A 72,089-nucleotide genomic window follows, 5' to 3' on the forward strand; every position below is an offset into this window, starting at 1 on the left:
TTCACACCTTATCCTTGGTGTGGAGACTTAGAGACACCAAATCTTTGGTGTTTTTGGAGATCCTTTCCTCACATCCTCAAGGAGCAAAGGAGCATCAAAAGGAAGAAAATCACAAGGAAGATCCAAGGAGCTAGGAGGTGACTTGAAGGCCCTCCACTTGGGTGAATCCCTTGTGTAAACAAGGATGAGCTTCAAGTGTAATGAATCTCTAAAACCGTCTTTCTCTTTAATGTTGTTAAAGAGTCTTGTGGTTCACCATTCACTAGGCTTTGAAAGTCATGGGTTTTAGAATTGTTTTTGAATGCATGCCTACTTTAATGTGTTAATAGTTTGCATATGTGTTCAAATATTCTCACATGTTCTTAGCTAGGACAAAATTTTTCCTTCAGTTCCTTAAATGCATATTCATTATTCTTTTATATTTCTAAGTCTTATCTATTCCCTATTCTCAGCATTTGCATTCAATAACTGGCTTTCGTCACCCTCGGGTGTCAGCCAACACATGCCTATCCTGGTATTCGAGGAATATCGGGATCGAGGCGTGTCATTAAGGTTGCTAGATATCCTCTAGAATTCTCCCGATTTAATACAAATTCAATATCCTAAAAGGACTCTTTCTATAATATAATACTCCCCCTAAGATTCATCAATGGTAACACATATTTTGCTCTCTTGCCAATCGCTTGAGTTCTAAGATCTTTATACTAACTTGATCATCGGAGACCCTTTAACCAGTATCACTCTAGTACCTCAGGTAATTCACGGTTGTTTGCTCTTTCCTGTAGGTGGCCGCTCTCGCACTCTCTTTCATCCACGTTGGTGTGGAAATTTGATTCCAACAAACTTGACAGGCATGTGACTTTTTACGTGGATGGAAACGATGGTAAAATTTAATAAATCATTTTCTCAGTTGAAACGATAGTAGATAATACTAAAGCTCGTGAGAGGAGATATACATTTGAATATATGACAATTTTCTATGTGATCAACTCATTGGTACTACCACTAGGACAATATATATATATATATATATATATATATATATATATATATATATATATATATATATATATATGAAGCCTTTAAGGGAAAGGATCTCCATTTTTATAGAAATGGGGATTAATTGTGGGGCCAACACCACATCGAACTTTAACAATTCGAATCATCTATTTTTCAAGTTGCACCTCTAGAACATCCTTGCAAAATATTAGCCAAATTAGAAATATTTGAGGCATTTAATTGAGTTCAAAAAACTTGACGAACACTTTGTTCTCTAAGGAACATTAAAAATTCATCGTGATAATCAAATAAGCAAATGGTTTCGGATAGAATTGAACTTTTGCAAGAATGTCCATGAATCAAGACTTACAAAATAGACGGCTCGAATCATTGAAAACTGGAGATCCCTTGTATATACATGCCCTTTATCCAAAGGATCTCATTTTTGGGTAAAAATGGGGACTAGCTATAGGGCCCACTTCATGACAAATTTCAATGATCCGAACCGTCTGTCTTGTAAGTCTCGATTCATAGATCATCCTTGCAAAAATCACTTCAATCTAAAGTCATTTGCCTATTTAATTATCAAGTTGAAATTCTAATGTTTCTTAAAGAACAAAGTATTCGTCAATTTATTTGAACTTAATTAGATGTCTCAAATATTTTCGATTTGGCTAATATTTTGCAAGGATGATCTACGGTGCAACCTGAAAATAGATAGTTCAGATCGTTGAAGTTCAATGTAGAGTGGGTCCTGTAATTAATATTTATATATATGCATATGTGTGTGTGTGTGTGTGTGTGTGTGTGTGTGTGTGTGTAAGTAGGTTTGAAGTACAAAGCGGCAAAAATGTGAAGAAAGGTGAGATGCCGAGAAGTGGTAGACTTGGGATAATTAAGGAAATTAGTTATCACAAAAATTAGTTATCACGGAAATTAGTATCTCTAGCATTACTAAAAAGTTGAGACAAATTCAGCTCATATAAATTCCAATTCCATAGGCACCAATGAGCTTCCATTTGAGCAACTTTTCATGAACTGGGGGAATCTCGATTGATTGGTGTAATAATATTGCATGCTTGGCAAAAAATGGATTTATCTGCGTCAGTGAGTTAAACTCCTGGGCAATTCCAGCACTCGATTACAAATACAACTGCCAAAACCAAACGATGAAAAGCAAGGAACTATTTTTTCCGATCTTTTTCGATTGAAACGGAGTGAGAAACGAATTTATCAAAGAGGACAGCCTCCTAGCTTTGGGACTCACTCCTTAATATGCTATACACCAGCTGTAAGGAGCCCTTATTGGGCTCACGATCTTGTTCTTTTTAATTCCCCATCTGTACTTTCACCCTAATCCTGAGAGATTCCTAACCGAAACTAAAAAAAATTGAAGTTCCTCCCTCTATATGCCACATAAAATACCATACCACTTGTTACTTTGATTTGTTCTGATACATGGCTCGTAGTACTAGTCGCCGGCGTGACACAGTGATAGACATTGGGAAGCCGTCGAGCTTCACAGGGGGGCTTGAGTTTTCCACCCTAACGTACACGGTGACAAAGAAAACCAAAGATGAGGAGGGAAAATGGATGACGCAAGAAGTGGACTTGTTGCACAAGATCACGGGGTTTGCACCAAAAGGGTCTATCACAGCCGTGATGGGTCCTAGTGGTGCCGGGAAGTCTACGTTCTTGGATGGACTGGCAGGGAGGATAGCAAGTGGGAGTCTTAAGGGAAGAGTGTCCTTGGATGGCAAGGAAATGAGTCTCAGCTTGATTAAAAGGACTTCAGCCTATATTATGCAGGATGATAGGCTTTTTCCAACTCTTACAGTTTATGAGACCTTGATGTTTGCTGCTGATTTCAGGTTGGGACCGGTTTCAAGTGCTGATAAGAAGCAGCGAGTCGAAAAGCTGATTCAACAGCTTGGATTAACTGTGAGTAATTTTATTCAATCCATAAATCGGTTCTATATGAGTATAGAATGGTATACTTTTAGGTATCCACCATGATATGTCAATCCGGATCATATATTTAAATGAGATTTTCAGTTGATCCATAGAATAGATTGACGGATAACAGGCATGCTAATGGTCCTTGAGATTAGCGTAACGCCTTGGTTCCTGATAATACAAATTGATAGACGTGGTCCCCAAGTATGTTCACCGTAAATCATTTTGGTCATCCTATGAAAAATATGTCAATATCCTCATTAAATGATCCTGTGGGCGACAACATGACCACCTTTTGAAGGTAATTTTATCAAAACAATTTCTTCACCTAATGAGAATACTGACAGATTTTCACGAAATGACCAAAATGATTCATGATGGACACACTCAGGGACCACTTCTATCAATTTAATTGTCAGGGATTAAAATAAAGAGTTATGCTAATTTCGGATACCATATTTGCTAAAAGGCCAAAAACATATTTCCTGGTATATATGCATGCATGTTGTTACAGAGTACTGTTTTTATGTTACCAGAGATAAATTTGGATTGCATACTCAGTTAAGAATAAAACCGATCAAATGATTGAATTCAACATGAGAAAGCTAACCTACTATTCCATATTATTGGTGAGCTTATGTATTTGAAAATATTTCTTTACGTTGAAATGACTACTTTCATCTTCCAAATTAACTAATAATTAACTTGGATTCCATTTCTTTGTTGATTTATTGATGGCACAAAACCCTAGTTCAGACTTACATATGGTATTTTCCTTTCAATCTTTTTGCAGTCTGCCAGAAACACGTTCATAGGTGATGAGGGAACCCGAGGAGTGTCTGGTGGTGAGCGTCGGAGAGTTTCAATTGGAGTGGACATCATTCATGGACCATCACTCCTCTTCCTTGATGAACCCACTTCTGGTCTAGACTCCACCAGTGCTCACAGTGTCATCGAAAAGGTGCACCACATTGCACGCTCTGGAAGCACTGTAATTCTCACCGTTCACCAACCCTCGTCCAGAATTCAATTGCTTCTCGACCATCTGATCATTCTAGCTCGAGGGCAGCTCATGTACCAAGGATCACCAAAAGATGTGGCTCTCCATCTTGGTCGAATGGGGCGCAAAGTTCACAAGGAAGAGAGCCCTATTGAGTACCTCATTGATGTGATTCAGCAATATGATCAGTCTGAACTCGGGGTCGAGGCACTAGCCGAATTTGCACGTACTGGAATGAGACCCCCGCTGTTAGTTGATGTGGATGCCTCACCTTCGACAGTTATGCCAACACCACTGCGCCATGGCGGACGTGGAGGTGAAGGCCTGGAGGACAAGGGAAAGTCTGGAAAACGCCTGCACTTACAAACTAGTATACATTCAGTCAATGATTTTGATCACAGTGTGAGAAGCCCTTACAACAATAGTAATTCAAGGTCATGGACTCCCAGCCATAGTGGGGTCATGCAAAAACTGCAGATGTTTACCCCTTCACGGCAACGAGAAGGCCAAAAGATGCAAAGCCCCATGAGGTAAGTCATCTGAAAATGTCATTATTCAAATTTGATGCTAAATTTGTTGGATTAATTTATGTCGGTTATTTACTAAAAACTAAGCTCAAATAGTTGTCTAACATGATATCAGGGCTCTATGCACTATCTGCTGTTTAAGCTTTTGAGGATCGAGTATATTTCATATAATGTGATTAATCATTCGTCACTAAGAAATAATCACATTTGTTACTAATTGATCGCGATCTTGCTCTGTTTTTTTATGCACAATTGAAAATTCGATTTCTCAAAGCCTAAACAAAATCACATTATACATTTTTGCAGTGCATCCCCAGGCTACAACTATTCAAGTGAGATTCTTCCAAGCACACCAACGCCCCATAGCAGTGACTACACAGTGAATGAAAATGACTATCTGACCCCGGATATTGGTCCTAACACCAATTCATACCACCACCTTGGCCCCAAATTTGCCAACTCATTCTTCCCTGAGACTTGGATTCTCATGAGGCGTAACTTCATCAACATCAGGCGCACACCCGAGCTTTTCCTCTCAAGACTAGTAGTCCTCACATTCATGGGCTTCTTAATGGCCACCATGTTCCTAAAGCCACCAGAAACCACTCAAGGCATCACCAACCGCCTCAGTTTCTTCATCTTCACTGTCTGCCTCTTCTTCTTCTCATCAAATGATGCTGTCCCAGCCTTCATCCAGGAGCGCTTCATCTTCATCCGCGAGACTGCCCACAATGCCTACAGAGCCTCTTCATACACAATTGCTGGCCTAGTAACATACCTCCCCTTTCTTGCATTGCAAGCATCTGTTTACGCTGGCATTGTTTGGTTTGCCTTGGGGCTTAGAGGGCCCTTCATATACTTCTTGGTGGTTCTCTATGTTTCTCTCCTCTCAACCAATTCATTTGTGGTGTTTGTGAGCTCAGTTGTGCCCAATTACATCTTGGGATATGCAGCAGTCATTGCCTTCACTGCCTTGTTCTTCTTGTTCTGTGGCTACTTCTTGAATAGCCACGACATCCCTGGCTATTGGTCCTGGATGAACAAAGTCTCCACCATGACATATCCATATGAAGGACTTATAATGAATCAGTACCAAACTAGCGATACTTTCGGAAAAAACCCTGACGGGACCAACATAACCGGTTTCAACATCTTAGAAGGTCTTCGCATAGATTACGGCGGAGAACACACTCTCTCTGAAGTGAAGAAGTGGGAGAAGGTGTACATAATGTTGGGCATGACTGTTTTATACAGGGTTTTGTTTTACTTAGTCATTCGTTTCACGTCCAAGAACCAGAGGACGTAGATGAAAATCGCAGAGGGACAAGAGAGTGTGATCATCATGTTGATCAATTTGCTTTTCAAAGTTATGGTTTGTGAAATTGAACTGTTAATTTCTATTGCTAGCTTCTTTTGGTTAATCTTTGAAATTATGTTCAGAGCTGCGAGAGATATTTTTTTTTTTTTTTTTTGGGTCAATTGCAGAAGAATGGTTCGGCGCATAGCATATTTATTAACAATTATAAATTACGTGAATTAGTAATAACTGAAAACAGTTGCTTGGTTTATCTTTACTCTATCAACTTTAATAAGAATAAAAAGGAATTGTTTGTTGTAATGTGTATATTTTGCCTGAACATTCAAAGATATTAGAGACTCTAAATCGTTATGTTATTAGGTGAAACTGCGCTTGAATATACGGTCTTAATTGACTAACATATTTTGCCTGAACATTCAAAGAGATTAGAGGTGCTAAATCATTATGTTATTAGGTGAAACTGCGCTTGAATATACGGTCTTAATTTGACTAAAAAAACATGTTAAACTCCCTAAATAAAAAATAATAATTACATAATACAGGGAACAAACCACAAGAAATGTTATCCTGTCAATGTTTTGGCCAAATCATATGGAGAACTGACAAAGTTTAATACTTTTTTTTTATGTCAAAACAAAGTTAATGCTTTGAATGTGCGAATAATCTGTTGGAGGCGTCGACCCACACGTTGCTGTCCAGAGACTTGGCATCGACCCACACGTTGCTGTCCAGAGACTAGACATCGACTCACACGTTGCTGTCCAGAGATTAGACATTGACCCACACGTTGTTGGCATCCGCAAGCTATCAATCCTCTTGGTGTATGGCTTGGAGTATCAGTACATCCCGCGAAGTGCCTCCTTATTGTGCCCTGATGGTATTTGTGATCAAGTCCTGAAGTTGTTGGATGGGAAGAGAACCCATTGATGTAGTTTCGGACTCTAGCTTTTGTTTCACTCCAACCTTGTTGACATGACGTGCCTCCTCCTCGCCAGACTCCTCGTCATGCTGATTCTTCTTTGGGACGAGGTTGACTTCTTCGTCATGTTGCGACTCCAACCGGCTCATGAGTGTAGCGATTTGCATGTCCTTCTCCTCGACATTCCTGGTCAGCTTTGCAATTGCCTCGTTCATCTGTGAGAGTTGTTCTTCAATGGAGGTGGCACCGATGGTCATAACCTGCACAACTAAAGGATATGACTCTTCTGCGGACATCAAGGGTGTTGGCGAAGTCTTCGTGCAATTGTTGATGGTTGGCGGTCCGTGGTAGGATCCTGCGCTTGAGTCCGCATCTAAAGCCGATGACAAGGAGCACTCCCTCGAGTTCTTTGAAGATGGAGAATCCCTCGCTGCTTTGGGATGTCATATTGCATGCCACGACAACATGCTTCGCTGCCCCCAGCGAGGCTAGGTTGATGACAAGCGTGCGTCTCTGACGCTTCCCTTGTTCCTTGAGTGGTACCAACTTGGAAGTGGCACACTGAATGGTCACCGCCTGTGCTTTGCTTCGAGTCATGATGCCGAAAGATTCTCCACTTGCAGCGGAAGTGCTGATGCTCTTTCCCTTGGTTGCAAAAACAACTTGATCCTTCTTCGATGCCATTGATTTTGAAGTGTGTTTGGATTTCTTGAAAGGAGAAAGAGATAAGAGGAAGAGATCGTCCCATTGAGCGTGCCAAATTTGTAAACACTAAAATCATGTGGCAAATAACAAGAAAACATGTGTACAAAGAATATTTGTATTAATGTAATTATAAGGTTACAATCTCTTTACAACTGGATCCTCTGATTCGATGTCCAAAATGTAAGGTGTGTAGTGTTGTTGATTCAAGATCGCGATGACTTGATCTTGGATGAACGGATGCTGCAAGGTTTTGGCTCTTGGCAATGGAGGAACCGATATGTGTAGGGGTGTTTGGTGGTTCTTCACGGTTTTGACGAAGAATGCGGAGGGTTTTCCAAGTCTTCTTGAGTGTTTGGGTGTTTGAGGGGTTTGAGCGCTTGAAAGCTTCCAAGTTTCAAAGCTTCAATGTTTGGGCGTGAGTACCATGGCCAAAAGCCTTAATGGCCGAATGACTTTTTTGTTTTGATATGCTCACATGCTCATGTGCCATACACCCATGCAATTGCGACCAACAAAGTCAAGGGCTCACAAGTATAATATTGACCAACAAAAGCTCAATCGATGGGAAGGAAAAAATGACCGAAGATGGGCAAGATTGATGGGAAGGAAAAATGACCGAAGATGGGCAAGTGTCATTCTTTCTCGGCGACATCAATAAAATCTTAGCCACCGATTGCATACCTGTTGCCCTTTTCTTAACCACCGATTGCATACCCGTTGCTTCCTTATGTTCTTAAGTATCTGCCGAAAAGCTGAAAAGAAAATGGAAATACTAAGCCTCGTGAAGGCCTACCACGTAATAAGTGCGGCCTTATTAACTGGAGCACGCCTTTCATATTGGCTCCCCAAGAGTATGCTACTGTCGAAGCTCGGCGAATATAAACGGCAGTTCCACATCATTTGAAATAAGAAGGCTCTTGGTCGAAATATATATAAATGAATCTCGGTCGACTAAGTATATAACCAAGTCAATCTCCAACCACACCTTTGCTAGGTATTCAACATGCCGTTTGAAAAGTGATCTCTTACTAAGAGACAAATCCCACCGATTGAAGTCCATACTCAAAAAGAAAAAGAACTTTACGGGAATAGTTATTTTATTACTCCTTCAAAGCTATATACATATACAACTCTTAATCCACAAGGAAACAAAATAAAACAGGATATAAACAAACTCCTTCCTAATAAAGGACTCCTAGTATTTACCCTATTTACATTCCCTTTTTTTCTGCCCAAACTTTGACTCACGTTTACACTCCCCCTTAAGTTGGTGCATATATATCACACATGCCCAACTTGACAAGTGAGTCATCAAACTTACGACTACATACAGCATGAGTAAGAACATCCGCAAGTTGTTCCTCCAAATTCACAAACAGTATAGACACAATCTTCTTCTCAAGCTTCTCTTTAATGAAATGCCGATCAACCTCCACATGTTTTGTCCTGTCATGTTGCACCGGATTATCAGCTATATCTCTTGCTGACTTGTTATCACAATATAACTTCATGGTTTCCTTTGACTTGACCCCAAGACTCCAAAGAAGTTTTTGAAGCCAAAGAATTTCACAAATGCCGTGGGCCATGCCCTTATACTCAGATTCAGCTGAAGACCGTGATACCACCTTCTATTTTTTACTCCGCCATGTAACCAAGTTCCTTCCTACGAAAGTGAAATATTCGGAAGTAGATCTTCTATCACTGACATTTCCTGCCCAATCAGCATCTGTGAACCCCTCAATTATCAAATGCCCGTGCTTCCTGTACAAAACCCCTTTTCCTGGCGCATACTTCAAATATGCTAGGATACGCATAACAACAGCCATATGATCCACACTCGGTGAATGCATGAACTGACTCACCACACTTATAGCACAGGCAATATCTGGACATGTATGAGCCAAATAAATTAGTCTCCCTACAAGTCTCTGATATCTCCCTTTATCAACAGGCTTCTGGTCTGGACCCAAATGTAGATGATGCTTTTCAACAATAGGAGTGTCTACCGGCTTACATCCCAGCATACCAGTTTCCTTTAATAAATCCAAAACATACTTACGTTGAGACAAGAAAATACCTTTTGAAGAGCGACCAACTTCAACCCCAATGAAATACTTCAAGTCTCATAGGTTTTTCATTTCAAAATCAGCTTCCAAATTATTCTGCAACTTCGAAATCTCATCATGATCATTTCCAGTAATAATCATGTCATCTACATAGATGATTAAGGTTGTCACTTTGCCTTTTCTCCGTTTAACAAACAATGTATGATCAAAATGACTCTGATGATACCCATTCTTCTTCATAACCTTGGTAAACCTGTCAAACCACGCACAAGGCGATTGCTTAAGACCATAGAGTGACTCACACAACCGACATACTCCGGTATTTCCATAAGCTCTTTATCCAGGAGGAAAATCCATATACACTTCTTCCTCCAAATTTCCATGGAGAAAAGCATTCTTCACATCAAACTGTTTTAATGGCCAGTCCATATTTGCAGCTAAAGAAATTAGAACACGTACCGTATTCATCTTGGCAACTGGAGAAAAAGTTTCTTGATAATCTACACCATATGTTTGAGTGTATCCTTTAGCCACCAACCTTGCTTTGTACCTGTCTATCAACCCATCAGCTTTGTATTTAATTGTAAACACCCATCGACATCCAACTGTTTTTTTTTCCTTTAGGTAAACACGTCACCTCCTGATAGGAGCATATTTATGCAACTTAGTTAACTTGTTTCTTGGCATTTACTTAGTTTAATTCTAGTTAGTTTAGTACTTTAAGCTATTTTCGTGAGTTTGTAGGTTCAAATAACAAAGTTATCAACAAAGTGCTATTTGGAGCATTTTGGAGCATTTTTGGGCCAAGATTGGATAGTGCAAGCATGGAGACATGAGGATGGACGTTTTTGAAGATTTGAAGGCTAAAAATCAGCATGTGTGTGTGCAAGTGTGTTGACCTACAACTCCAAACATCCATCCACTACACCCATTACATCTACTCATTACCAAACACTCATCCACTGCACCCAACACATCCACTCATTACAACCACCCTACACATTCACCTACCACTACATCCATTCATTTCACCCAACATATCCATTCACCTACCACTACATCCACTCATTTCACCCAACACATCCACCCATTTCAACCACCCAACACATTCACCTACCACTACATCCACTCATTACCACCACCCATTACATCCTATCCCTAGCCTATAAATATATCCATCCAAAGACACATCCAGGGGGGACAATTTAGGGAGAAGGGAGGAAGACACATTCTGCCGCAAGGCATAATCTTTTCTTCTTAACCATTCTACACATTCCCACAACAAAAACACAATTCCATGCACCTTCATTTCCCTTTCCTTGCTGTGACCTCCATCCAACCTAAACACATTCAGCCATTCCCTTCCATATATCTATATGCATCCATTAAACCACACCTTGTGCCTCAACAAAGAGAAGAAGGAGGACCCTTGGACGTGATTGCCATTCAAGTTGGATTGTTGGAGCGTTTTTAGGTGTTTTCATTCTTTTGTTTTCAATGTCTAAATTTGTTTATCTTCGCCTTGTGAGTATAAGGAACTAAACCGCCCTTAGCTAGGGGGGGAATTCAAAGCCATGAACATACTTGCAATATGAATTGATTACCTTCAGTTGTGATTTCATAAGTTATGAATTCAATTTGTTTAACTGCTTGATTGATAACTTATTCGTGTGTGTTTATTAAGAGTGCACACTTAGTTTGCATGCATGAATATGATGCTAGAGTATAAGGGAGTTTCACCTAATAGTTACAAACTTATATTCACAAGTAATGGAGGTCTCTTATAAACGATCGCGTTAAATGAATTCTTGGCAGGAGTTTCATGCTCATCATAGTAACGAATACCTCGTCAATACTTATAGTTTTCATAATGCTTAATGATCTTTGATTGTATCTTTATTGTGTTGTTCATGAAAAGGACTTTTGAAGAATGCTTGAGTTGTTGTATGCGCTTTCCCATCCAATTCAATAACTTAAGGAGAACTTGAAGGTTAATTTAAGCGGACTTAATTAACCTGGGGTGTTGAGTTTCATGATTTATCGAAAGAACAACTGAAAATTGGTTTATGTGCAAGTGTGTCATGTGTGGAGAAGAACCCTCTAGCTAGCCCATCATCCATAGTTTACCCAAATTCGTCCAAAATCTGTTTTAGTTTACAATTTGTTTATTTTGTTTTCAAATTCATCAAAATCAAATCCCCATTTACCTTAAAGTGTTTTATTAATCAAAATTTGTTTTAATTTGTGTTTTTAAGTGTCTTGAGTCAAGTTAGAACCTAATTTCATCCAAAACCATCCCTAGAGTCAGTTTAGAGTCTAATTCATTGTTTTAAGCTGTTTTGAGTCTTTTTAGTTTATATTGCATCTTTTAAGTCTAGTTTGGTGTTTTAAACTTAATTTTATGTTTTAAAGTCAGTTTCAAGTGTTTTAGCAATCCCTCCTAATCCCCGGCCTAGAACGATCCCTACTTACATTCTTTACTACAATTCACAACAAGAGGGTTTAATTTGTGTGTTAAGATAATTTTCGCATCAAATTTTTGGCGCCGTTGCCAGGGATTAGCAAGCTAATCCCTTGTTATTTCTTTTTGTTTATTTTCGTGTCTTTTGTTTTTAGTTACTAACTTTGTTTATATTTGTGTCTTTTATTTTTACTTATGATATTTGATTTAGTTTTGTTTCCTTGATTTAAGGTACTAGAGAAGTAAGACATGGATTTTGCTACCATTCAAGCTCAATTGGCCAAACTTACTTCTCAATTGTCACAATATGCCGAAAGGACCACAATGCAAAATGTCCCTACAGAAGGTATGTCCCATGGACAAGGATATCCAACTCATCAATGTTCTCAATTCGCTGCGAATGACGATGCTTGGGGTTATCAAGGCCATAGCCAATCATGGGACAACATGTTTTCCAACGCTTGCAATTCGGATTGGAGAGATTATTCAGATTACATGTGGGGAGAACCTGAACAATTCCAACAAGATAAGTATTGGCAGCAAGAAGAGGAATTCTATTCAAGACCTATGTAGCCACCACAACAATCTGCCCAATTCAATTCAGGTACGTTTTTGGATAATGATATGTGTAATAAGTTACTCACCTCTTTGAACCAGGAAGTAGAAAATGGAAACAAAGAGATGCAAAATCAGGCCAAGAAGACGGGAGAATTGGATAAGCAAATTGGGCAGATTATGGAGTTCATGACACAAATTCAAGAGCAAAGTGAACTTTCTAACTCAACTATTGAAAATTTGAAGGAAGATTTTGAAATCCATGATGCTATCACTTTGGGAAATGCTATGGAAGTTGGAGGTGAACCCAAGACATCCAAACCAAGCCAAAACATGGATGAACAATTGCTGCTTGAAGACGAGGAGAATAACAAGGCCATGGCAAGGGAAGAACCACCCTTGCTGCAGCCCCATATGCCCTTTATGCCGTCCACTACAACCTAGGTAAGCCTAAATTCAAATTGTCTTGACCCCGTTTCACTAAATGTCCTTATTCCTTGTAGGATCATGCAATCTAAGAAAGAAGAAGGTGAGAAAGGCATCTTCGAAACCTTTCCAAAGAATCAAGAGCAAGAAGTGGATGGGGAATGTCTAGAATTCATTAAAGAAGATACACTTGAGACGAAAATTCCCAAAGAAGTTGGATTTTATGACACGGGACAAGTCATAACTCTCAAAACACCAAATCTGGCCAAGTCCCATATCCCTGCAACCTTCAAAGATGTGGTGTTCGTAATTGAGTTTGTGTTGGAGCAAGAAAGTAAGCCATCTTCTCCAACTTGAATTTTATTTTATACTAACTTGCTGATTTTAATGATTCAGACACCTACACTAGAATTTAAACCATTGCCAGATCACGTCAAGTATCACCTTCCATTCAAGGATCAATTCCATGCTATGGGCCCTATCCAAGTTTAGAAGGAATTTCATCTGGCTCAATGACGTTAAAGCCAGCGCTTATTGGAAGGCAACCCATGTATTCAAATAAGGAAGATTTTTGAATCGCTCCACAATCAGTTTTGCGTTTCTAAAAACCTTTCCTTTTATGCATTTCTATTTTGCCATGATTGTCATTTTTTATTTTTGTTGTTTATTTAATTATTTTTGGGTGTGAGTTTATTTTTGAAACATTGACAGATATGCAAGGTATTCTTACATTCATTTTCATGAAAAAAAAAAGGGAACATTAAGCAGAAAATTACAAGAGGGAGCCTTCACAAAGGCTGCTTAGGAGAAGTCTCAGTAGTTGACGGAGCCTCAGCAGTCGGCGGAACCCCAGAAGGAGGAGGCAGCGGAGGTTTATCATTTAGAGCTTCAGTACGCGGTACAGCCCCAGAAGACGAAGGCAAATGCTGTTGGATCAAACCCACAAACCTCTGATGATCAAGTAAAATCTGACCATCAGATTCCTGCATCAGGTCAATCTTCCTCTTCATGTTTGTAGCATAGTTATGTGCGAGCCTGTGCAACTGTTTATTCTCATGCTTAAGCCCTCTAATCTCCTGCTTGAAACTCATCACTTCAGCCGCCAATGATTCAACTTGACGGGTTTGGGCAAATAGGCGTTGGGCCATATTAGACACGGAACCTGCGCACTGCACACTGCACACTGAGAGCCAGAGAATCCTTAACAGCCAACTCATCAGATCGTTTAGCAAGTAGTTTGTTATCTTTGGGAGTGACAAGGTTCCTGGCCACCACCGCAGCTGTCATATCATTCTTCATCACCGAATCCCCAACGGTAAAGGAACCAGTAGGGGATATGAAGGATGGGCGCCATATATTGTCTAGAGAAGGCAGGACTGCCTCTTCACCAAGGTTCAAGTCAAAACGACGGTCGGAGGGGCCAGACATTTTCAGAGGTGTTAAAGAAAGAAGAGGTCGGACAAGTCAAGATCGTAGAAGTGTAAGAAGGGAGTTTCTACAGGCAGAAATTCAAGTGTGCTTTGAACATCCTGCGTACCTCTATAAAAATCAGCACTCGACAGGATTTCAGAGATCGAAGAGGCGAGCTCAAAAATCGAAGAGGCCAACTCCAAAATCGAAGAGGCGCTAGCTTTCTCAAAAGTTAGGCTTGCTTAGAAACCACGGGCCAATCTTCTTTTCCAGATTTGTCCGCACTTGTCACATGCAACCTTTACACTCGACAAGATTTCAGAGATCGAAAAGGTGAGCTCAAAACTTGAAGAGGCAAGCTCAAAAATTGGAGAAGCATCTGTTTTTCCAGACGTGTCAGCATCTGTCACATGTAGAGTCAACTTTGCGGAAATCACAGGCAGTTTGTCGAAGCGCCGATTCCAGATATCGAAGAGGTACTTGCTTTTCCAGACGTGTCAGCGCCTGTCACATGCACACTTAGCCTTGCAGAAATTACGGGCAATCTGTCGAAGATCTCTTGTGAAGTAGAAAACACGTGAAGTTTACTATTAAATCATCAAACGGTTGCTGACAAGGGTGAAAGAATAATACCGGTTATTAATTCCTATAAATGTCACCCTTCACCCTCCATTGCAAGGCAGACATACATAACCCTTATTCTTCTCCGAGAATGCCTTTCCAACAAACCCTTTCGAGTCACTCAGTGTTCCTTATTCCTTGGGGTACCTCTGCAAACAACTCATCCAAAGCAAAGGTATTTCATATCATGAAGGTTGAAAGCAAGAGTATCTCATATCATGCTTTCTCCTTGTCCTTCTCCTTGTAGTTATTTTGGGACAATGAGAAATAGAGCAATCAGCCAGCACTTGGTATCAATCTTTCGATCTGGAACCAACTGCCTGGAACCCCTTCCTAATTGCTTACCTAGCCTTGCTCTCGAGTACTCATCTTCATCATTTTATGCTTCCTCTTCGTCTACCACATCTGCCTAGGGAACAGATAAGGGAAGTGAAAATGATACCTCAAAGCATGTGAAGACAATTTGCCAATTCATCCTCAGCTAGGGACAAGGAGAAAGAAAGCAAGAGGTGGGCACTTGGAAAGATTGAAGAAAGAAACAGACCAACACCTCTACCTCGTGCCTGCCTGTCGTGCAGAAGAAACAAGTAGAGAAGAATACTAACTGCACAATCAAATCAATCCAGCAGAAGGAGTCTGATTTGAAACCAAGGAACTCTCATCTTCCTCGCTCAGAATTCCAAACCAATTCGAGATCAAAGCTGTGGAAAGACAACAAGATCATCTATCTCCAAAACCAGATTTGCGTTCTTAAACTCTACTCTGTCTAGTTTTTACTTTGCCATACTTGTCATGTTTATTCGTTGTTTGTTTGTTTGCTTGTTTTTTTTTTTTTTTTGAGTTTATGCTTGAAACATTGAGGACAACGTTTGATTTAAGTGTGGGGGGTAACCAAGTTGTTTTGCATGAAATTCGTGGGAGTTTATCATCCATTACTTCTAAGTGTTGTTCCTTGCTGTTTTTAAGTGTTTTATGCTGGTTTGGAGTGTTTTAGTGTGTTTTGACATAAAAATTTGAAAATCTCATAAAAATTTGAAAAATTGTTTTGAAAAACCCAAAAAGAGTTGTTTTTGTGTGCTTGTTTGTGTCTTAAGGTACCTTCCAACACAATGATGAGGATTTGGTTTTTAATTACATGACTGTTAAAGAGAGTTATAAACATGGATGAAAATTTGATTTAATCTTTGGTGTATGCTTGGTTGTGGTTATAATTTATGAATTCACATGCAATCATAAAGGAAAAATCAGTTTTTGTAACATGCTTGAAAGAAGGAACTCAAATGAACGCTACAACCTTGTGAGACTTGAGCCTAAACATTTATTTAGAGAGTTAATAATCTGTGCATCATTGTTTTCTAAAGTCGTTGCATGATCTCATTATTCTTTGCTTGGTTGCTACTTAGAAGGCGTTTCATCATTTAGTTCCAAATGCTAGAACTCATGCCTATTTCATTCAAAGCATGCTATTGATTTGCATAACACATATTAAAGATGAAGTTGTGTAGTGACCACCAAAGCCAAATTGCCATGCCCCTATTTCATTATGTGTTTAAGTTTAACCCCATTGAGCCTTGTGTTGCCTATGTTCTTTGTTACCCATACTATCCTCACCTAGCCTAGATTCGGGCCATCCATACCCTTGTTCTTGAAGCATAGTAAATCATAATTTAGAAGGAATTCCTTTTGTTGAACTCTTGCAGAAAAACAAGTGTGGGGGAAGTGATTCTTGTGTGTGTGTGTGCCAAAGTCCTTCATAAGGCACGGGTAGAAAAGGAAAAGAAAAAGAAAAATTGGTGGAAAATAGAATGAAAAGAAGAAAAGTTGTGAAAAGAGTTGAAAAATTTATGAGAAAGAGCTCTAAAGTGTTGTTTGCTGAAGAAAGGGTCCAAAGCATTGAATTCGACCCTAAGTGTTGCATGAATCTTCCCCTTGTGTTTAAAAGTTGATTTTTGCATTCTAAAGTAAATTCCAAGTGTCGATTCCATTACTTTGCTTGCTATCGCTTTAAGAACGTTTGTTATTCCTATCATTTCTTTGTTAGCCATTACCCCTAAGCCATGTTACAATCCTTGACTTCAATCTTGAGTGTTGTGTGTTTCAATTTGTGGAGTTTGAAATTGATATGAGCATATGGTGTCACTGGTTCTCGCATCTAAGTAGTAGCATTCCATTCATGAGATCATATATATACATGAATTAATAATTCCAGAAATTGCTTCTTTGTTGAAAAACATATGTGAGTACTAGTTTTCATGTTTACATCAATCTTCTCACATATACCTAGTACAGGGAGTGTAGTCAGAAATTCTTGTGTGAAAATAAGAGTGTATCTAGTAAGGAATTGAGGAAATTCTCTAAGGCATGTTACTATATTCAAAATACTGTTTTAATTGATTAAATGTGAGCTAGTGAATGGTGACTATGATTAAGTATGCTCGAGGGTAAGGAATGCTTAAATCTATGTAAGTGGTGATCTTTGGCATGTCATGTTTCATTGAAAATCCCTGAGGCAAATGTTGGAAGGTTAGGTTGTGTTTTGTTTCTTTTGTTTCTTTTGTTTTGCTCGAGGACTAGCAAAAGCTAAGTGTGGGGGAATTTGATAGGAGCATATTTATGCAACTTAGTTAGCTTGTTTCTTGGCATTTACTTAGTTTAATTTTAGTTATTTTAGTACTTTAAGCTATTTTCATGTGTTTGCAGGTTCAAATAACAAAGTTAGCAACAAAGTGCTATTTGGAGCATTTTGGAGCATTTTTGGGCCAAGATTGGATAGTGCAAGCATGGAGACATGAGGATGGACGTTTTTGAAGATTTGAAGGCTAAAAATCAGCATGTGTGTGTGCAAGTGTGTTGACCTACAACTCCAAACATCCATCCACTACACCCATTACATCCACTCATTACCAAACACTCATCCACTACACCAAACACATCCACTCATTACAACCACCCAACACATTCACCTACCACTACATCCACTCATTTCACCCAACATACCCATTCACCTACCACTACATCCACTCATTTCACCCAACACATCCATTCATTTCAACCACCCAACACATTCACCTACCACTACATCCACTCATTACCACCACCCACTACATCCTCTCCCTAGCCTATAAATATATCCATCCAAAGACACATCCAGGGGGGACAGTTTAGGGAGAAGGGAGGAAGACACATTCTGCCGCAAGGCATAGTCTTTTCTTCTTAACCATTCTACACATTGCCACAACAAAAACACAATTCCATGCACCTTCATTTCCCTTTCCTTGCTGTGACCTCCATCCAACCTAAACACATTCAGCCATTCCTTTCCATATATCTATATGCATCCATCAAACCACACCTTATGCTGCAACAAAGAGAAGAATGAGGACCATTGGACGTGCTTGCCATTCAAGTTGGATTGTTGGAACGTTTTTAGGTGTTTTCATTCTTTTGTTTTCAATGTCTAAATTTGTTTATCTTTGCCTTGTGAGTATAAGGAACTAAACCCCCCCTAGCTAGGGGGGAATTCAAAGCCATGAACGTACTTGCAATATGAATTGATTACCTTCAGTTGTGATTTCATAAGTTGTGAATTCAATTTGTTTAACTGCTTGATTGATAACTTATTCGTGTGTGTTTATTAAGAGTGCACATTTAGTTTGCATGCATGAATATGATACTAGAGTATAAGGGAGTTTCACCTAATAGTTACAAACTTATATTCACAAGTAGTGGAGGTCGCTTATAAACGATTGCGTTAGATGAATTCTTGGGAAGAGTTTCATGCTCATCATAGTAACAAATGCCTCGTCAATACTTATAGTTTTCATAATGCTTAATGATCTTTGATTGTATCTTTATTGTGCTGTTCACGAAAAGGACTTTTGAAGAATGCTTGAATTGTTGTATGCGTTTTCCCATCCAACTCAATAACTTAAGGAGAACTTGAAGGTTAATTTAAGCGGACTTAATTAACCTGGGGTGTTGAGTTTCATGATTTATCAAAAGAACAACTGAAAATTGGTTTATGTGCAAGTGTGTCATGTGTGGAGAAGAACCCTCTAGCTAGCCCATCATCCATAGTTTACCCAAATTCGTCCAAAATTTGTTTTAGTTTACAATCTGTTTATTTTGTTTTCAAATTCGTCAAAATCAAATCCCCCTTTACCTTAAAGTGTTTTATTAGTCAAAGTCTATTTTGATTTGTGTTTTTAAGTGTCTTGAGTCAAGTTAGAACCTAATTTCGTCCAAAACCATCCTTAGAGTCAGTTTAGAGTCTAATTCATTGTTTTAAGCTGTTTTGAGTCTTTTTAGTTTGTATTGCATCTTTTGAGTCTAGTTTGGTGTTTTAAACTTAATTTTATGTTCTAAAGTCAGTTTCAAGTGTTTTAGCAATCCCTCATAATCCCCGACCTAGAACGATCCCTACTTACATTCTTTACTACAATTGACAACAAGAGGGTTTAATTTGTGTGTTAAGATAATTTTCGCATCACCTCCCATGTATTGTTCTTTTGTAAAGCCAAAATTTCCTCATCCATTGCTTTTGCCCACTTTGGATCTTTTAGAGCTTCCTCCACTCGAGTTGGTACTTTAATTGAATCCATATTGTTCACCAAGGTTTGGCGTTCCGGTGCAAGACCACTACATGAGACATAGTGGGCTATTGGGTACTTCACCTTTCCTTCCAGAGAGAATCTATCAGGTGGCACACCTCGATTTTGTCTTGGTGGCAACCTATATATATTTACATTATAACTTGTGTTAATTACATAATCATCTACGATACTTACCTCAGGTATATTCAAAGAAGATGTATTGGACGACACATTGGAGTTAGAGAGAGGGGAAAGCACATTAATAGTTTTGGTATGTGGCTGCTGCAACTGTATACTGGGCTTGGCAGATCCCTATCGTGACTGCTCAGAAACTGCAGTCTGTCGGGTAGGCTCGGCAGAATCCTCCCTTGACTGCTTAGACTTGGCAGTCTGCTGGGTATTTTGTTCATCATGAGGCACGGCATGAACCTCAACATTCGCATGCTCATCAAAAATTACAATAGCACGTTCGGTGCTACATGAAATTGTGTCTCCTCCTAGATCCAACCACTCCAGATTACCAATAGTGTTCTCCCCCTGGTGATTTGAAGATAAGCGCACAGAAGGATAAAAAAACTCTAATTCAGAAAAGGTCACATCCATGGTTACATACATATGCTTAGTCTCAGGGTGATAACACTTGTAGCCTTTTTGATGAGGTGAGAAACCCACAAACACACACCGTAAGGCACACAGATCCAACTTGGTGTGATGAATTTTCTGAATATGCACATAAGCGACACACCCAAATACTCGAGGAGTGAGAGTATGAGTCGACACTACTGGAGCATGTTGAGTGAGTACTTGAAGAGGTGTCTGAAAGTTCAGAACCCGAGAGGGCATACAGTTAATCACATAGACCGCATAAGTAACAGCTTCAGGCCAAAACATCTTAGGGATAGAGGCTCCAAGCAAAAGAGCACGTGTTGTTTCTAAGATGTGGTAGTTTTTCCGTTCAGCAACCCCATTCTGTTGCAGGGTATAAGGACAAGTCGTTTCATAGAGAATGTCGCCATCACGAAGAAACTCTGACAACTCACAAGCAATGTACTCACCACCATTGTCAGAACGTAATACTTTAATCACAGATGAATATTGTGTCTGAATCATCTGAGAGAAAAACCGAAAGACTATACCAACATCACTTTTATGTTTCAACACATATAGCCACGTCATACGCGTGCAATCATCAACAAATGTAATAAACCATTTAATTCCCGAAGGAAGAACAACTGGAGAAGGCCCCCAAACATCAGAGTGCACAAGTTCAAACAGCAAGGACCTTTTATTCATACTAGAAAGAAACGAAGCACGATGGCTTTTAGCAAGAATACATACTTCACAATGTAAGTCTGATTCATTTATTCTACTAAATAAACTAGGCAACATAAGCCGTAAATATCCAAACGATGCATGCCCTAACTGACGATGCAATAACCATACTTCTTGCAAACTACTAGCATGTGATGCTCGAACTGCATTAGCCCTGCCTGAAACGACGTCATCCACATAGTACAACCCCTATCTCTTAGTGCCACGTCCAATTATCTCTTTGGTCCGAATATCCTGAAGTAGACAAAAGGACGGATACATTAGAACAACACAATCCAATTGTTCAGTGACTTGTGGTATTGATAATAAATGATGGGACAATGATGGAACAAATAAGCAACGATGTAAGGGAAGAGATAGGGAGAGTTGCACAGTGTCGGCGCCACACACGGGTACAAGAGTCCCATTGGCAGTCACTATGCTTTTGGTGTGAGAAATTGTCATATATTGAAACAAGGTTTTATCATACATCATATGATCGGTTGCACCAGAATTAAGAATCCAACCAGTATGTTGATCACTTTCGGAGGCTAAGAGAACATGCCTCACAGTACCTGTATTGGAGGATGAATCACCAGGAGTAGCATGAGTCAACAAAGTTTGACTAGGATCCCTATAGCTAGCCCCGACCTCCTAAGCTGTTAGTGTAGCTGCGAAAAAAAAGGTACGGCCTCCATTGGATCCAACTGCTCCACGTTCCTTGGTACGCAATTTTTTCTTAAGTTCTGGAAACCAATCAGGTACACCATGCGTGGTAAAGCATGAATCTTCAGTATGGTGAGTTTGACCATAGAAAGTACACTTCAAATCATCTTTGTTTTCTCGGGTAAAGGGACGAGAATTGAACGAATGATTAGAAGAATTGTTAGGACGGGAAGTTGCAGGTGGCCGAGAGACTATGGCCATGGACGGCCCCCCTTGGTTATTATTCCCACCCATCATAGTGGCATGTCGTTGTGCTTCTCGCCTAACAACTGAAAACACTTCCTCGACAAATGGTAACGGTTGAGTACGTAGAATATCGCTACGTACTTTATCAAAAATATCATCCAAGCCCGCCAAAAAAGCATATACACGATCAATTTGAATTTCTTCTCGAAGTGTCTTAAGATCAGCAACACATTCCATCTTAATTGGTCTCCGTTGATCTAGCTCCTACCAAACGGACTTGAGGTCAGCACAATACACACCAACCGGCCGGCCCTCTTGACGAAGCCTGAACGACTTAACCTTCAACTCATAAATTTGAGAAATATCTGAACCATCATAATAGGTCCGAGCCACCTCCTCCCAGACTTCTTTAGCAGTACGCAGGTGAATAAAAAATCCCATGATAGCAGGTTCCATGGAATTAATCAACCACCCCTTTACTATGGCATTCCCAGTCTCCCACGTCTCATACTCAGCACTGTCTTTAGAAGGTTCCTTGGTACTCCCTGTCACGAAGCCCTTTCTACCACGTCCAGCAATATGCATCTCCAATACCTTGGACCAAAGAGGGTAATTGGAGCCATTCAACTTCACAGTGTTTGGCACAGCAGATGCATCGTTCTGAATAACAACGGGACTCAATACCATATTGTTAAGTGGTTTGCGGGAACCACCTTCCAACTTCATGGTTGAATCATCTTCAGCCATCTCGACTTATACACAGAATGGTTAATCACAGCACCGACAATTGATGATATCACTCACGGCAGCAACCAACCAAACAAGCGCTGCAATATTTCCACAAATCACGACAGCAGAGATGCTGCGACACATCCACCACTTCAGAACATAGCATCGGCAGTTTCTAGGGTTACAAGGCTCTGATACCAAAAAGAACTTTACGGGAATAGTTATTTTATTACTCCTTCAAAACTATATACATATACAACTCTTAATCCACAAGGAAACAAAATAAAACAGGATATAAACAAACTCCTTCCTAATAAAGGACTCCTAGTATTTACCCTATTTACATTCCCCTTTTTTTTGCCCAAACTTTTACTCACGTTTACAAAAGAGCAACTTGCTTCTAGTCTTTTCCTTTGCAATGACCAATCATATTGTCCCACCAAATATTTTATTTACACATGTTTTCTTGTGCTCTGAATAAAATTCGAATACGTGCCATCACCGAATAGCATCATTATTTCCTCGGTTGTTGGGGTTTGTACTCGAATAAGTGGATTGAGAGAAATCGACCGAGAAGCTTAGGAGTTCGCGGCAGAAGGCACAAACACATACATGCTGCCTCATCCCTTTGACCCACAGCTGGGTAAATTATATTTTTACAAATGCTTTGCGAGGCAGCATGCTTGTTAATTTTTGCAAGTCATCTTGCAAGTCAACAAGTCAGTATCTTTGGTGCCCTCTTTGTTTTCTTACGCATCGGCTTAATTAGCCAGATGATTAAGAAAATAATTTATTCCAAGCCGAATCAACAAACAGGAGGAGGCCAACAAAATGTCTGCCCCACATTTTCTTTACATCGGCTTGTATAGCCATATGTTTAAAATAATTTATTTATTATATATATATGTATATATATATATATATATATATATATTTTATTTTTTTTTAGCAGATGAAAATAAAAATGGTCGAACCATAATCAAGAAGAGGCCAACTATGCTTTATTCCAAGCCGAGATCTTTTTACATCAAAATTTTCACTTTGAGATTTTCCAAAGCAGAATAAAAGATCATCTGTAAATGTGTTCAGCTTGACGAAAGAGTTTTTATCATTGGCTGTCGAATGTGTTGAACAATTATTATGCCCCCCAGGCATAATAATTTTGTCAATTTAGGCTTTTAACTCGAACAACTTAGCCGAACGGGATTTCTCCATATCGGCCTTATCCCCAATAATCATATCAATTGGCGTGATTTTTTCGGCTAGGCCTATGTCTTCAATTACCATATCAATCGATGTGATTTTATGGTTTGAAGTCATGTATTGGTCTTGTTCATAATTGGAGCACTCATCTGACGAATCATTTTCTGAGTCAATTTGTGGCTCAGAAACTTGAACATTTTCTTCTAGGCCTACCACACTTTCATTCTCGACCGAAAAATAGGTGGCCTTTGTTCTTCGGCCAAATTAAGAATTTTCTTAGGCCGAATATTGGTTGTGGTTGGAGCGAAAATTTGCCCCCCGGCCTCTTGCCTTTCAGAAATTCTTCCCAATCTCTCGAAGAGTTGTTTTTGCTTCTTTAATAGGCGATGACACTCATCCCATGAAGCCTGATCGAGATAGATCATGTGAACTTCGTAGTTTTAGCACTGTGTCCCACTAGGCGTGCCAAAATGTTGACCCTAAAAACTACCAAGCCTACATGGCGTGCAGACCGAGTAATCTATAAGCTAACTACGTCCTTCGGTTGTGTGCGGGGCGTGCCAACTCATCGGCCGAGCTCGGTCGAGGAGTAAAATATGTTGATGTTGCGTTGGATGCGCGGCAGACTTCTACGTCTTGCGATTGCGGCCGAAGAAGGAACACGTCTCGGCCTCCTAGGTTCTCAAACCTGAAGACAAGGCTATTATTCTTACGAAGTTCACAAATTGTCGTCATCAAATTCGGTCACTATAATGGTATTCGTCAGAGTAAACTCACGCCGTATCGACACCAAAGTGTAAGGGCAAAAATACTCAAAGCGGATATAAGTCTTATTAGTAAACGTGGTTCGGTCGTCGAAGTGCCGAACTCTAAACCCCACTTGAAAGTATCCAATCATAAAATAACTCGGCGTGCTATGTGCCGAGCCCAATAAATTGTAACACCTCACTTCATCGAGAAGGCTAATGAGATGACCTCAACCAACAAGGATTCGGAAATCCTTCTCGACCGAGACTTGGATAGATAACCAGTTGCCCTCGACACAGTGCTGTCGATGCCAACTGAAGATGCTGCAAGATCGGTTGGTTCTATGGCGACAGTGCTGTTTATGCCAACTGAAGATATCACCGGTTGCCTTCACAGTGCTGTTTATGCCAACTGAAGATGTGTCGACGAAAAAGAAAAGAAAAAAATCTCAAGGTTGTTGAGAGAATTTGCGCAGGGCAGTTGTGTGTTGAATTGGAGGGGCTTTTTTGTCATTGCCACTGCCTCTATTTATAGATTTTGTAATGCTCAACCACTGAAATAAAGTATTCCAGTTCCATTCTAACTCTCAGCATCAGGATATTGTGATAAAGAACCTTTTTGATAATATCCCTCAAAGTCAAGATTCCTCGGGTCAATATCGTGTGCTCCTTTCATCTTTGCAGAACACCAATCTAATCCAAAGATTGTTATAATATTTAAATGCCATGGATATCTGTCATCCAAATTCCATGTACCAATGATATTCTAGTTTGCATCGTTATCTTGACTTCAAACCATGCGTCTTGACCATTCAAACCTTATCTTAATGCATCATCACCATGCTGCACAATCTGATAATAGAAGTCCCAAGTCTATTTGAATTGTACTGCTTCCAGTATAAGAAAATATCAAGATAATTTGTTAAACGATAATTATTATGATAAAAATCATAATATTATCTTTCAATAATAACAAAATTATCTTCATTTTTCATCCGATGGTTGGGAGCTATACTCATTCAACGACCTCGATCGCACGGGTCGATGATGTAAATTTGGGTCCAAACAAGAGCTTAACTTCGAAATTCGCCACTATAATCATGTAAATCATAGATCAAAATTTAACTGTTGATTGTTGTTTACATTTACGCTTCATTGTTCTCATCAAATTTTGTTTTTTCAGATTTTCGTTTTTGAAAACTTGATCTATTAGAGGATGCAGGAAGATGAACGGTTTGGATCGTTGATATTATATTCAGAGTTTTACGGTTAGTGAAAATATTGCTTGATGTTTATAAAGTTTCTACAAACTATATGACATCGACTCATATTTCAGTTAACCGTAAATATCAAAACATGATATTAAAGATATGAACCGTTCATATTCTTACATCCGCCATATGATCATGTTTTCAAAAAAGAAAATTTTAAAAATGAAATTTAGTAAAAAGAATAAAGCGTAAATGGTAATCGACGGTTAAATATAAATTTAAGGTTTATGAATTATAGTGTTGGATTTCGAAGCTGACCCCTTCATGAAAGTTGTAAAGTTTGTCACTATGAGTGATTGTATATTTTTTTTATATTTTTTACACTTCTGCAATAATTATTATTAATTTTATTAATTTTTTCCTCAAATAAAAAACATTATTCATGAAGGTTTGGAGGATTTTAAAAATCTAAACGATAATGTAAGTATAACCATTATCTACTTGTGGAGGAATAATGATGAATCATGAGTGTTTATATATTCTTTCACATTTTTCATACTTGTATGTATGTCTTCTTAGTTCTTGCCTATACAAATACTATATTAGTTTATTTTAATTTTGGACAACAACATGTTAAGTAAAATTTATCCTAGTAATGATAATAAGGAACTCTTATAATAAAAATAAATAATGACTAAAACTTTTTTTTTTTAACTTATATACAATAATAATACAAAACTATATATTTAATATAGAATATATTGTATATATTAATATGACAATTGTATTTTATAATAAATCTTTTAGTAATTAAACTTTAAAATTATCAAAATAATTTTTTTCTTAACGGGTCGAAACGCGTTACCCACGTGCTACCCGAAACTCCTTATTTTCGTGTCGTTTTTGTGTCGTGTCACCGTGTCATATTAGAAACTACCGGGTCTAATTACAAGTCAAATCATTCTCACAGATCTCTTCCCTCTCCTCTTCCCCCCACCCTTTTGATTCTCTTTCGTCTCTGCAGTTCCTAGGTCATAATTCTATGTAGCTTGCTACATGTACAACTTTGTCACGTGTGTATTTTTCGGCCTGATCAAGATGCTTAATTGTTTTACTAATTACATGTAAGTTGGTGGAAATTAGTCGAAGATTTTGGTCGAGTTAACTGAGGTGAGTAATTTTGCAAGCCGGATAGAGGGTGAGTTCGATTAAAATTACCAGACCTTATTGTGTAGGTGGGATTGGAAAAAAAGTCACATATGTTGGCATGGTTATGAGTTTGATTACCAAATGGGGCGACGTAGGCCTAAGATAAAACGATGATGAAGGAATTTGATTATCGGGTTTTAAGACTAATCAAGTTTTCGATCATCTGCCTCTTCATTCTTGTTCCATCCACTTCTGCAGATGAAGGTAAGCAAATTCATGGTCATCATTAAGAGATTAACAACGTAATTAAGGTTTTCAGATTTTGTACATATTCTGTAATTGTATTTTAATAACTTTAGTCCGTATTTAATCCTGCGAGACTCAATTCCAAACCTTCTGATATGATCAAGAAATTAGGTAGAAAGAAAATGAGTTAAAACTCTTGTAGTGGATAGCTTGTTCTCATGCCATAATATTGGAGATCAATGACCTAACATTAAGCAACGGCAGATCTTTTCAAAGATGTGAAACAAGGGTTTTCGAAATTTAGTCACATATATTTCGATTGTTCCTAACATGTTCCGGAGTATGCTTAATTTCACCCCAATGTTCTTAACAAGAATTAATTTAGTATCTGCTTTGTTATGCAGGCAGATTTGTGAGCATTGCGTGCTGCGGGGAATCGAATTACACGGATAGCAGAAACATTAGTTGGATATCGGACTATGAACAGTTTCCTAATACCACAAGCTGTTACACAAGAGCTCAGTCAGAGGTAGACTACTCCGGTTACAACAGAAGTAGAGTATTTTACCAGAATTCAGGCCAGAAAAGATGTTACAAGCTATCAACAGAGAAGGATGAAGACTATCTGATTAGGGCTACATTTCTATTTGGACACATTTGGGGCTCTAGTTTTTCGGTTTGGTGTGACCCCGATTGCTGTCGTAGATTCGTCGGAGGACTTGTCGGTGGTTGAAGGGATTTTTCGAGCTACTGAGGATGACACATATCTGTGTTTGGTGTATGGCAAGGGAGCTCCTTATATTTCAGAGCTTGAGCTGAGGCTTCTGCAGGATTTGAAATACTATTTAGAGAACTTCCCTTCAAGTGTTCTGAAATTGGTTACAAGAAATAGTTTTGGAATTACAAAAGATGATATCAGGTATGCTTTCTTCAAAACCAAGGATCAAGGATGTTAGCTTAAAAAAAAGTGTAATTAAACAAAGTATAGAAACATGGAAACATGACGATTATCTTTTCTTTACTCACAGAATTCAATCATCAAAACTCAAATACATACCTTAATTTATGTGACAAACAATGAAGATTCAAATTGAAATGCAAAGGATAAAACACACTGCTTTAACTAATTTCGTTAAATCCATATTTGCAGACCTGAATGCAAAAGGAAGTAGTATTTAAAATTATGTCAAACTTAAGTTGAGAAACCCACATGTGAACTTATGTATACTATCCAATCCAATGCAATTTTGCTCACTTTGTAGTGGTGGCTCGTGACATGTATCTAGAAACGAGGAATATTGTACTAGTAACAAGGGGTATGCTATGTACACATCCTATTTTACTTCTCACACACCCCTTGATAATTTCTGTCCGTTGATCTTCTTCAATTCATCCGATCCGACGGCCGAAAATTAAAAATGTGTGTGAGAAGTAAAATGGGGTGTGTGGATATCACACCCCAATAACAAAATGAACAATGACGTGTAGAAATTATACTTTTTATGTAGGGTGTGATATCCACACACCTTATTTTACTTCTCACACACCTTTTTAATTTTCGGCCGTTGGATATGATGAATTGAAAAAGATCAATGGACATAAATTATTAAGAGATGTGTGAGAAGTAAAATATCCGCACACCCCTTTATGTATTATGGAAGCATAAATATTACTCTAACAAATTACAAAGCTTTGCCAAAGATTATTAGACACTCACCACCCACCACTTCTTCAACGCTCAATTAACTTCTACGACCATGTAAAAACAATAAAATAAAATAAAATTGTTATACCACATTAATTAAACTGTGTTGCTAAAGATTAGTAGACACTTACTACCCATCGCTTCTTCAACACTCAATTAACTTCTACGACATGTAAAAAGACAAAAGTATAAATAAAATTGTTAAACCACGTCATTGTGATGCAATGAGTCACATGTCACATACAATGCATGATATTCATGAATTATACATCATTACATTAGTAAATGATGTAGTATGAAAGTCTTAAAGGAACTTTTTTCACAATTAAAAGCTGAAAATCATATGAGCAAATGTAAGTTAAGTAAGTTCATCGGGACAATAGTTTCTTCTCATTGCAACCAAGTCTGGTCGCCTTTTTCATATAACAATGCATTATTAAACCAAAATGTAATGAACCTCTACCGTGCATTGGTCTCACTACCCATTCTAATGACATGACTATGAATTGGGTTGGTCATTTTCAGGTATCCAAATGACACAAATGACAGAATATGGAAATCAAATTCAAGTGCCGACCCAGGATGCGGAACCTATCACACATCACAACCCAACGTCTCCATTTCCGGCAACGCCACCGCGTCTCCGCCTCTGCAAGTCCTGCAAACAGCTCTAGCGGCTACAGACAGTTTGCGTTTTCTCCACAATGGCCTCCCCACAGAAAGTTACCAGTACCTCGTGTTCCTCTACATCTACGAGGTCGATCGGACGGTCCAAACCGGCCAAAGGGTGTTCGATATTTTCCTCAACGATGAGATAAAAGAAGGGAGATTTGACGTCTCGGGAAATGGGTCCAATTACAAGGAGCTTGCTTTCACTGTCATGACAAATGGGTCCCTGAATTTGACTTTGGTTAAGGTCTCCGGGTCGGAAAATGGACCCATTTGCAATGCTTATGAGATCTTGCAGGTGCTCCCGTGGCGTCCAGAGACTACTAAAAGTGATGGTAAGTTGGGTTTTTTTTTTTCACTGGAATTTGCAGTTTCCAATTGGGTGTTTGTAGTAATTAACTGGGTTTTATACAGTGGAAGTGATTTTGGAGGTGAAGAATGAGATGCTGAAGAATAACCAAGAGATTGAAGTTTGGGAGGGTTGGGCTGGAGACCCGTGTCTACCAGTTCCATGGGATGGTATTACATGTGAATCCATTGATGGGTACAGTATCATTACTGAACTGTAAGTTATTTGTTTCCATTTTCTTAGAAGTTCTGCAAATGGCTTACATGGAATCATGAGAATATGGTATTTGTATTAAATTATACTAGTTTTCAGTGCTGTGGGATACTTTGGGAGTGAAGTTTTATCCTTTTTTTTCTTTTTCTTTTTTTTTGTCAAAAATGTATTGTTAAAGACCTTAAATCCACAACTCCTTGTGGAAAAAGTTGAAAACCATAATAATATAAGATTTGATTGCAAAGTAGGGAAAAGAGGATAGTTATCAGCTTTGATTGGAAATTGATTATTGATTAGATTAATTGCTTTTGCGCATTTCATTTTTAACTTTCCTCAGTTTTACGAATTTCAGGGATCTTTCGTCAGGCATTCAGAGGGGGTTTGATCATAAAAGCTTTCTTAAAGGGCCAGTTCCTTCAAGTATCACTAAGCTGAGCCACCTAAAAGTCCTGTATGTTTGAAGCACCGTTCTATTTGGGCTTTCTCATGTTTCACTTGACTGAGTAACTGTACTCTAATTTCAATGCATTGCTCTCTTTTGTTTGTGATATGTAGGAACCTCAGCCACAATGACTTTACTGGCAACATTCCAGCATTTCTTCCTTCCTCCCTGCTGACCTCAGTGTAAATTTCTCTTTCACATTCAGTTTTGAAATGATGGCAGTTTCAGTTGGTGATTTAATAAATAGTTATCCAACTCCACCAATGGAATACTAACATTTGGAATAGAGATTCTAAAGATTGTGAACAGCCTGCATCGCTTAGGTAGAATCATTTAAGGCCATTGTGTGATGTATAGGAAAGGCCTCCATACGTTACTTACTACCGTTGCTTACTACCATTGTATACCCAGTGCACAAGGCTCCCGCTTTACGCAGGGTCTGGGAGAGGTGAATGTCGGCTAGCCTTACCCCCATTTTATGGAGAGGCTGCTCCCAAGTCTCGAACCCGAGACCTACCACTCATGGGCGAAGGCACTTGCCATCGCACCAAGTGCGACCTCTGCTTACTACCATTGTGTAATCCCCAAATATTGCATGATACAAACCAATGATGTTAAGCGTCCTAGACTGACTAAATCCATAAATGTGGCCTTGAGCTGTAGGAAAGTGTCCTTTCTTACACAGATCAACTGTGGCATACTTGTGCTGGGCATCCTTAGGAAGATAACACCCCAAATATTGTGCTGATACTAAATTTACAAGGACATTCCCACATTTCAAACTTGTATATTTGCATGAAAACATACCATATTAAAATTCTAAAATATCTACTAGAATTCGTGGAAGTAAAAAAGTTGTTAGTTTTTTGCACTTTCCTCTTTTTATACTTGAATCGTCAAGTCACAGTTTTTTTTTTTTTTGGCACTCTCTATTTGGGATAATGTGATCTGCTGAATATGATGACTGGCCTTTGATACTGGATCTTTTGATTCTATAGTTTAGCCTAAAAAAGTTGTTAAAACTAGCTGTTTACCTTTTATGGTTTCAAAAATTCTTTATGTACTTCTCTTCAATTTTAAGTATTCTGAACGGACCTAATTCTGTATGACTCATTTTTTTTATTGATTACCTTCATATCATCAGGGATCTGAGCTTCAATGACCTTTGGGGGTCACTTCCATTATCTCTTATCTCACTGCCACATTTGGATATACTGTAAGCTCTTCTATATTCTTTGTCTCATATGAGTCTAGCTACATAACATTAGACATGCCTCCATAAATTCATCTCCATGTGGTTCATCGACGGAAATCTCAGGTGCAACCCTCATGTTGCAAAAGATATTCCCTCCAGTTTCAATGGCTCAAAACTTACCACGGGGTACAATTTTTATTTTCTATGCATCCATACGAAATTTTTGGATTGAAGAATAACTAAAACTAAAAGTATTTGAAAAAAATCTGAAATTTGTATCTCTATAATACAGCCAAGAAAGTTGCAATGCTCAAGAAGCTTCTAATCAACGAATCATCATTGGTGCTGCTGCTGCATCTGGGTTTGTACTACTAACCATTGTAGTTGGGATAATTTTCTGCACTTGGAGACAAAACTTTCTACCTCAAGGAAATTTTGATATAAAAAGACATCATCATATGACAAAGAGTGAGTGCATTAGATGCTTAATTGTTCTTGGTATCGCACTTATACTTCTAGGCTACGTTTGGGTGAGGTACATGGGATTCAAAGCCAAATTATAAAGAAAGGAATCACAAAATGTTGGGGGAGTAAGCAATACACCATAGAGCATTACAAAGGCATGTAAGAGGGGTTTGCAAATGACATCCTCCTAGGAGCGATTAGCTAATCCCTCTCATATGCCTTTGTAATGCTCATATGATGCATTTCCTAATCCCTCTCTATGCCTTTGTAATGCTCATATGATGCATTTCCTAATCCCTCCTATCCAGCATTTTGTGATTTTTTTCCTTTATAATTTGGCTTTCAATCCCATGACTCTGAAATCCCTTACCCAACCATATCCCTAACATTTCCACCACAATAAAAGGAATTAACAAAATTTTGCTTTCTAATAGTTCTTGCAGTTTTTAAGTTTAAACTAACACAAGTTACATGAAAATTATTGTGGACTTGATAACTAGTTTGTGAATAACATTTGCACATAATTAAAATAAATGCTTTTAATCATACATTGTATTCAAATTGTATTACCAATGTGAAATTTCAATTAGATCTTGGAACGAAAAATCCTATTTTAATTTTCTTTTACAATAATTTTTAGTATAATCACACCTTTAATGCATATAATATAGATAATTTGAGTTTTCAACACGTCTTGTAAACTTGTCACTTGTCAGAAGGTTACAAACTTTCGCTAGCTTGTTTTGGGACATGATTTTGCAAGTTAATCTGGAACCTACTTAGACATCACGTGTCAATATGACTGTTCTGTTATAGCTTGTAGAGTAGTTACGATGAATATACAAGGATACGATTAACATGTTTTTGACTCATCAACTGTAGTTATGACTGTTCTGTGACAGATTGACATATCCTTGTACGTTCAGTAAAGGAAAAACATGGGTCTGTTTATAATCTGCAAATTGAAGATGTTTTTCACAGTCAGGCTAGTTGAGGCACTGGTGGAATTGTATTTCGCTTTTTTAAATATGCAGCCTCTGAATATAGAAATCCTCAAACTGCAGATTTAATTTTCTCGTTACCAAGCATGGACGATCTGGTTATGAAGTCAATATCCATAGAGACATTTACTCTTGAGTACATAGAGGCTGCTACCCAAAGGTACAAGACCTTGATAGGTGAAGGAGGTTTTGGGTCTGTTTTCCATGGCACTTTAATTGATGGTCAGGAAGTGGCAGTAAAGGTTCGGTCAGCAACATCAACCCAAGGAACTCGGGAATTTGAGAATGAGGTTGGATACTCTATTTTTATTTTGAGCATTTCCAGTTATAGCTTTCAGTAATTTTATGGAACAGTCCTCCAGTTATCTACCATTTGAGCGTGGTAATAGTGTTCTTTGATAACTTGAATATCATTGTGTCTCTTCATTCTTCGAAAATATGAGAGTGACAGTATTGAGGGTGGGGTAAACACTTTGGGCGTGGTAATACCGTTACTCTTTGATAACGACTATAATAGGGGACTATTCATGTTTATACAAGAAATCATTTCTTTTCAACATTAAATTCCCATCTGTACCTAGTGTCTTGTTTTCTTATCGCCATAACCAACTGTCATTTGTGACTTTAATATGCCTTAAAATGTAAATGATAATTCTTTTGATGTGCTTTACAGCTAAATCTTCTGTCAGCTATACGCCATGAGAACCTCATGCCCCTTCTCGGTTATTGTTGTGAGAATGACCAAGAAATTCTGGTTTATCTATTTATGTCCAACGGCACTTTACAGGATTGTCTCTATGGTACTGGCTGAGTCACTGTTTCTTTCGATTCCTACCTTTCAATGTCATTTTTTTTTTTTAATACTGAAACCAATTATTAACAGGGGAAGCAGCAAAAAGAAAAATTCTGGACTGGCCAACCAGACTGTCAATTACTCTTGGTGCTGCTCGAGGCAAGTGATACAGAATATTCTGTATTATTAGCATATTCAGCCTTGGAAAATGTCCCCCAAGATCTCAAAAGATCACATCATGTATAGCTTAATTATACGTTTGAACATATACAAACCAAGACATTCTGGTATTTGACACATCTTCACAAATTAATTATTGGACCTTGGCATATGCAATTTCTTGTCCATTTAATTTCAATGTTCTTGTCCATTTAACCTTTTGCACACCCTCTGTCAATCATGACTGGCGATTTTACTTTAATTGGTCAATCTAACGGCTACAAAACAAGAGGTGTATATGAGGTGAGAAAGTTGTGTAAATAGCATTTCCCTAGATATATTCCCATGGATTGGCACTTGTTGTCTGGGGACCTTCATATATTGGAAGGACCTGAAAGTTGGCAACTCATTTTGTGCTTTAAGATTTTGGTCTGGCTTCAGTAAAGTTCCATGTAATAGCATTTTATGTTTGTGGCATACGGTACCTACTTTAAATTTTCCTCATGTTATAGCCTCATCTTCTGGTTGTTTTGTTGATTTCACAATCTTATCCCTTGAGCATTTGGAATATCAGAATCTCTGATGAGTGCTTTTACTGTTCAGGTTTGACGCATCTTCACAATTTTGCTGGTCGTTGCATTATACATAGGGATGTGAAATCAAGTAATATACTTTTGGATGATAGCATGACTGCCAAGGTGGCAGACTTAGGTTTTTCAAAATATGCTCCTCAAGAAGGTGACAGTTGTGCTTCTCTGGAAGTAAGAGGGACGGCGGGATACTTGGATCCGGAGTAAGATTGCTTCGTCAACTTATACCTTTGGTTTTTTTAAATTTTTTTGGGCCTTTAAATTTTAGTTTGGTTTATAATTATATTTACAATTGGTATGGACTATCGATACGTCGAACTGCAAGAACACTCAAATATCAATTAAGGTAGGACAGAATGAAAATGAAAGATGATAGAAACAAAAGAAGGGAGGTTGAGGAGGGAAAACAGAGAGAGAGAGAGAGAGAGAAGTGAAAATTCAAAGAGAAAATTGAAATAGATAAAAATAAGGTATCCTCAAATCTATATACCAGAACATGAAACCATATAATATTACGGTCCATTTATCATATGGATGCAATCCGAAGTGATATGACTCTTAAAGTGCTTAGGAATTAACATAATAATTCAATTGAGAAAACCCCTACACAAAAAAATAAAAATAAAAATAAAAATAAAATAAAATCTTGGATACGAATCCAGAAAACTTCTGAGCTCACATCTGCTTACAAAATAAATCTTGTTTCTTTTATTATATATGTAACCACTGTACTCTTGATGAATGTAGTACATGGACAATTCAGGAACCTTTGAAGATAATAACTGCTAAATATGCTCCTAGCTTTTGCGCATTGAAGTTTTCATGTAGTGCAAGAAGAAAATTAAGCCATAGAAAATATTTAACAGAACCTGGTACTACATGACCCATCATCTATCAGCAAAAAGTGATGTTTTTAGCTCTATCAGCAAAAAGTGATGTTTTTAGCTTTGGTGTCGTTCTGCTTGAAATCATAAGCGGTCGGGAACCTCTGAACATACACTGGCCACGCCCCGAGTGGAGCTTGGTTGAATGGGTATGTTTAATCATGTTTTATGACGCCAGAGACCCTTGATCCATTTAATGTTCCTAACCTAGATGTTTTGCTTAAAGCTCAATGACCTTTTGCATCAGTCTACACTTTCAAACTGGCCGAAAACTTTTCTTTTCCATCTCCTCTGGAGATTAATTATCATTGTGAAGCTTCTGAAGGAAGTTATCATAATCAGCTCGTAAGTGAAAACTAACAAAGAGACAACTTTTCATGCAGGCAAAATCCTATGCAAGGGAATCAAAGATTGATGAAATTGTTGACCCGAACATAAAAGGAGCGTACCATGCGGAGGCCATGTGGAGAGTAGTGGAGGTTGCATTGTCATGTATTGAGCCCTTTGCCGCGTCACGACAAAACATGATTGAAGTCGTAAGGGAGCTAGAGTTTGCTCTGATTATAGAGAACAATGCATCGGAGTACATGAGATCCATAGAGAGCTCGGGATCCAATCACTTTTCTTCCATGGTGATGGAGAGAAGGATTCCGCCACCCACTCCTTCAGAACCTTCACCTATTGTCACAAATGGCTCCTCCAGAGCCAAGATAGTGAATGGTTTTATGAGATTTTCATCCGTTTGTGAATGATTTGTTTTGTTGCTTGGCATTATGAGATTTTCATCCGTTTGTGAATGATTTGTTTTGTTGCTTGGCATAAGTGATAAAGGAGAGAATTAGAGTAATTTCCAAATGCTCTTTTTGAAATTTTGCACCTTCTTGTGTAATATATTTTCCTTATCCTTTAACATTCAAGTAACCTACGCAACGCTAATATATTTTGCTACCAAAACCATTGCCATTGCGGGTTATACCTAGCAAGTCGTCTTTGAAAGGAGAAATTCTTTGGTCTGGATGTCCGTATATGGACGCCAATCGCAAAAGGACCGGTGGGCACACAATATAAGAGTGAAGTGTTTTGTGTGTGGTATGGTCGTCTGGACCAAGAATTTCTCTTATCACGGGACCAAGAATTTCTCTTATCACGGAAAAAAGAAAGAAAGAAAAGAAACCGAGCATGCAATTACTTGCAAGCCTACATATTAAATCTTTTATCATGGCTTATTCCCTTGCAAGGTAAGCCCCTAAGCTTTAGAGTAACCCCCCAATGCATACCTTGCATCCACTGGGCGACTTCTGATGCTTCGGTAAGTCTATCCTTGTAGTCAAGGCTTAATGAGCGTCATCGGTCAATGTAGACACATTTCTTTGTGTTTGTGAATTCTATCATGCTCACTATGCGACGGTTGTTATAGAAGCTATCAAAGAATTCCCGCGCCATCTGGTCCCAATTGTTGATCAATTTAGGTTTTAAGGTTCGTGCTCCAATCGAACGCATTCCCTCACTGTTTCACAAGCTGGTCACCTTTTGTTCCGACATTGTTAAAGGTTTTGACGAAATGGGCAACATGTTGTTTTGGGTTGCCTTTTTAATCTGAATGCATTGAACCTATGAGATTGGTATCCTGGTGACAACCGCAAGCAGTCAACCCTCTTGGTATACGGTTAAGAGTACATAAGAATATCCCAATGTAGCTCCATAGTTTGCTCTAAGGGTGTTTGTGATCGTATCTTGAAGTTGTTGCACAAATAAGGTTCATACCGAAGGGGATTCGAACTTCGCCTCTCACCGGATTCTTTTTCATGGTGTGACCTCTTCGATATGTTGTGATTGCAATCTTCTCATTCATATGGACTAGTTTTTCTTCAAGAGAAGTCGCCTTCCACCGTGGAGAAAATAAAAGATCCTAAGCAGAGTGTGTTCTCATTTAAAGTGTATAAGTGTATATCCAAAAAAAAAAAAAAAAAAAAAAACCCTCTGGACAAACAAAAATATTTCTTTACCTCAAACATAAAAGCAGAAGAAATGAATAGGTTGATTTAGAACTGAGTTACAAGGCGAAGAAATATGTTCACGTCCATACTAGAGACAAGAGGATGCTTACAGGAACGCCGTGTATACTATAGTCTATAACAATGGCATGATCCGCTAAGCATCACGAGCAAAAAGCGAAGGGTTGGCTGATGCAGTACCCACTTGAACTTCAAGAAGTTCTAGTTTACGTTCCAATACATCAAGCTTCTCGTTCAATGACGCCAATTTGCTCTTTGTCGAAGCCTCTTAAAAAACAAGAAAAACAAGAAATAGTCCAGCAATGTAATTCAACCCACATCCGAAATCATTGCCCAACATAATAAACGATTGCACTAAAGTCGGGAAAGTAGTTGTTCAAACAATGGAAAGATCACCAAAGGAAAGATTCAAGTAGGGCTGCAAGAAGAAGAGTTGAGTCAGGCAAAAGCACCCTGCCTGAATAAGATGATTAACAATGCCACATTCCTTTGATTTCGGACATCAAAATCAACCCGGCTCATGTTAACTCTCATTTCTAATTACTTAGATATCGAGATTGGGTAAATTAGAACCAAATCTTGGGCAACATCGGGTGCAATTGTAGCTACGGTTCAAGTTAATATGCAATGAAAACAAATTGGACATCTTTGAGAGTTTAAAATCAGCCCCAAATCTCAAAAATCAGCAAGTTCTACGTATACCCTAAATAATGATAAAGTTTGTTAGTTTTGTGTTTTTTTGATTGAGTGTTTGAATCGGTTTCTTTGGTAGAATGGTAGAGAATTGAGAGAACTTGGAGATTTTGGATATCAGCTGAGCAAATAATGCAGCAGCACTGATTGATTAAGTAAGGTGAACATTACACAAAAGTATGGTGCATTGCCATCACCCATACTTATCTAAAAAGGTGATAGGACTGGAGCAATTTTTGGGGGGTTGAGGCATTGGGTTGCCTAGTTAGTGGTGGAGTTGCTCTAAGAGGGATATCATGTCATATCATGTTGGCCGTACTGATTAGTGATGCTACTTATTTTCTTTGTGCTTTTTTGAAATGAAGGCAGGTTTATTGCATTGCAAAGCTTCAACAGATATACTTATATACATTCATCAGGATCCGAATTGAGGTTCGCTGAATTTAGATACACCGTAGCTCTAACTTCGATCTTGACATACGATCCTTCCACTTTCTCAACCACGAAATTAAACTCCGTTGATGATGACCATGCCTGTTCCACAATGATAAAACTAAAATCAGAATATTTGGATACCTGATCAACCACATACCCATAAGCAACTAATCAAACTAACAAACCTAATTAACATGAGATTGAAGTGATGTAAACATAGAAGATAGCAGTGAGCTAGTAATGTAAGCATGCTTTAGCAGCAGGTGCAAAGCAATTAGTGGCATTTTTGTTTCAACTTTGCACCGGTTTGAATAGTAACACACTGCACTCGAGTCCAAATGCATCAAATACACTTTAGGGGACCAACGACAGAATATATTTCTTCGTTGATGATTAGTGATGCAGAGATGTCCGCAGACTTGTATTACATCGTGATCTCTAAAACTACTATTTGCAACTCCCTATTGTTTTCTCGTATATGACTTGAATTATTGAGGTAATTCCATACCTAACACAACATGATTTCTTCTTCAGTTCTTGTACTTCAAGGTTTCTTTCTCAAACCCAATTGTAGGGAATTGCTTAGCGTACTCCTCAACATCATGGCGGAGCGTTGCAGTCTCAGATTGAAAGTGAGGAGCAGACAATGCGATCACAAAGTCCTTCAACTTTGTTCCTGGTTTAGAGAAAGGAACGAAATGCAATTCCATATTAGCCGATGCAAGCACTAGGATTACCAACATACAAATATTAGATACCACTTGTATATGAAAGGCAACTAGAAAAACAAAAGTTTGGCGAGCATGAAATTTATGATATAGAAGATTTTTAGGAACCTTTAGCTTCTCCTTTGATCTTCAATGCCAAATTCACAGCAGCATCAAAAAAGTCTGCAACCTTAGCGAAATCCTCCTCAACAAATCCCCTAGAAGTAAGAGCCGGGGTTCCTGACGAAAGAATCACTAAGGTTACTGAAAATCTAAGAAACAAAAGAGCAACTAAAACCATGAGAAGCCTTTACCCATCCTGATGCCACCAGGAACCATAGCAGAGACATCTCCAGGAACAGTGTTTTTGTTGGCTGCAATGTGAACAGCCTCCAACACCTTTTCAACCCTGGAGCCGTCAATTCCCTGAAAAATTAGATTTCAAGAAATAGAAAACAATATCAGTACATCATTGGCAATAGAGAAAACTAAATGCTAATGCTATTACACGAGTCAACAGCTCATATGCAAGTACTTAATGGGTATCAACCCCACATTAACTGGAATTAGATGATTCCATAAACAAAATTACAGAAAAGAAAAAACGTCTGCTACCTTGTTCTTCAAATTCACCAAAACTAAATGGTTCTCGGTTCCACCAGAAACAAGTTCGTAGCCTTTCTCAGCCAAAGACTGCATACTTGCCAATTTAGCTATTAGAATGCTAAAAGATTATAGACAAAGATACTAGAAAGACATCATCAGTGAAATGCTAACATACGCGAATAAAAGGAAATGTCTAAAGTTATTCATAGTTAACGAACAATGAATTTATAGGTATAAGAAAACAAATATTCTTGCATCTCGTAATCTGATACCTGTGCAAATCTTGAGCAATTGCTGAGAACTTGCTCCTGATAGGCTTTGTACTCTGGAGTAGTAGCCTACATTAAAAGAAGAGTCGGACAAAATGAACGACAAGATTTCAACAGAACAAGAACTTGAGGTAAGGCGCAAGATTGTGGAGAGCATTTATCTTAATGAGCATATATACCTGTTTCAATGCAACTGCCAAACCGGTAATTGTGTGGTTGTGCGGGCCACCTTGAAGTCCAGGAAAGACGGCTTGATTGATTTTGTCTTCGTAGTCGTACAACACCTTGAGGAAAGTATAGAAATTTGGTCAGTTTGTAGAATTAATTCATAAAATAAATCGACAAAAAAACAATTAAAGAGTAAACTGCAAGCTAAAAGGCAAATAAAATTAAGTTTTTGAACTGTGATCTTTTGAAACTCACCTCTTGCCCTTGTTTGTTAGTCTCTTTTACCCCCTTTCTGAAAAAAATCATGGCTCCACGAGGGCCACGGAGTGACTTGTGTGTTGTGGTGGTCACTACATCTGCATAGTCGAAGGGTGATGGAATGACACCAGCTGCAACCAACCCACTGATGTGTGCCATATCTGCCAACAATATTGCCTTCTGTTTGTTGCAGACCTGTCAAGCACTTCAAATGTAAATCTTGGACTTCTCCACCATCGCATTATAACTCTACTATTATTATACCAATCCAAACAATTTTACCTTACGAATACGGTCATAATCATATAGACGTGCATAAGCACTAGCACCAGCAACTATTAATTTTGGCCGGAATAGCGTGGCACTTTTCTCCAACTGAAAATCATAGTTAATCGTGTCAAATGATGCTTCTACTGGCACAGTAGAAAATTTGAACATAAAATTTACATAATATGACAAGCAAGACTAAATCAAATAAGATAGAGTTCGTCTGGTAAACTTTTGATACAATGTTGTGGTTTAATTCATCCATCACAGTCCTGATTTAAAAGATGACATTTCACTAGTCCTACAGGTGAAGTAATAGGTTTGATTTGCAATGGCCTTAATTGATCTTCATGAATTCCTCTGTCGCGTCAAGGCCTAAAGAGGGAACCGTAAATCGACTTTTTTAACAAGTAATTTCCTGCATCTATCTTAAATGTCTACAGAACTTGGATTTTTACTTCATTTTTCCTTTTCATGATTCATGATGCAGCTTCTTTCATACTACAATAACTTAAAAAGACTAGGAACCGTAACAGTAAAGAAAAGAGTTTTTCTTAAAGAATTGCTATAACAATAAAATTTCTACATTACCTGGTCATAGTCAATATAGCCGGTGCTCTCATTCAGTCTGTATGGCATGGTTTCGAAAAAGATTGACACAGCAGATATCTTTTTAGTGTCAGTCTGCACATTATTAAAACAAGAAATAATGTAATTGCTATAAAAAATTCAAACAACACAAATTATAAATTATAATCAGTACGAGTTTCAACTTCTTTCAAGTCAATAGATGTTATAAGTTTTGAGAGAAAAAGAATCCGCCGGTGTTACAACAAGGCATGGAATTGTTCCTGCCCAATTGAGCACATCCCTAGGTTTAAAATCAAGACAGAGTAACAATGATCATAAATTATTAGACATTTCATCACACCAGTCACTGCTTAATGGAATTTGTAAGCACCTGATAGCCGTGGGAGAGATGACCACCGTGAGGAAGATCAAGTGCCATGATTCTGTCATGAGGTTTTAACAACGCAGTATAAACCTGGAAATTAGCAGGAGACCCTGATAAAGGCTGCACGTTGACTGCAATGTAAGGAAACGACATCATGTAAAAGAAAGATTTGTTGCTGTTAACATATATTAGAGCAATTGTTGAAACACTACCATTCAGGGTTTTGACTGACTTAAATTCATATTGTAGCTGTTTGATACTGAATATATGGCTCCGATGAGTGTTGAGATGCATAGTTCACATGTATGCTTACTCTTAGACATTGTAACAAATAGCAGGAGGCTGCTCATGAGACATGCCATAGGAATTTACCTCCCCATTTTGCTGGATCCAACCGAAAAGCTTCCAAGGCACGCTTCTGACATAAGGATTCTGCCATGTCAATGAACCTGAGAATACGAAGAGTTGACAATGTAAAGACTCTGCTTTCAATCACATAGTTTGTATCTTATCCGAAGGGAACAATGGGAAAGATTTCACATACTCATTTCCACCATAGTATCTAGCGCCGGGATACCCTTCACTGTATTTGTTGGTCATGACTGACCCAACTGCTTGCATGACAGAGAGTGATGTGAAGTTCTCTGAGGGTATCAGTTCTAACCCCTTAAAAAATACAACAGAAAGTTTATAAGTTCTTGAAAGAGATTAATGCAAACAACATACCAATACAGCTAAAAATAAAAGCAGTTGGAATCATTAAACTTCACACCAAAGTAATCATATAAAAATTAAAGATACAAACTTTTCTCAGTTATGGCCTAATTTGTTTAGTTTTCAACATAGACTAATAAAAGAAAGCACTGTTCAAATTGTAAGCACCATTGTAGCAATTACAGTTCATAACATAGTCTTGATTTGATTATGGAAATACAAGCATACCTTCCATTGCCTGGTTTTCTCGTGCTCAATGATATTCGCAATTTCGGGATCCACAGCCTCCAATGGAGCATTCAACTGCTTAGGCCACTGCAAGATTTTCACAGTTTGACTATTCAGAAGCAAACACACAAGAGCAAACCAAATTACAAACCAAAAGAAAAAAAAAAAGTCTGATAGATATAGGAGCTTACAGTGACACCAGACTTCTCATAGACAGCTTCATTGGGCAAAGATGACTGAAAAATGAAAACAGACAAATGGGTAAGTGGTGATTATCATGCATTTATATAACTTTGAATCCCCGTCCTGGTAGTTTAGATTACACTAATTAGAATATCGTTCAAATCAAAAACAGAAAAGAACCCAACAACAGAAAACTAAAAGGGTAGCAGAAAAACCATGTAATAGTGAGAGGCGGCATTGAAGAGGGGACGAATGGGCTTGTCCCCAGAAGCCGAAAGCCTGCGAAGCGCCAATGCCATCGCCATGGTTGGTTAGTTTTTCTCACTCTTTGGCTTCTGAGTTCAGTTGGGTGGGTGGGGTTTTGTCTAAAAGCTTAAGAGTTGAGGTTTTCCGAATAAAAATAAAAATAATTGGATTTTTGTAAACTTGTAACACAATTATGTGGGGAAAATGAATTAGAAGAAAAGCATCCATGAAAGGCCTATCCAAACTAGTCATTTCTCAGCCACAAGGGGGCTCTCAGAAAGATATAGCCTGATCGGGTTTTTTGTGTTTTGTGAGATATATTTGGCCACCCAAGCTTTCCGAATGGATCTTTTAGCAGGAGAGAGGACTTCACCAACTCAAATGTCATTTTCATTTTATAATTTATTGTCAAGCTAATTGCAAAATAAACCCCAAACGTTTAGAGCATGTTTGGTACTCTATTTGAATTCAATTTTTTAAACTCAAAATTTTTTTTTTCAAGCTTTAGGCCTTAAAAACTTATTTGGTATGATTATTTTCAAAAATTGAACTCAAGACTAACTCAAAAATATAGTATATTCTCTAAAAATAGAAAAAATTGTTGTAAACATTCCTAGTTTAAGTATGATTGTGTAAATCCTAGATAAGATTTGATTCTAGTTATCCTTTCCTATTACAACTTGTATTACTTGGAGGAGAAGGAATATCTTCTCTCCCTTTACTACTATAAATAAAGGCACAATGTAGGAGGGATAACAACACACACATTCCCCTACAATTCTACAAACACACCTCTCTCTCCTCTCTCTCTCTGCCGCCGGCCCTAGTCCCTCTGTCAGATAAAATAGACCACAACACGTTATCAGCACGCTCCTACCGCTGCGCTTAGGAATCTGACGTTGGAAATTTTTTCTGCATCAAACCAGTTCATCCATATCATCACGCAATCAGGTTCTTTCCAAACAACGGCTTTTAACTCGATATTTTGCAAGCCCTGATAGCATGAACATTCACCATGATGCATGACCCAACTTTACGTTTTACGTATTTTAGATTCTACATAAATTGTGTATGCTTCATAATCAAAATTGCTACAATTATGTGAATTTGATATTTGTCATGAATTGAATCCTACATATGTACATGCATTGAAACTATTATTTGCATATGCATCAAAGTAAATATGTGATTCATTAAAATTATACATGCATATAATATAATTGAATACAAAAAAAAAAAAAAAAAAAAAAAAAAACCGAAAAAAAACGAAAAAAAAAAAAAAAAATTTTAGGGCTGCACACAGCAGCCCATTCCCCTCTTCTCACCCCGTGGGCCTGTAATCCCACCCGAGGGTTCTTGGCCTATATTTTTAGGCCCCGAGATTTTATTATTTAATTTTTTTTTTAAATAATATGGGTTTTTTTATATTTTCACCCACACTTTAATTTGGCCCCGAAGACCAAAAATAAATTAATTCACTTATCATTATACAATATTTCTGCATATATTCTTTGCATATTTGTTTGCATATATATTTGTGTTTGCCTGCAGGAATATATGAACCTGAAGTTCATAATTACTTTGAAACCCGAAGTTTCTTATACACATGTCTTGTTTGAAAACCCGAAGTTTTCACTTAAATATATCACCCATGAAAACCCGAAGTTTTTCATGCAAAATTAAACCAATACATGTCTATTAGAACCTGTATGTTCTACTCCTATGTGAATGGATTGATTTTTCTCCATTACACTAACCACATCTTGTTCATCCATTTTGTGATAGGAACATGTCGAATTTGAACAAACTCGACTTCACCGCTTTGGAGGTTTCTGGAAGGAACTACCTCAAGTGGGTTGAAGATGTGAAGCTTCACCTCACTGCAAAGAACTTGCGTCCTGCTATTGAAGAAGCAACAGATAAACCTGTTGGCGAGGCTGAAAAAGCCACTGCTATGATCTTCATCCGAAGACATATCCATGACGCTCTACAAACTGAGTACCTTGCTGAGGAGGATCCACGTGCATTATGGGTCGCTTTGGCTGATCGTTTCGATCACCAAAAGGACATATTCTTGCCTGAAGCAAGACACGACTGGCAGCACTTGCGCTTCCAAGACTTTAAGTCTGTGAATGAATATAATTCTGAAGTTTGTCGAATCCGATCACTTCTCAAGTTTTGCAATGAAACTTTGATTGAAGAGGATCTCCTGGAGAAGACCTACTCGACCTTCTCTGCTTCTAATATTGTCCTGCAGCAACAATATAGAGCTCAGAAGTTCACTAAGTTCTCGGATTTGATCTCTGTTTTACTTCTTGCTGAAAAGCATAACCAGCTGTTGATGAAGAATCATCAAGCTCGACCTACTGGGGCTACTGCTGTGCCTGAAGCACATTATAGCACTAATCAGCACCCAAAACGCCAAAAGAGGCGTGGTAAGGGCGGCCAGAAGCCATCCCACCAAGGTCAACAGAGCCAAGGCCCATCCAAGGGAGGAAACAAAGCCCAGAAGCGCCCAAACCTCGCTCCCAAGGCCCCGAACTTCAAGAATAAGGGCAAAGCACCTGCCACAATGAATGACGATATGTGTTATCGTTGTGGTTCCAAGGACCATTGGTCCCGTATTTGCCGTGCTCCCAAGAAGGTTGTGGATGCATATCATTCTCGTCGTACGAAGTTTGAATCAAACTTCCTGCAAGTGGACGAACCGGAGACTACAAAGATGGAGGTTTCTGATTTTCAGGAGGATACCACTCCTATGGAAGATTAGAATCTTAGACATAGACTTATTTTTCAGTTAAAATAAGACATTTGGGGCCGAATTCCACCTAGTGGCCGAACCCCACCTTGTTTTTTGGTTGATTTTGAACAATTTTCCTTTATGTTTTGGATTATTAGTTGGCGATTTATTTTGGATATTAAGTTTTTTCCTTGAATAAATGAAATTATTTTGAATTGATACTTGTTTTTATAAACTTTTATGCATGTGACCGATTCAAATTAATTTTTCATTCTAGGTATGACTAGTGGGAAAGTTAGTTGTCTGGCAGATAGTGCAACCACGCATACTGTTTTGCGTGAACGCATCTATTTCGCTAACTTCGTACCTAAGAATGCACCTCTGACAACCCTCTCAGGCCCATCCAACCTGATCGAAGGATACGGTAAGGCACGTATAATGTTGTCCAATGGTACAATCTTGACCATTGCTGAGGCACTCTATTCTCCACGTTCCGGAAGAACGTTACTAAGTTTCAAGGACATTAGAGATAACAATTACCACGCTGAAACCCACGTAGAAAACGGAGTTGAATTTCTGTGCGTAACTTCCTACGAATATGGCCAGAAGCGTATTCTAGAGAAGATGGAGCGTAACCCGAGTGGTCTGTATATTACGACCATACGCCCCATAGAATGCCACTATGTGGCCGACCCTACCACAGGGACCGCGCACGAAATTACACTTTGGCATGATCGTTTGGGACATCCTGGACGAATAGCGATGCGCCGTATCCTCAAAACTTCACACGGGCATCCACTAACCCGAAGCTTAGGTTCGATCCATGAAATTGCATGCCAAACATGTTCTATGGGAAAGCTTATTACTAAGCCTTCTTATGACAAGATTCGTTCGAATCCTCCCATTTTTCTACAACGGATTCAGGGGGACATTTGTGGACCGATTCAACCTCCATGCGGACCATTTAGATATTTTATGGTTTTGGTTGACGCTTCTACACGTTGGTCACACGTGTGCTTGTTATTCACAAGGAACGCTGCATTCTCCAAACTGTTGGCTCAGGTTATCAAGCTCAGGGCTCACCACCCTGATTATCCAATCAAATCTATTCGATTGGATAATGCTGGAGAATTCACATCTAAAACTTTTGATGACTATTGCATGTCGGTTGGGGTTGAAGTTGAACATCCTGTACCCCATGTTCACACCCAGAACGGCCTGGCAGAGGCTTTCATTAAGCGTTTACAAATGATTGCTCGATCGTTGGTCATACGTACCAAGCTCCCGATCGCTGCTTGGGGCCATGCAATATTGCACGCAGCAAAGTTGGTCCGCCTGAGGCCTGTTGCGACACAACCATTTAGTGCCCTTCAGTTGGTCACCGGATGCGAACCCGACATATCGTATCTGCGCGTTTTTGGTTGTGCGGTCTATGTGCCGATCTCGCCGCCCTTACGTACAAAAATGGGGCCTCAGCGAAGGATGGGAATCTATGTCGGATATGATTCTCCTTCGATTATTCGTTACTTAGAACCTTTGACAGGCGATCTGTTTACCGCTCGTTTCGCGGATTGTCACTTCTATGAGACAGTCTTCCCGTCGTTAGGGGGAGATAAGAACGTCAACGTTCCTAATGAACGACGCGAATTATCGTGGACGACTCCCACTTTGTCTCATTTAGATCCCCGCACCACTCAGTCTGAAGCTGAAGTGCAGCGCATATTAGATCTCCAGAGCATAGCTCAGAGCATGCCAGATGCTTTCACCGATCTAGCGCGCGTGACAATATCACATATTCCAGCTGCGAATACGCCTGCAAAGATGGATGTACCAAATGTACGACGGACTACCCTCCTGGAAGCCCGGGACGCCAATTCTGGTGATCCACATACATTAGCGGCTAGCCAATCATCTGCCCCTACACAAAAGCGTGGCAGACCCCTTGGTTCAAAGGATTCACACCCCCGGAAGAGGAAAACCACAGCACAAGGTCCTGAAGAGCCTACCGTGAATCCGACTATCGTTTACTCATTTTACCCAACTCATGAGGAAATTCTAGATTATGGAAGCGTCCTTGAAGAGACGAATCCTCCTCCCGAGAATCGTGAGATTTCGGTCTATTATGCTAGCTTAGATGATGTGTGGCGTAGAAATGAGATGATTGTCGACGATGCATTAGCATTTGCAGTAGCTACTGAGATCATGTTGAGCGATGACATTGAACCGCGTTCCGTTGATGAATGTCGACGTAGAGCTGATTGGTCAAACTGGAAACAAGCAATCCAAGTCGAACTTGATTCACTTGCGAAACGTAAGGTGTTTGGACCTATAGTTCCTACTCCTCCACATGTGAAGCCCGTTGGCTACAAGTGGGTTTTCGTTCGGAAGCGTAATGAGAAGAACGAAATTGTGCGTTACAAAGCTCGTCTTGTAGCACAAGGTTTCTCACAACGCCCCGGGATTGACTATGACGAAACTTACTCACCCGTTATGGATGTGATTACTTTTCGATACCTTATCAGTTTGGTAGTTTCCGAAAAACTGGATATGCAGCTGATGGACGTAGTAACCGCGTATCTCTATGGGGATCTTGATACGGAAATTTATATGAAAGTTCCCGAAGGACTTACATTGACTGGTTCAAATATTTCCAAACCCCGGAACACGCTCTCAATTCGGCTGAGGCGTTCACTATACGGTTTGAAACAATCCGGAAGAATGTGGTATAACCGTTTAAGTGAGTATTTGACTAGTCAGGGATATGTGAATAACGAACTATGCCCTTGTGTGTTCATTAAGAAGTCACATTCCGGATTTGCGATTGTTGCAGTATATGTCGATGACATGAATCTCATGGGAACTCCTGAAGAGCTCGCGAGAACTGCTTCGCACCTGAAGTCGGAATTTGAGATGAAAGATCTAGGTAAGACTCGATACTGTCTCGGCCTCGAGATAGAGCATTGTTCGGATGGAATCCTAGTACATCAATCGAACTACACCCAGAAGGTGTTGCGCCGTTTTAATGAGGATAAAGCGAAGCCTTCGAGTACTCATATGGTCGTTCGTACGCTAGATGCAAAGCGAGATCCCTTCCGTCCGAAGGAGGATGATGAAGATATTTTGGAGCCTGAAGTTCCTTATCTAAGTGCGATAGGCGCTTTATTGTACTTAGCTCAATGCACTAGACCCGACATCTCCTTCGCTGTTAATCTTTTGGCAAGATACAACAATGCACCAACACGCAGACATTGGACTGGCGTGAAAGACATCTTCCGTTACCTTAAGGGTACTACGGATTTGGGCTTATTCTATCCCTACGAATCCTCGAGTGATGCCGCACCCTATGCTCATCGGGTTGATTCTCGCCTTGTTGGTTATGCCGACGCTGGATACTTATCTGATCCGCACAAGGCGCGTTCTCAAACGGGTTATGTCTTTACCGTTGGAGGCACCGCAATATCTTGGAGGTCAACTAAACAGACCTTAGTTGCCACTTCGTCTAACCATGCTGAAATTCTCGCCTTACATGAAGCAACTTGGGAATGCTTTTGGTTGAGAGCAGTAGTGGGCCATATTCGAAGCTCCTGTGATCTTCATCCCGCCGTTAATGCCCCGACGACGATTTTTGAAGACAACGCAGCTTGCATCGAACAGCTCAAGAAGGGTTACATCAAAGGAGACAACACCAAGCATATTGCGCCGAATTTCTTCTTTACACATCAACAACAAGAGCATCAGAAGATTGAAGTCACGCAAATCCGATCACAAGACAATCTGGCCGACCTCTTCACCAAATCACTACCGAAGGCTACGTTTCAGAAGCTTGTTCATGGAATTGGTATGCGTAAACTTTCTGAGTTGTAACTTTGCTATTTCTCTGTGGAATTATGTCAAACTCAGGGGGAGTATCTTCTAGATACTTGCTTGATCTTAATGTACTCTTTTTCCCTACGATTAGGAGCATTTTTCCCACTGGGTTTTTGCTACCTAACTAGGTTTTAACGAGGCACCCACCTTGGGCTGGTCATATCCCTGATGACGTCTTGTAGACGTTTCTTTTGACTTTGCATTTCTCACACATTTTTCCTTAGACTATGGATTTTGTCCCTACTTGGGTTTTTGCCATAGCCTTAGGGTTTTTTAGTGAGACTTACTACTTATGCAAGTTCCTACCTTATTGAGAATAAGCGTTGTTCCTTGGAATCAATGCCGACGAGTCGACTTCCTCAACTTCTGCATGATGCTGAATCTACCTTAAGTATTTACCCACTCAAGGGGGAGTGTTGTAAACATTCCTAGTTTAAGTATGATTGTGTAAATCCTAGATAAGATTTGATTCTAGTTATCCTTTCCTATTACAACTTGTATTACTTGGAGGAGAAGGAATATCTTCTCTCCCTTTACTACTATAAATAAAGGCACAATGTAGGAGGGATAACAACACACACATTCCCCTACAATTCTACAAACACACCTCTCTCTCCTCTCTCTCTCTGCCGCCGGCCCTAGTCCCTCTGTCAGATAAAATAGACCACAACAAAAATAGGTTTTTAGAGTTTTTAAACTTAAACTAACTCCTTTCTTTTCTCTCTCTCCTCCCCTCACTCCAAATCTATCCTTCTTTTATTCTCTCTCTCACCCTTCTCTTTCTTTTTTTTACCTTTTTCGTCTCTCCTCCAATCCGCTCTCATCATTGTCTCGGTTCTTTTTCTCGCTCATCTTTCTCTCTATCTCCTCTGATCCTCTCACTTCTTTCTCTTTCCTCCAATTATCTCTTCCTTTCTTTCCTCCTCTATCCTCTTTCTCTCTCAGACCCCCTCTTTTTGGATCTCTTTGTCCAGTTTAAGTTGTAAGATTTAGAATTTTTAAATCGCAAACAAACAAGTTTTTGAGCCTTAAAGAAAATTGTTTTCTAGAAAAAATTTTAAGGAATGTTTTGAGAAATTATAAAAAAATTTAAATAGGATACCAAACAAGCCCTTAGGTACTTGTGGCAAAAGGTCCACTTTTAGCAAACCGTTTAACAATTCAAGCCACTCAAGTTCAGATTGTTTTCTAATACTAGAAGAATGTGATTTTCCCCTTGTCAAAAGAAATGTCTAAACATTTTTTCTTCAACGTATTGCGTTCCATATTCAAACAATCATTCTCCCATTTAGCTAATGGCATGGGTTGTACTTTCGTACAAGTTGCGTGACTCTAATATTTGTTTGGGCTCCGTTAACTAACGGATTAGTCAAGAGTATAGGGTGGAAATTTTAAAAAATAATTTATGTTGTAGGCATATTTTACTAAAGAACTATAGAGAGAAGGAGAGGGGCGGAAAGAAGAGAGAAAAGAGATGTGTGAAAAGTAAAAATGAAAGGGATATGTGAGAAGTAAAAATGGGTGTATGGATAGTACCACTCTTTAAAAATTGCAGGTTGTGTTTTTGTCCCTCTATGTAAGGCTCCTTATTTTATTTCAGTTTAATTTTTTTTATTTGTTATAGTATTGCGTATTATAATATGGAGTTTATTCATATATAATCAGCCCAAGTTGAGATAAGAAATTTGTATGACTACATGAAGGTTATTCCCTTATAGAGTATCACTATAGAGATGTTTTATTGTATGTTTGTCTTCTTTTCTCGATGAGATCAAAAATATAATTAAATAGAAACAAGCATTAAAATATGTATATAATTACTGTCTTAGCTTGTATTTACTTGCATATGATATAATAGAACCTCTAGAGTGATAAATGAATAACTTTGTGTAGTCATAAGAACTTCTTGTCACAACTTGAGCTAGTTATATATATATGAATAAACTCTACATTATAATATGTTATGTTGTGGTCTATTTTATCTGACAATATTTAGGGTGGCCGGCAGCAAGGAGAAGAGAGAAAAGAGAGATGTGTTTGTGGAATTGTAGGAGAATGTGTGTTGTTATCCCTCCTACATTGTGCCTTTATTTATAGGGGTAGAAGGAGAGAAGATATTCCTTATTCCCCAAGTAATACAAGTTGTAATAGGAAATGATAACTATAATCAAATCTAATCTAGGATTTACACAATCACATTTAAACTAGGAATGTTTACAACACTCCCCATTGAGTGTGTAAATACTCAAGGTAGATTTAGTATCATGCAGAAGTTGAGGAAGTCGACTCATCGGTACTAATTCCAAGGAACAACACTTATTCTCAATAAGGTAGGAACTTGCATAAGTAGTAAGTCTCACTAAAAAAACCCGAAGGCCATGGCAAAAACCCAAGGAGAGAGAAAATCCATAGTCTAAGGATAAATGCGTGAGAAATGTAAAAGTCAAAGAAATGTCTACGGGACGTCATCAGGGATATGACCAGCCCAAGGTGGGTGCCTCGTTAAAACCTAGTTAGGTAGCAAAAACCCAATGGGAAAAATGCTCCTAATCATAGGGAAAAAGAATACATTAAGATCAACACGTATCTACAAGATACTCCCCCTGAGTTTGACACAATTCCAAAGAGAAGTAGCAAAGTTACAACTCAGAAAGTTTATGCATACCAATTCCATGAACAAGCTTCTGAAACGTCATCTTCGGCAGTGATTTGGTGAAGAGATCGGCTACATTATCTTGTGAACAGATTTGCGTGACTTCAATCTTCTGATACTTTTGTTGTTGATGTGTAAAGAAGAACTTCGACGCAATGTGCTTGGTATTGTCTCCTTTGATGTAACCCTTCTTGAGCTATTCAATGCAAGTTGCATTGTCTTCAAAGATCTCGTCGGGATGACGATCACAGAAGCTTCGAATATGGCCCACTACTGCTTTCAACCAAAAGCATTCCCAAATTGCTTCATGTAAGGCGAGAATTTCAGCATGGTTAGACGAAGTGGCAACTAAGGTCTGTTTAGTTGACCTCCAAGATATTGTGGTGCCTCCAACTAAAAGACATAACTCGTTTGAGAGCGCGCCTTGTGCGGATCAGATAAGTATCCTGCATTGGCATAACCAATAAGGCGAGAATCAACTCGAGGAGCATAGGGTGCGGCATCATTCGAGGATTCGTAGGGATAGAACAAGCCCAAATCTGTAGTACCCTTAAGGTAACGGAAGATGTCTTTCATGCCAGTCTAGTGTCTGCGTGTAGGTGCATTACTGTATCTTGCCAAAAGATTAACAGCGAAGGACATGTCGGGTCTAGAACATTGAGCTAAGTACAATAAAGCGCCTATCGCATTGAGATAAGGAACTTCAGGCTCCCAAATCTCTTCATCATCCTCCTTCGGACGGAAGGGATCTCGTTTTTCATCTAGCGAACGAACGACTATAGGAGTACTCGAAGACTTCGCTTTATCCTCATTAAAGCGGAGCAACACCTTATGGGTGTAGTTCGATTAATGTACTTGAATTACATCCGAACAATGCTCTATCTCGAGATCGAGACAGTATCGAGTCTTACTTAAATCTTTCATCTCAAATTTTGACTTCAGGTGCGCGACAGTTTTTGCGAGCTCTTCAGGAGTTCCGATAAGATTCATGTCATTGACATATACTGCAACAATCGCAAATCTGGAATGTGGTTTTTTAATGAACACACAAGGGCATAGTTCGTTGTTCACATATCCCTAACTAGTCAAATACTCACTCAGACGGTTATACCACATTCTTCCGGATTGTTTCAAACCGTAGAGTGAACGCCTCAACCGAATTGAGAGCATGTTCCGGGGTTTAGAAGTATTTGAACCAATCAATGCAAGTCCTTCAGGAACTTTCATATAGATTTCCATATCAAGACCCCCATAGAGATATACGGTTATTACGTCTATCAACTGCATATCTAGTTTTTCGGAAACTACCAAACTGATAATGTAGTGAAAAGTAATCACATCCATAACAGGTGAATAAGTTTCTTCATACTCAATCCCGGGGCGTTGTGAGAAGCCTTGTGCAACATGACGAGCTTTGCAATGCACAATTTCCTTCTTCTCATTACGCTTCCGAATGAAAACCCATTTCTAGCCAACGGGCTTCACATGTGCAGGAGTAGGAGTTACGGGTCCAAACACCTTACGTTTCGCAAGCGAATCGAGTTCGACTTAGATTGCTTGTTTCTAGTTTGACCAATCAGTTCTACGTCGACATTCATCAATGGAACGTGGTTCAATGTTATTGCTCAACATGATCTCAGTAGCTACTACAAATGCTAATGCATCATCGACAATCATCTCATTTCTATGCCACACATCATCTAAGCTAGCATAATAGACTGAAATTTCACAGTTCTCGAGAGGAGAATTCTTCTCTTCAAGGACGTTTCCATAATCTAGAATTTCCTCATGAGTTGGGTAGAATAAATAAGCGATAGTCAGATTCATGGTAGGTTATTCAGGACCTTGTGTCGTGGTGTTCCTCTTCTGGGGGTGTGAATCCTTTGAACCAAGGGGTCTGCCATGCTTTTGTGTAGGGGCGGATGATTGGCTAGCCGCTAATGTACGTGGATCACCAAGATTGGCGTCCCGGGCTTCTAGGAGGGCAGTTCGTTGTACATTTGGTACATCCATCTTTGTAGGCATATTCGTAGCTGGAATATGTGATCTTTAGAGATCTAATATGCGATGCACTTCAGTTTCAGACTGAACGATGCGAGGATCTAAATGAGACAAAGTGGGAGTTGTCCACAATAATTCGCATCGTTCTTCAGGAACGTTGACGTTCTTATCTCCCTCTAACGACAAGAAGATTGTCTCTTAGAAATGACAATCCACGAAACGAGTGGTAAACAGATCACCTGTCAAAGGTTCTAAGTAACGAATAATTGAAGGAGAATCATATCTGACATAGATTCCCATCATTCGCTGAGGCTCCATTTTTGTACGTAAGGGCGGCGGGATCGGCACATATACCACATAACCAAAAATACGCAGATGTGATATGTCAGGTTCGTATCCAACAACCAACTAAAGGGCACTAAATGGTTGTGTCGCAACAGGCCTCAGGCGGACTAACTTTGATGTGTGCAATATTGCATGGCCCCAAGCAGCAATTAAGAGCTTGGTACGTATGACCAACGATCGAGCAATCATTTGTAAACGCTTAATGAAAGCCTTTGCCAGGCCGTTCTGGGTGTAAACATGGGGTACAGGATGTTCAACTTCAACCCCAACCGACATGCAATAGTCATCAAAAGTTTTAGATGTGAATTCTTCAGCATTATCCAATCGAATATATTTGATCGGATAATCAGGGTGGTAAGCCCTGAGCTTGATAACCTAAGCTAACATTTTGGAGAATGCAGCGTTCCTTGTGGACAACAAACACACGTGTGACCAATGTGTGGAAGCGTCAACCAAAATCATAAAGTATCTAAATGGTCTGAAAGGATGGTGAATCGGTCCACAAATGTCCCCCCTGAATCCGTTGTAGAAAAATGGGAGAATTCAAATGAATCTTGTCATAAGAAGGCTTAGTAATAAACTTTCTCATCGAACATGTTTGACATGCGATTCCTTGGATCGAACCTAAACTTTAGGTTAGTGGATGCCCATGTGAAGATTTGAGGATACAGCGCATCGCTATTCGTCCAGGATGTCCCAAACGATCATGCCAAAGTGTAATTTCGTGCGCGGTCCCAGTAGTAGGGCTGGCCACATAGTGGCATTCAATGAGAAGTATGGTCGTAGTATACAGACCACTCAGGATACGCTCTATCTTCTCTAGAATATGCTTCTAGCCATATTCGTAAGAAGTTATACATAGAAATTCAACTCCGTTTTCTACGTGGGTTTCAGCGTGGTAATTGTTGTCTCTAATGTCCTTGAAACTTAACAACGTTCTTCCTGAACATGGAGAATAGAGTGCCTCATAAATGGTCAAGATTGTACCATTAGACAACATTATACATTCCTCATCGTATCTTTCTTTCAGGTTGGATGGGCCTGAGAGGGTTGTCAGAGGTGAATTTTTAGGTATGAAGTTAGTGAAATAGATGCGTTCATGCAAAAAAGTGTGCGTGGTTGCACTATCTGCCAAACAACTAACTTTTCCACTAGTCATACCTAGAATGAAAAATTAATTTGAATCGGTCACTTGCATAAAAGTTTATAAAAAAAATTATCAATTCAAAATAATTTCATTTATTTAAGGATTAAAAACTTAATATCCAAAACAAATCACCAACTAATAATACAAACATAAAAGAAAATTGTTCAAAAATCAACCAAAAACAAAGGAGGGGTTCGGCCACTAGGTGGAATTCGACCCCAATTGTCTTATTTCAACTAAAAATTAGTCTATGTCTAAGATTCTAATCTTCCATAGGGGTGGTATCCGCCTTAAAATAAAAAACCTCCATCTTTGTAGTCTCCGGTTCGTCCACTTGCATGAAGTTTGATTCAAACTTCTTACGACGAGAATGATATTCATCTACAACATTCTTGGAAGCTCGGCAAACACGGGACCAATGGTCTTTTGAACCACAGCAATAGCACATGTCCATATCCATGGTTTCAAGTTCTTTGCCCTTATTCTTGAAGTTCGGGGCCTTGGAAGCGAGGTTTGGGTGCTTCTAGGCTTTGTTTCCTCCCTTGGATTTGCCTTGACTCTGCTGACCTTGGTGGGATGGTGTCACGCCCCAGACCCGTGCATTTTACCTCTGCAATGGTGGTTCGAATGTTTTAATATACAAATTAACCCCTGTAACTCAATCATCCCAATTTCCCCTTTTGTTAGTCATCTTGCCTAAACTCTTCATCACCAGTCCCGAATTACCCTTAAAGAATCTGTGCACTGTGGGCTTGCCTGAGACCTGGTACCTACTAAGAGTTTGGCTCAACTACACAAAGATCATTTCCAACTACCCTCATTTCCAATTCCATCTCACCACTGAAACTCCAACCACACGACCAATTATGAATGATTCACAAATACTTTCATTTATCATTCACATATACCATAGTATATTCTCAACCAATCGCATTTCACCAATAATTCCATAACCAATAACAAGTAAACACGCAAGAGCAGTATTTGTCCAATTAGCAACCCATATCACATTAATCAACCAACAAGATCAATAATAATATAATGCTTCACGAAATTTAATAAAGCCAATCTCCGTAAAGGTCTGCCGTATTTCCCCTACCTGGATTCCAAAGCATTGCTCCGACTCTTTACTACAAGAGTCTACCTTCAGCAAATCCTATTCACAATTGTAAGCAATTACTAAAAAGCATGACATGAACTCTAACCCCAGTCAAATAACTTGGTATTACTAATTGAACACCAACCAATTTAAACGTCATTTTGGTTGATCTAGAATAGCTTGGTCATAACAAACTAAATGTTTGAATAAGTACAACTTTTAGAAAATCAGGGAGCATGTGAAATTCAAATATACATATGCATGTTTTCTTCTGGTATATAATTAAGAAAGGTGGCATTTTAAACCATGTATATGCATAATACAATTATTTCCAACTCCAAGACATATGCCTTACTTTATATATAATTGAAACTATTTATATCATATGTGTCTGTAGCTTGATAACAAGATAACAAGCTTGCATCAAGTTAGTAGATAACAGCTCTTTCCTCCGATTAGTGTATATATATAGTCTAATACTAATATGCTGCTTTATATATATAACTCGTTGAGAAATCAATTGACATATATACTTGAAGCGGTATTGCAAAAGATAGCAATATTGTAGGATTGGATTTTGTGAAGCTAATTTCATAAGAGCTATCACAACCAAACGATTCACTGTAAACTATAATAATACTAATACTTTCTTGTCTAACTCCATTCAATCACAACCCTAATTAAAAGCTCAGAAGCTCTACCATTTAGGTCAAAGAATTAGTACTTACCCCTCTGTGTCCGTGTTCCCCTCATACTGGCAGAAGGACATTAGTCCACCGTAATCGACCTTACTCCTTTATTTGATTCTTTCAAAACCGACTGACCATCATCAACACAGCAACTCTCTTCTCTTATACCTTAATTTGTTTGCCATCTCCGCAGACATCCAATTCAACCTTCATCTTAATTTCTTTTCTCATCCTCTCTCTCACTCGCTCACTTTCTCCAACCCAAAGTACCTTTTCCCTCTTCTCTTTATTCATCTCTCACTAGACTCGTTTCTTACTGGAGTTTGCAGCTCTTGAGGTCCCTATTTATACTTATACAATCCTTGATGATTACGCATCAGATAAATATATATAAAGGAATAGTCAGCAATTGGAGAGGAGGAGCTGTCGACTTGATAGAGAAGAAAAAATAAGGCAGCTACACCTAGCCAATAGATAAGGCTTGGGTTTTTTTTTATCATCATGCAAAGCACGAGCTACAAGTGTTCAATGATCAAAGTGAAGGGGGAGGTGTCACTCGAAAGGAAAGATGAAAACTGGTTTGCCACCTCCAAACTGGAGTGCTCTCCAAGTAGTCCTATGCTATAATTACTCATTCATTCTTTCAAATTACAAGCATGCCAGTCCCTTCATTTGGCCAACACGTTGACACCAACAACTAAATAAATTTGAAACATATATATTTGTCTATTTAATCAAAATTTCTTTAATTACTAAATAAAAATATTTAAATATAGGTCTTCACAGATGGCTTCTGGCCGCCCCTACCACGCCTCCTTTGGCGTTTTGGGCGTTGATGATTGCTATAATGTGCTTCAGGCATAGCAGTCGTCCCAGTAGGTCAAGCTTGATGATTCTTCATCAACAGCTGGTTCTGCTTTTCAGCGAGAAGTAAAACAGAGATCAAATTCGAGAACTTGGTGAACTTCTGAGCTTTATATTGTTGCTGCACGACAATATTAGAAGCAGATAAGGTCGAATAGGTCTTCTCCATGAGATCCTCTTCAATCAAAGTTTCATTGCAAAACTTAAGAAGTGATTGGATTCGACAAACTTCAGAGTTCTATTCATTCAATGACTTAAAGTATTGGAAGCGCAAATGATGCTTGTCATGTCTTGCTTCAGGCAAGAATATGTCATTTTGGTGATAAAAATGATCAGCCAAAGCGACCCATAATGCACTTGGATCCTCCTCAGTAAGATATTCGGTTTTGCAGAGCATCATGAATATGTCTTCGGATGAAGATTATAGTAGTTGCTTTTTCAGCTTCGCCAACAGGCTCATTGTGGAGTAAAAAATAATCAAGAGGTGACATATGGATTTTTAGGTGAAGAGGACAAAATTACCCTCGAGACACACCGGGTTTCCTACACGCAAGCAGTGGAGAATCATCCATCAACCGAGTCAAAAGTGCCCAAAATAGTTAACAAGTTCAAATTTATCTCATCCATCTTTACTCCATATCCTCTACAAGGAAATCATTCCATAACCTTCAAAACCTTCTATATAAATTAAATTAATTAGGCTAATTAATGGATTAATTCCAAATTAATCCATTAATCACCAAATTAATCACCATTACACCCCAAAAAACATCCAAGGGCCGGCCACTCTCTCTTCCAAAGAGGGCCGGCCATGCTCTATAAATAGGACTCCATTTTCTTTGAAAGACTAGGGCCACACTCTTGCAAAACTCCAAAAAACTCTCCAAACACTTTTCTCTCTAAATTCTAACTTTGGCATCGGAGGTTCTTCGGCCAAAGCCCCCCCATTCATTGTGGGTGCGTGAGGCTCTTGGCCTTGACCTAAGGTGTTAATTGTTTTTTTAGGTGCAATTTTGTCCAAGAAGAAGAAGGCGGAAATTTGCATCCACAAATTGGTGCTTTCATTGAGAGTTGAGTCCTACAGTCGTAGAAGACTCTCACATCCAAGGTTTTCTATTTTCTTGTCCATTTGTAGATTTTTCGTACGTTCTTATTATTAGAATATTTTATTTGCAAAAATTCTTTGATAAAACGTAAAAAAGAAGTACAAAGGCTAGAAATTTAGAAAATTCAACAAATAAAAATTTCAACATTCAAGAGATGGGACCACGGCGATCTATGAGGCTAAATGTGACAATAGGTAGAACGGCACCACCACCACAAGTTTCCACCACGGGAACCATTGCGGTGGCTACCATGGTAGCCACCGGCGGCGAGGTCCATGGTGTCACCACCACGGCCCGAGCAGTGCCATCCAAGGCGGCTCACTGCACTAAGGCCACGGCCCAAGCCATGTCACTCCACACCCAACGCGTTGCCAAGCCAAGCCCAAGCCTCGCATTTGCATGCATCATATGCTGAGCAGCTTACTCTTGCCGTACAGCCCACTCTTGTGGCCTAGCCTGCTCCTGCGGCACAGCCTGCTTCCGTGACATTCCAAGCAGCCCAAATCAGCCCAAGATTATCTCAACTATCCGAACCAATCATTGAGCCGGGGGCATTTTCACCATGTTTCTCCATCGATTTGACATTTCCCAATTCAAATCTCGCGCCTGGAGCTTACCACACTTCAATTGCTTAAGGAGGCATATTCCTTCCAAGCTCTTCTAATCCAAATGGCAAACAAAACTTGTCTCGATAAGTCATATAGTTGACGAACACCCTTGCATAACAGACAACCTTGGTGAATCAACTCTTGCAACGCATTGAGATCTAACGTGCCCCGGACGAGGTGTCCCGAAGAAGGATAAGGGCAGACGAACTTGTCCACTAACGTCCCGACAAGCAGCCACTTGACTAGTCACGAACCGAGCGTTCTAACAGAGTACACTCTTAATTAGACCCCTGAGATAACATATACTCCAGTCTTAACGCGTGGAGGAGCGTGCACTCTCAGTTAGGCCCACGAACAAACATACGCTCACAGTTGGGGCCACACTCCGATAATCAACATGAGCAACCTTCCAGGAAAAGTGTTCATTCAACGCAAGGCCCGCAAGGAGCATCCTCCACCTCACATTGGAGTAGGCAGCACAGCGGATAAAGATAAGTAGTCACTCAATCCAGCTCAAGTTCAACCAGTAGCTTGTGAGTTACTCGCTCTATTGCTAGGAGCATACCACACTAACTGCAACCACGACATAGACGAACCGAACACATGGAATAGCAGGTCACGACCGGGGGTGGCCGAGGGCTCTGCCACCCCTAACAAAGGCAAATTCAGGAAGAAGCAGAAATACTCTTGAACGAACGATTGCGCGATTTCTCGCACAGCGAATCAATTGACAAGGCGCTTCGATAAGACATGACCAACATAAACAAGTCATCTTTCAATGACAAGATCGAGCAACGGGACTACCCCATCAGCTCAGTCTAATGGCATGCCGGGGGCAAACGAGTACCAGAAGAACACACCAACCCAACTACCAAGAATCGAGGGCAGGCCTTGTTCTCAACACTCTAGACCATTCCTTCTGTTGCGCATAACCTGGCCCAAGCTAACCCTATCTCTGTTTTTATAACCACGCCTGTCTACTCCACGGCTCCTGGTAACCATTGATTATGCACTATGGCTCCCGGCCATGCCAACTTTTCCATGTGGCTCGTGCCAACCAAGCCTCAAAAAGGCACATGACGAAACACCTAATGATGGCACAATATTTCTAGGAGCAGCTCACTGCACTTGCACCCTTACGCGAGGTCCACAAGCAGTTTGAAGTCTCAAGCAGATCGCCAAACATGACCTCGTAGGCTAAGGATTATTTCGGTTGTCCCAGCAGTCCAGCTTTCCTCAGCTGCACTCACGACAACGACTTCCATGCTCTCCAGTGTGAGAGGATAAACTAATTGCTCTCTAGTGCGAGAAGGTAAACCAATTCTCCGACACCCGTATGGGTCTGCTCTCCAATGTGAGATGATAAACTAATTGCTTTCCAATGCGAGAGGGTAAACTAATTGTTCTCCAACACGTAAACTAATTGCTCTCCAGTGTGAGAGGATAAACTAATTGCTCTCCAGTGTGAGAGGGTAAACCAATTTCCCGACACCCATATAGGTATGTTCTCTAGTGCAAGAGGATAAACTAATTGCTCTCCAGTGCGAGAGGGTAAACCAAGTCCCCGACACCCGTATGGTGAGAGGATAAACTAATTACTCTCTAGTGCGATAGGGTAAACCAATTCCCCGACACCCGTATGGGTCTGCTCTTAAGTGCGAGAGGATAAACCAATTGCTCTCCAGTGCAAGAGGGTAAACCAATTCCCCAACACCCATATGGGTTTACGCTTCAGTGCAAGAGGATAAACTAATTGCTCTCCAGTGCGAGATGATAAACTAATTACTCTCCAGTGTGATAGGGTAAACCAATTCTTCGACACTAATATGGGTCTACTATCCAGTGCAAGAGGGTAAACTAATTGCTCTCCAATGCAAAAGGGTAAACTAATTCCTTGACACCCATCTGGGTAAGCTTTCCAGTGCGAGAATGCCATATAACTTAAAAGATCAAATGCTTGAAGATCAACTAGGAAGTAAATGGTTAGGGGGCAACAGCCACTTTGCACTTAACAATTCACTCATCCGACACTTCATCTTTAGCAGCTTCGATCTTGGCAGCTTTATCCTTGACTGCTCTATCTACGGTAGTTGAGATATCAAACTCAAGCAGTTTCCTCATTTTTTGCAAAGCAACCCAGACATGGCAGCCTAATCCGTTGCCCATGCCACGCAACTTCCTCGGCCCATGCCGAGCCAATCATTGACTTCAATCAAGCCGAGCAGCACAAGCAATGGCCGCTGCCATACCACCTCCTTAGCCCATGACGAGCCGACTCCTGGCCCCTGCCAGCTGACGTGTCGCATCACCCAGACAGCTGCCCTGTGGCAGCACCTCCCAAGAAGAAGACAAGGAGAATTAAGTTTTCTTTACATCGGTGCGGCGCGGAAAAGACGAAGAAAGCGACGAAAGACGGTCATTTGCATGGGTAAGTGTAGAAGATTGCTAGAGGAAGGGAAACAAATATCCTCTAAGCTTTCTCTCTCTTATAGGGTAGAATAAATCGCTCTCCAAAGTTGATTTAACAACCTACTTAAGGTGGACTTAAATAGGCTTTCAGAGAAATTTATTTCCCTTTCCTAGAAGGATTTAATTTCATATTAAAGAGGGAATCTACATCAAAATATGAAGCAGTCCTAGAGCAAGAAGATCTCTACACCTGCTGCCCTTTCCTATGAGCAGCCCAACAGGTATAGGGGCATTTGTGGAATCAAAAATATGTTGGAAATGTACCCTAAAACCAATCATATGATGATACTTTACGGACATTTCACAAAGTTAAACTAATGTAGTTTAAATATAAAGGGCAAATATTATTGTTTGAGCCGTCTCATATAAATGTTATGCTTAAACGATAAGTCCAAGGAATATGTGATTGGGAGAATGCAATCTAAAGAAGTTAGATTCATGAGACCATTCTTTCGTAGACACATCCTAAACGTTCCTGATCATAGGATTGCCAATTGGGCATTGACAGTCCGTTAAGATCAGTACGTGCTATGTCTTCTCTCAGGGAGAGTGACTAGTCTCGAGTCATTGGTGTGTGTGACATCAAGACAAGTACGTAGGTGCTCAATAGAGAATGAGTTCACTGAACACGATCAACGAAGAGTTCTCATATTCATGTCACATGAGAACTCATGGTTGGGATAATACAAAGTAGTCCTTTGACCTGAGGCATCACAGTTGTCTTGTGGTTAAGTCCTTGATCTTTGATTATGTCAAAGTCACCCCATCCGCGGGTGTCCACGGCATCGTTGGGGTTAAGCCACTTAGCCATGGAGGCAATTGAATGCGCAACAAGGGATCTCTAACCTTCAAACCATTTGGGGGAGAATACTCTATGATATGATTGAAAATCTCTAATCAGAGTATGAATGAGATTTAGGAAGGCGTTCCAAATCACATTCAAGGTAATCATATAAGTAAACGAATCACATTGGATAGTAGACATAAATAAACTATGAAACCAAACAATGTGGTCAAGAGTATTGTATTAAAGAAAGACCGTATTCCATTTGTAATCCTAAACTGAATAGGTTCTCCACCTCTTCTGATTAGCTTGAGTAACCATGATATGCTGCTAGGTGTCACTCATGGTTTGTGGAAGCCCTAAACGTGTATAATCACTAAAGGGAAAATTGAAAGTAAGTTTCAATTCACAATCTGTTTGAAAGAGTTCTAATCGCCCACTGCCTCGCTAAAAGGAACCTAATGGATCGTACACCGTGTAAGGTAAAGATTGAAGAAACAACGGAGATGAGTAAGAATAATTAAATGGTTTAATTATTTATGGCAAAGATTAATTAATATGTTAATTAATCAAACGAATAAGTTCATTAAAAGACCACGGGTTAGTTTTGGGCCTCAAGGCCCAATGGGCTTCGAACGTCAAGCCCATTGACTTAAGTTGTATGACAACTTAATGACTAATAATTCACAAAGGCCCTAAAAGCCCAATGAAACCCAATGGCCGGCCATTTAGAGATGGAGTGGGTTTTGGACTTATTTACAAGTTTGCCACTCCAATGAATTAAGGTATAAATGTGACTTTATAGCCAAAATTCATTTAGGGTTTCTTTTGGAGAAAAGATGAGAACACAAAGCTCTCTTTTCTCTCTAAAGAGGCCGGCCACCCTAGAGGAAATTAACTAGCAATCTTGCTTCCTCTAGGTCACTCATTTCTTCATCAATCCATCCTTGGTGTGGAAACTTAGAAGTTCTCAATTTTGGGAACTTGGAGAATCTATTCTTCCATCCAAATCCATGTATCTAAGAAGCAAGGAATGAAGGCCCTCTCCTTGGGTGATTAGCCTTTGCTTATGCAAAGAGGAATCTACAAAGGTATAAATTTCTCAACTCACTTTGATTTGAGTTGAGTCTTGGTTCACCAATCTACTAGGCTTTGAATTTCATGGTTGATGTTTTGTTTTTGAGTGCATGCAAGCATTATTTCGCCTTTTAATTGTTAATTGCATGCTATAGATGTTATTCAAATGAACATGTTTTCACAAAATCTTCCTTCAAGTGGTATCAGAGCCTAGGTCTAGTAGTTGGTGAATCCTTTTGGGTTTTGTAGTTCATAGTCTTTGATTTAAATGTTGTAATATGTTACAAGCTTTATTCTTGCTTCTTTGATTGTAAATTTTGTTAAAAAATTTGCCATCTCAAATGTTGTAGATGTAGTTCATATGAGCATGAATATTGGAGCTAAAATTTGGTGCCATGTTTTTGGGGATTTTCGGCCAAATCCAAAGGGTGATTTTTTGGGTTCTTGTTTGACTTGTTAAAAGTGTTTTAAAGTGACTTTTGGAACCCCTAAGTACCCTAGAATGTTAGCCCCATTTTGAATGGTGAAAATTTGAGTTTTATTGCTTGAAAACATTCATGGAGCTCTTATGGGTTTTCATGGATGTTCTTCATTGTTCTTGATGTTCTTGCCAAGAACAAAAAGGTTTGATGTTTTGATCAAAGTTTTGATTTATTTCATAAAGTCTTTGTTTTGTGTTGGTGGGTGTGACTTATCTATCATCAAAACATTTATTATTTTTGAAAGGTGATAGAAATGGTGATGGGTGTGTAAGAAGGACTTCTCTTACACACACACACCACTTGCATGGCTTTATTCACATCAACCTATTTCCACTTGCATGGCTTTATGACTTCGTTGAAAAATTTCCAAATTTTTGTGGACTTATCTCCACTCTTTTTTTCTCCCTAAAACCGGCCACCCTATTAAAATAGAGTATTTTTGGGGCTTTTATGCAATTACATAAAGTTTTGATACTTTTGTGTATTTGTATTTTGACCCGAAAGTTTACGTTTTGACGTTAAGGCCTAAAAACGCTAAAGGACAAATTGTTTTGCTCCTTTAATGAAGTTTTGAATTTATTGAAATTTTTGGGTTCTAGTTGTAATTACATGAAGTAGTGGACTTTTGTGTTTTTACAAAGTGACCCCAAAAGTTTGGGTTTTTGCAATATAGCCCAAAAGTTGTGGTAATTGCAGTTTGGCCCAAATTAGGTTGAGAACAAAATTGTTTTGTCTCTTTAAATGAGAATTGGATTTTCATTTTATTTAGGTCCATTTAAATCAATTTTATGGATACAAAAACCAAATGAAAATGTTGCATTCAATTTAATTAGTTAAAGTGTTAATTAATTAAAGGGTGATTATGAACCTAAGCCTACGATAATTGAGCTATGTGAAAGGCCGTTTCAAATTTGTTTGAACCATGGGAATGTGTAGATTAGATTTTGGTTGTAATTTGATTTGATCAAATGTTGTAAAAGAGCTTAAGCTCTTCTTTACTTTAAAGTAATTTGAATTGTTCAAATGTTGTAATGAGCATAAGCTCACCTTTACTTTGAAGTACTTCTTTCTTGCTTTATTTGATATGCATGAAAATGAAGTAGTTGGGTCCAACGCCCCTAAGACAACACGCCTTAATGTGATTAAAACGCGTAACTAAAATCAATCACCATCCCTAGACCGAGATTCAACACTAGGCTCGTGTTGAATTTAAACAAAGGTTCATAGTCATCCTAAGGCCCTAAGGCAACTATATAGTCCATCAAATGAATGCAAAAAGTTTATGTTAGTAGTATTATATACTCTTGCTTTAAAAACCGTTTTATAAGCATAGTGGGAGTATTATATACAACTAAAAACAATCAGATGGACCAATAGTTGTAATAGGACCAAAATTGTTTTAATAAAGATTAAAATGAATATTTATATGTGATGAGACCTTAAAACCCTCAACCAAACCATTATTAAGTTGATAAGCGTGAGAGTGCTTTGAACACTCTTTCGTGGCCTTCCACCGTGGTAGGCTCCAATCGTTTATGACTTGTACACCGCCTTCACCCTATCATGGGGGAGTGCAAAGTGCATGCTTATACTCAGGAGGAGTCTATATGCATACTTGATGATGTGAGATGTAGGCAACGAGAATGATCAACATCATATCATTGTGAGGTTGTTCTTGAACCCCTACCCGAACTTGCATGGTGGGAATGACTTAACTAAGTGCAATGGAGCCAACATCATATCATTGTGAGGTAACATTCTCCAGAGGCCAAATAAGATGGGTGCTTGCAAGAGATGCAAATGAGTAAGCGTACTCTCTCATTATTATTAATGCTAGCCAACATCATATCATTGTGAGGTGGGCTTGGTAGTAGTGAGTCTTCCATACCCTACTAAGAGTTTCCTCCAAAACTCTCGAATTCCAATGAGGGATATGGAATTTGCCAAAAATAGTGGGTGGTGCTATTTGATTTAAAGACCCGGATCAAATGGCTTAAAATCAATCAATTTATATTCGTTATGTATTTATTTACCAATATATTTGCAAACGCTATCCAACACTTGACAAATAAAAGCTGAAAGCTTTAGTTTCCGGACTTGGTAATACAAAACCATAGATTGTCTTTAATGGCTTGTAAATGTACCTAAGTAGTCTCATCCTCACAATCTTCCTATTGATAATGTATCATTAGAAGAATATGTTAGAAAAAGTCTATCATAAAGAGGACAACACTTTTAATGTCATAATTCTTCAATTACAAATTGTTGTATGAAGAAATAAGAGTTACTTTGAACAACCCTTAGTCAATGCAAACACTAGTGCTTGTTTCTTTGTTAAATGAACAAAGAACTTGAGAAGAAAGCACAATGGCATGGACACTTTATGTGCCATGATTCTTCACTTACAAATTGTTGTATGAAGAAATGAGAGTTGCCTTGAACAACTCTTGAAAGTTTGTAATTATGTTTAGAACATAATGGTTGGTTGACAAAAATAGTCCATCAACATGGACTTATGATGATTTTGAATCATTGAGTGTTGAAGTGTTAAACCACTTCTAGAGACGGAAAAATAGGCTAGGACTTCACCTTTATGTCCCTATCCTAATGGTTCACTAAGTTTATTGTAAACTATATAGTGAACAATAACCACACACTCTCCAAAATGTTTGATGTGTATAACACAATTGAAATAAGTTTCAAGAGAGATAGTGGGAGTTTAGGGACCATGACTATTGTAGTCAAAGGACAAGTCAAATGAAGAAGATAAAATTAACTCCAAGGGAACAAACTTTCTTTATGAAAGGATGGACATTGGAAGGGGTATTTGCAAGAAATGTCTTGCAAGTGTCAAGAACACACCTTTTGAAGGTGTTGTAAATTGTTCTTGAAATAGTTCAAAATAGTTGGTTCTTCTACTTGAATGCTTGATTCCGTATTAGCAACTATGTTTTACAATCGTTGTAAAAGTGTGACTAATAAGAAGTAGAAGATATATGAGAGAAGAAAAGGTGCTTCACATTCGGAACGTGAATAAAATATAGATCTCTGCGAAAGCAGATAGTACTTACTTCCTCATATGAACTACCAAAGAAATTGGAAAAACCAAAGATTGTCTTTACATTCCAATTTTAAGGAACTTAATTCCGTCACTATAGTAGAGATGGATGAATGTTTTGTTTGACAAAACATTGTTCTTTATTAATTAATGATTGGATTATTGTAATCTAATTGATTGTCTCTATAGTAGAGATGATATGGTAGTGTTAACTATTTAGAACATAATGATGCTTAAAACCCAAAAGGTTGCAAGGTAGTGACTAATCCTAACTGAGTTGTGATACCTCTAAAACATAAATTACGAGTTGGTCATAGATGGATGCTTTGGATCGTTAGATCCGGATCCAATACCTTCTTGTTAAAATTGTATAGAGGCGAAATGTTCGAATCTTTATTCTTTTGGAAAGAAGAAAGAATCACAAAGTTGTTGAGGTTAATTCACTTAGATATTAGTGGCACTTGTCCACAACATAATACTACTCATGCAAGATGACATTCACCGATGATCACTCTCGGTTGGACTATAGTTTATTATGAATAAACACAAGTCCGAATACTTTGCAAAATGTTTCAAAGAATTCAAGAAATGTAAGTTGATGAGTAAGACGTCTAAAGTATTTATCTCCTTAGATTTGATCCAAGGAAAAGTAACACTTTAGATGAGTTTCCTTGAAAGATATCAAGGAGAATAGCATCATAAGATAATGAATTTCTCCATTAGGAGAAGAACGAACTCGAATAAGATTTAGTTCGTTGGATGTTATCTATTACCCATATATATGATATATATACTTCTAAAACAATATGATTGTCAAATTTAGAAGATCTTCCAAAATTTTCATAACTCCATAAGATGTAGTTGGAAAGAAAGACAAATCTTAAGCATGTTAAGATTTGGGGTTGTGTGCTAATAAGCAATATTTGTTTGATAACAATCTTGTGGGATATCCTTAAATTAACTTTTGGATATCGCTTCTATAAACCAACTAACAAATGTTGTTTTGTTGGGTAGTTCATTGTAGTCTTACAATATGATTTGCCTAAGAGCAAATGAATGAGAGATAGAACTCAAAGAATGGGTTCTTTGAGAGACAAGATAATAATCAACAAATATAACAACCTAGTTCCTATACCAAAAGCTCCAAGGTAGTCAAGAAGGATTTATAAACCGTCTCAGTTGAATGGTTTGAACTTTATGACTATGTCATAGAGTTGCACCTCTTAATTCGAAAGAAATAAGAATGAAAATCCTTATGACTACATTGAGTGTATATACGATATATACTCAAGGAAATGGTAAAGTACCATTTGACCCGAAATAATGAAACCTTCATAAGCTAATTGGTAGCTTAAGGTGACTACAATCAAAGAGAATGGTTGACTTTGAAGAAACCATTATTTGAGATAGTCTTGGTTTCAATTAATTCGAAGATTGCTAGCTACAACTAAATGGTGATTCAATGTTTGGACATAATATGAGTTTCCGAAACCATTATTAAGATAGTCTTGATAATATATGTCTAAAACTATAAATCACAAGACATGTAAGTTGTAGAGATCCATCCATCATGAATCTTAGCAAGCTAGTGGGAGCTATAAACATTTTATGAGAAAAGGATCAAATCGTTTGATTTCTCATAAAGATGTAAGTGAATCTTTTGCTTACTAGGTTTACAAAAGATTAGTGGGAGTTAATCATATTCCTAAAATTTAACATATATATGATATATTAATTTTGGAAATGAAAAGAATACTTCTTCGTTAAAGTTATGACTTTAAAACATTATATGAAGATAGAATGTATATGGGAGACATAGTCTATATACATGGGATGGAAATCTATATTGATAGATTTTAGGATATAATTGGATTATATCAAGCCCTAAATATAGACAAAAGATGCTAGGAAGTTTCTCATATGATGATAAACTTCAATTAGAAGGACAACTCTAGTGAGACTAAGAAGTTGCTATTCTCAAAGAGAACGTACTCTTTGACTCCCAAAGAAATAATGCGTAAATAGAATCCTTTATGCGTACGCATAAAGGTGATTTATGTATTTCATATTGTATGAAAAACATTGATATGAGTTGTACCTAGAACGGTACAAGACGATATCAGTGCAAGCCCAGGATCAGAACCATGGCAACTGTCAAGTAAGTCCTTAAGTATTTAAGAAATACTAAAGGATAGATTCCTCAAAGAATGAGGAAGAATTAGAGTAACGTAAAGGAAGCGTAAATGTATTAGATTATGAATCTAATCCATCATTGGATGTTTCTTCATTATGAATGAAGAGATAATCAGATATCTCTTTATTATGACTAAAGAGATATTTGGATGGAAACATTAAAAGTAATGACTTTAGTATGTTCCATTATGAATGCAAAATATATTGCCATATAGAAGCTTACAATAATGTTGTTTGGATGGGAAAGTTCATTTATGAACTCTCTATTCGGTTCCAACCAGAAAGTGTATCTAGTGTACTGACACTATGACACTAATAGGGCGATAGCTCAAGCCAGGGAATCAAGGTCTCATCAAGATCCGAACTCATATGAGAGACTGGACCACATGATTGAGAATCATGTATAATGGTGATGTCGTTATTCTCAAGGTTGCTTCTATGGATAACATATAGATATCCATTGTCTAGGCCTACTAGTCAACCATTTATGAAATGACTACAAAAGAGGTATCATCACTGATGACCAAGTGGGAGATTGTTGGAAATGTGCCCTAAAACCAATCATATGATGATACTTTACGGACATTTCACAAAGTTAAACTAATGTAGTTTAAATATAAAGGGCAAAGATTATTGTTTGAGCCGTCTCATATAAATGTTATATGCTTAAACGATAAGTCCAAGGAATATGTGATTGGGAGAATGCAATCTAAAGAAGTTAGATTCATGAGACCATTCAGAGTTCTCATATTCATGTCACATGAGAACTCATGGTTGGGATAATGCAAAGTAGTCCTTTGACCTGAGGCATCACAGTTGTCTTGTGGTTAAGTCCTTGATCTTTGATTATGTCAAAGTCACCCCATCCACGGGTGTCCACGGCATCGTTGGGGTTAAGCCACTTAGCCATGTAGGCAATTGAATGCGCAACAAGGGATCTCTAACCTTTAAACCATTTGGGGGAGAATACTCTATGATATGATTGAAAATCTCTGATCAGAGTATGAATGAGATTTAGGAAGGCGTTCCAAATCATATTCAAGGTAATCATATAAGTAAACGAATCACATTGGATAGTAGACATGAATAAACTATGAAACCAAACAATGTGGTCAAGAGTATTGTAGTAGAGAAAGACCGTATTGCATTTGTAATCCTAAACTGAATAGGTTCTCCACCTCTTCTGATTAGCTTGGGTAACCATGATATGCTGCTAGGTGTCACTCATGGTTTGTGGAAGCCCTAAACGTGTATAATCACTAAAGGGAGAATTGAAAGTAAGTTTCAATTCACAATCGGTTTGAAAGAGTTCTAATCGCCCACTGCCTCGCTAAAAGGAACCTAATGGATCGTACACCGTGTAAGGTAAAGATTGAAGAAACAACGGAGATGAGTAAGAATAATTAAATGGTTTAATTATTTATGGCAAAGATTAATTAATATGTTAATTAATCAAACGAATAAGTTCGTTAAAAGACCACGGGTTAGTTTTGGGCCTCAAGGCCCAATGGGCTTCGAACGTCAAGCCCATTGACTTAAGTTGTATGACAACTTAATGACTAATAATTCACAAAGGCCCTAAAAGCCCAATGAAACCCAATGGCCGGCCATTTAGAGATGGAGTGGGTTTTGGACT

General features: G+C 38.7%; 3 protein-coding genes, 1 long non-coding RNA gene and 1 pseudogene across 4 annotated transcripts; 3 read left to right on the forward strand and 2 right to left on the reverse strand.

Annotated features, from left to right (window-relative positions):
- The first annotated feature begins 2,457 nt into the window (after positions 1-2,457).
- On the forward strand, positions 2,458-5,795 carry LOC126603648 (ABC transporter G family member STR2-like). Its single transcript, XM_050270568.1, has 3 exons — positions 2,458-2,940; positions 3,749-4,485; positions 4,789-5,795. The coding sequence occupies exons 1-3, from the start codon at positions 2,458-2,460 to the stop codon at positions 5,786-5,788; spliced, it is 2,220 nt and encodes a 739-aa protein (XP_050126525.1). The 3' UTR covers positions 5,789-5,795.
- A 20,946-nt stretch (positions 5,796-26,741) lies between these two features.
- Positions 26,742-36,481, forward strand: LOC126603651 (nodulation receptor kinase-like; annotated as a pseudogene).
- Positions 36,482-38,570: 2,089 nt separating this feature from the next.
- LOC126603649 (serine hydroxymethyltransferase, mitochondrial) lies at positions 38,571-43,455 on the reverse strand. The gene is made up of 16 exons (XM_050270570.1): positions 43,241-43,455; positions 43,034-43,078; positions 42,843-42,929; positions 42,445-42,566; positions 42,273-42,349; positions 41,907-42,031; positions 41,537-41,629; positions 40,961-41,053; positions 40,676-40,873; positions 40,432-40,536; positions 40,256-40,321; positions 39,993-40,070; positions 39,692-39,803; positions 39,507-39,617; positions 39,179-39,346; positions 38,571-38,769 (listed from the first exon to the last, which is right to left on the reverse strand). The coding sequence occupies exons 1-15, from the start codon at positions 43,328-43,330 to the stop codon at positions 39,201-39,203; spliced, it is 1,548 nt and encodes a 515-aa protein (XP_050126527.1). The 5' UTR covers positions 43,331-43,455; the 3' UTR covers positions 38,571-38,769; positions 39,179-39,200.
- Positions 43,456-43,872: 417 nt separating this feature from the next.
- On the forward strand, positions 43,873-46,085 carry LOC126603650 (uncharacterized). The gene is made up of 2 exons (XM_050270571.1): positions 43,873-44,222; positions 45,057-46,085. Exon 2 carries the CDS (start codon positions 45,061-45,063, stop codon positions 46,039-46,041), a length of 981 nt encoding a protein of 326 aa, XP_050126528.1. The 5' UTR covers positions 43,873-44,222; positions 45,057-45,060; the 3' UTR covers positions 46,042-46,085.
- Positions 46,086-56,093: 10,008 nt separating this feature from the next.
- On the reverse strand, positions 56,094-58,310 carry LOC126602164 (uncharacterized). Its single transcript, XR_007616000.1, has 2 exons — positions 57,852-58,310; positions 56,094-57,180 (listed from the first exon to the last, which is right to left on the reverse strand). It is a non-coding gene; the product is annotated as an uncharacterized LOC126602164 (long non-coding RNA).
- Between the last annotated feature and the right edge of the window lie 13,779 nt (positions 58,311-72,089).

Source organism: Malus sylvestris, chromosome 15 (genome assembly GCF_916048215.2).
Source record: "Malus sylvestris chromosome 15, drMalSylv7.2, whole genome shotgun sequence".
Classification (NCBI taxonomy): domain Eukaryota; kingdom Viridiplantae; phylum Streptophyta; class Magnoliopsida; order Rosales; family Rosaceae; genus Malus; species Malus sylvestris.

Coding starts and splice junctions, on each gene's coding strand:
- LOC126603648 (XM_050270568.1), top strand. CDS start 2,458: ATGGCTCGTAGTACTAGTCGCCGGCGTGACACAGTGATAGACATTGGG. Junction 2,941..3,748: donor TTCAACAGCTTGGATTAACT/GTGAGTAATTTT, acceptor ATCTTTTTGCAG/TCTGCCAGAAACACGTTCAT. Junction 4,486..4,788: donor AAGATGCAAAGCCCCATGAG/GTAAGTCATCTG, acceptor ACATTTTTGCAG/TGCATCCCCAGGCTACAACT.
- LOC126603650 (XM_050270571.1), top strand. CDS start 45,061: ATGTCGAATTTGAACAAACTCGACTTCACCGCTTTGGAGGTTTCTGGA.
- LOC126603649 (XM_050270570.1), bottom strand. CDS start 43,330: ATGGCGATGGCATTGGCGCTTCGCAGGCTTTCGGCTTCTGGGGACAAG. Junction 40,537..40,675: donor CTAACAAACAAGGGCAAGAG/GTGAGTTTCAAA, acceptor ACTTTCCTCAAG/GTGTTGTACGACTACGAAGA. Junction 39,618..39,691: donor TCCTGGTGGCATCAGGATGG/GTAAAGGCTTCT, acceptor TTCTTTCGTCAG/GAACCCCGGCTCTTACTTCT.